This window comes from Adiantum capillus-veneris, chromosome 5 (assembly GCF_014529385.1).
Source record: "Adiantum capillus-veneris isolate H3 chromosome 5, ASM1452938v2, whole genome shotgun sequence".
NCBI classification, from domain to species: domain Eukaryota; kingdom Viridiplantae; phylum Streptophyta; class Polypodiopsida; order Polypodiales; family Pteridaceae; genus Adiantum; species Adiantum capillus-veneris.
The window spans coordinates 2762907-2834995 of NC_140935.1; positions in this window are offsets into that span (position 1 = coordinate 2762907).

A 72089-nucleotide genomic window follows, 5' to 3' on the forward strand; every position below is an offset into this window, starting at 1 on the left:
TGTATGTTTTTTTTTGTTATATGAGGATGAGTCTTGTCAAGAGCTATATGCATTGCTTCTAGCATATTTAAGGGTACGAGTGCTGGCGTTACATCCCCCTCAGGTGTTACCCAGGTTGTCCCCCTATTTCCCCAAGTATCTATGGTTGCTGCTAGGTGGACCCAATCCACATTGTCCGACTCAGTCATCCCAGGTAGTACATCCATATAAGGAGAATCTTCCCCAACATCAGTGTCCACTTTACACGTGTAACAATACTGCAATGGGCCCGAGTTAATTGTGGTGTCAGATCTATGATCAAATATAAACCTATTTCCTAGGGGATGTGCTCGACCAGTTACAGGATCCACTCGAATGACAGAATCTTGGAACTACAGGTAGACGTGGTTTTTAGACTAGTTGTGCAACATTTTTGCTTCCCTCATGAAAGGACGTCCTAAGATCATCTTAGATGCCATAGTCTGCTTGGAGAAATCTATAACGACGAAGATAATTCGTATGTTATGTCCAAAGACCTTGATTTTGAGATCATCTAGCATCCCAATAGGTTGAACAATAGACCCATTGGCCATCTTTACTACTATGGTTATGGTCCCAAGGTGAGGTCTTCCCATAGTTTCCCAGCAATTTTTAGTTACAATGCTAACCCCAGCACCAGCATCAAGGATTCCCTTCACAGTTAATCCCTTAGTAGTGATTGGTATGGTCGCATTGGATTCATCACCCTCAAAGTATTGTCCCAACTTGTTAACAGGTATTTCTACCACAAGGTTCTCATCTAGGTTGGGTTGTGGATCGAAGTGTTCCTCCTCTATTGGCATCTCCCTAGCTCCATCCATCTGTGCAAATTGTGGTAGCCCAAAATTTAGTTCTCCATTGAGGAAGGCTCGAAGAGCTGAAAACTAGCTCAGGGTCTTTATATAGTTTGGACATGATGGTGGTTCTAACTTCTGAAGACATGAAATCCATCAATTTCGAAATATTTAACGGCACCTTTTGGGCTTCAGTCCCTTGACGTGGGGAAGAAAATGCAGGGAACCACAACAAGATGAATTTTCCCTTCTTTTTACAGAAGGTTGCTGCAATTAAATCCATCGTATCCATCCCATAGGCAATATTAAGGTCTATATCTTCCTCATAGCCTTCCAAACAAGCAATAGATTACTCACAACCCACTTGATTCACGGAAGTGATTCTTGGATGTGGTGGTTACAGTCCTAGCATTGGAGGTGATAAGGGTGTTATTTGAACAACATTTTGGGCCCTAGGGACCATGTGTTGTGATGTTTGTTCAAGAGGTGGGGCCGGCATCAATGCAGGCACTTGAGCTATATCTATCCATGCTAAGGTTGGTCTATTGGCCATCACAAGCTTAAATACTATGCAATCCTTAGCTTGATGATCATACCTCCCAAAGGCATTGCAGTTCCCATTGAATTTTACTCTAAAAGTAGGGCATTCAATGGTACTATGCGGTCCATAGCATACTGAGCACCATTGTTGCCCCCTTCTTGGATACATATGATTCTTTTGCAGAGCACGATTGTCTCTAAGACTCTCTTGAATGGCCTTGGTGAGATCTGCTAAAGTCATCCCAGATATCTTTGGCTCCTTAGCAATAGGCTTAGGGTCATTGGCTGATGCCCCTATGCTTGCGAGCTAATAGATTTAGGCTCAACAGACACTCTTTCTCCTTGAATCATTAAATTATCCTCCAATTGGATCGCATTGGTGGTGGTTGCTTCCCAAGTGGTGATACCTCTAATGACTAGGCCATTGTAGATATCCTCATGTCGTAATCCCCTAATGAATCTATCAAGCAATTGATTATTATTGAAGCACTCATTTGGATTACAACGACAATTCAAATGCTTCAAGCGAGTAATAAGTCTCTCACCGACTCTCCTTCCTCTCGTTGGGCTTTGTGGAGCTGAGAGGCTACACCCCAAAGCACTCCCTCTCGTATGTATTCTTTTAAGAACAGTCTCCTAAGAGTAGGGTAATTTGTTTTTTCTTCCACCCTTAGGGTTCTATACCAATCCCTAGCCTTTCCACTTAAGATTAGGCTTAAAGCATTACTCTTATGCAGGTCATTGTGTTCTCCTAGAGAATCGCATATTTGTTCAAACACTTCGATATGCTTTCTCACATCCCCGCCTCCACTAAATTTTGGCTATTTGTACTGCTTTACTTCTAGGTTCTTTATCATGCGTGTTACATAAATTCTTAGCAATAGATCGACCAATAGCTTGAGCAAATGCTACCAAGTCACCTAAGTGAGCAGGAAACGTGGGTGGAGGTGCTCCAGAGACTACATGTGGAGTAGGTATTGGCATTGGGCTTGGCGCATAGGAAGCCCTTGGATTCCACGTTTGCTACAGTGTTGTGCCATGTGGCGGTCCAAAGTTCATATGTGTGGCCCTAGGCATAGCAGACATCGGATGTGACATGCTAATGCTAGCCGGTATGGTCCCATGGAAATAAGAGCTTGGGTGTTGTGGTTGTGGAGCCTAGGTAGTTGAAACAATGGGAGGGGTAGGGGCTACATGAGTGCGATGACCCATAGGTGCATACGATTGGTACACACTTGTAGGGGCCGTTTTTGGCATTGAGCTACCATGTAGCGGTGCTTTACTAACAAATGAGGTCCATGGCGTGTTTCTTGGCATGCCCATCATTGGGGTAGGCATGGTAGCCGTCATGTCATCAAGGGAAAGATGAGCTATACTTGGAGAGGTAAAGTCATCACTCGTAGGCTCAGATTGCACTGAGACCCCTGGCAAAACAACATATGGGGGATCCATCGGACTTACCGAGGAAGTCTCCATTTGTGATAAGGTTGGTTGTTTAGCCTTCCCTGTATCCAAGAATCTCATGAGACCCATTGAAGGTATATGGATCCCCTTGTTCTATCTCTCTAGCTCAATAACCTTATGGGTGACCTCACAAACTCTTTGTTGTTGATCCTCCACGCTAGTAGCACCCGTTGTGGATTGTAGGACATCTAACCAACCCACGTGATAGGTGTGACCTTTGTATAGGTCGGTTAGAGTTTTTTTTGTAGTTCGTACTCCGAATTCTCATTTATGAACACTCCATCTAGGCTTGAGGTGCTAGGGGTGTCCTTTAAACTAGATGCAATGTGGCTCTCTATGGGTTGACCCTTAGGGATCGGTAATTCAGGAGCACTCGATTGCTCTCCTAGCAAAGAAATTGACATAGGGGTTTTCGCTTTTAACTCTCTTCGTTGCTCCACCTTGTGTAAGCTCTCAATTTTCTTTTCCCTAGCCACAATGATATATCACTCAACCTCTTGCACTTTGGCAAGGCTTCTACCATCAGGTAATATGACCTCGGAGGGGAATAGCTCTGAAGAGTCAGGGGGTGCGGTGAATGGAGTATTCACGTGCACACTCTCTAAGAGCACAGGGTCTATGTTAGTCATGAATGGCAAATTTACCTCCCCACCCCCTCATTTACATTGTTAGCTCCATGTTCGGAGCGAGTGGCTCTACTAAAGGTTTCCTTCAAGGGGCTAAGCACGATCGGCCCGGATCGTGGACCCATGGCGTGCATGTCTTGACTTGAGCTATCGGGAGGAGGCATTGGGAAACCCTCCATGACGTCGTAGTCAGAGAAAGAGTCACTAGCCGCTATGTTTGGGTCTTGGTTTGTACACCTTGGGTCCCCGCCGAGGGCCCGGGAACCTAAGGTAGGTGGATATTGAGAACTCACATAAGTCGAAATGCTCTATAGTTGCTCGGCCTCTAGCACACGACCAGAGCGTAGATGCATATGCCTTTGGCACCCTACAAGCGTTGATGAATAACCTCGAAGGTTAATCGCTTACTTTTTTAGGCATTCGTTTTCACTCGTTTTTTGATGTTTTTTAATGATCGGTTTTTGGATTAGAGCGTGTGATAGCTTGAAACGAGCGTATCGCTCAGGGGGACATGGTGTGCTTTACATCACCGAGTTTGGTTATCCAAAGCTTTCGATGGTCTTCAAAAAGTTCAATTTTACCTACGCGTTAGGCTAAAATACGTAATTTAAGGTCGATTTTTACGTACGTGTGAAGCTAAAATACGTAATTTTAAAGGGGGACTGAGGCTTGGGCCTGAGCATGGGCTTGGGCTCGGGTCTGGGCTTGGGTTTGGGGGATATTCCCAATCCCGGTCCTACCTTTAAATTTTTATTTTTATTTATTTATTTATTTATTTATTTATTTATTTATTTATATTTACTTTTTACTTTTTTTGGATAAGGGCGCCGCGGCCATGCTGTGCGCACGAGCACACACACCTCTAACCTACCTACTTACAACTAATAGAGCTATTGTTACACACTACTACATCAACTCATTAGCTAAGAGAACTACTTACTGTACTGTACACAGAACTAACATTATGGATATCCTAACACCTTATCACAGAGAAAACACCTTATGAATAGAAAAAACACAGTACCTTTCAATACCTTATTAGCAAAACATTACACAGCAGCAAGACGAACTCCCTTCAACACACACACCTTCCTTCTCTACCTTTCCTACATTTCAAAATGCACCACAAAGTACCATAGAGTGCTACTCGAGCTTGATGCAGGGCATTTCCCCGACAACGGCGCCAAAAATGTGCACGTCTGTCGCACGTGTCAATGCAAGGGACTTGCTGATACACTGTGTGCGAGCCACAAATGGCTCCAAGCACACAACTAGACTAATCTAGCAAACTCAAGAGAGCAAGGGTGTGTCACTCACCGCCCTATGCTCGCCTTCGTGGAGAATTCCTCGCCGCGAGAAGAAGGAGCCGTCGCTGCGCCGCGCTCAACCGCTTCATCGCCGCCATGCCATCATCGCAATGCTCGATCTCTCTCTCTCTCTCTCTCTCTCTCTCTCTCTCTCTCTCTCTCTCTCTCTCATACACACACACAAGGAGATGAAGAAGAAGAATATGGAGATGGAGCAAGAGCACTCTTCAATTGCACAAATAGACAATGAGTGATTTTTAGGTCTAGGTGACTTTTATATGAGCTTGCCCATTCACACTTGGACGCCCGTGCAAAGCCAACTAACCCTTGAATGTTCCTGTTAGAGTGCGCCTCTCATCGGCGATCACTCTTACCCTTTTCCTATTGGACCGACAAACCCGGTCCCTGGCTCTACCAAATAATAATACGGCGTCTATTGTAGGTGATAGGAATGTGCGTGAGGGTTAACAAAGTTGTAAGCAAGTCCCTAAAGACTCCATTATTAAGACAATAGGCATACCAACCAAGTCAATAAGTCCTAGTCCCAGTCCCAGTCCCACTTACCCTATTGCAATAAACAACTCCAACCTTTCATATATTACTCAAGGACATGTCTCCATATGCAAGAAAAGAGAAACCTCAGCTCTGATACCAATGTCAAAGAATCTAACACTTACTTTTAGGATCAACAAAATTCAACTATGAAAGGAGAGATCTTTCTTTAAAAGAGAGATAGCAAGGAGAACATAGGTTGTGCCAAGCTAAATTCTTTACGCAAAGACACATTAAAAGCACTTTAACCATGCATATAGTTCAAAGAGAATAACTAGTTAAGATTGACAAATTGTTGAGGACCGGATTTTCTTGGAGTTGGTCCTCCCTCCAAAAGATTCCATGGTATAACCCTCCTTCCCAAACCCTAAACACCCCAGCAGCAGCGGGGAGAAAGGAACTGTAGGCAAAGAGGAAGATGAAGGTGGAGATAAATTTTTTCAAGCAAGAGCAGGAGAATTGATATTCCATATACACTTGCTCATGGGAAAGCTCTTAGCATATCTTAGTAATATAATATTAGAGATGGAGAAGAAGAAAATTTCATTGGCTTGGACTTGCATCCATAGCCAAGAGAGAGAGAGAGAGAGAGAGAGAGAGAGAGAGAGAGAGAGCTTGGTTTGCCGATTGTGGGCACTTGAAAGAGTGTATGAGAGGAGCAAGAGCTTCCAAAATGCAATGAGTCCTCTCTTATATAGCTATGCTAGTGTGCAACTAGATTAGGATGCTTCACACTTGACCAATCAGGTGACAACGTCTCCTAATGCAACTCAAGCAAGCGCAACACTTTCCCCCTCTTGCCTTGCATGCTATAACTTTGCCCTCCCTTCTTGGGACTCATCTTGGCAAGTGGAAACATCACACACACTTGTTAAGTTCACTCAAAGCAAGTGTAGGCTACTTTGGATATGTGGCTTAGTTAAGCTTAGTAAACCAAGACTAGAGTCAACTTACTAAATGAGGAAGGAATGAATTAACCTTTTTCTTTAGCTTTTCCCTTTCATTCAATAAAAACCATAAACTTACCCTTTTATTAATTAGCTCGGGTGTAAGACCTTTGCACAAACCTTGGAGGCATATGAAGCTGACCCTGGGCTACACCTACCTGCAAATTTAAGACCTGTTAAACTAGGATAACCTTTGGCAAAAATAAAACTCGCCCTTTGGGATTTAAAACTTTCACCGCCTCTGAAGATCTTAGCATAGTGCTTTGGAGGTGTCATCAAGCTGCTCCCAAAACCTGCTAAATATAGACCTACTAAATTTAGACATTTTATGGCAAGTTAGAATTTCATCATAAGGCTTTCTAAACTTTATACTTAAAGTGTAAAGAGTTATTCTAATGAGTTGAGCTTAGCACTTTCACTTTCTATTTTTAGACTCCTATAATTGCTCTTCTTTGTCATGTACCTTTGATCAAGGCTGCTTGAAATACATTTATCCTTTGTTGACGTGTACCTATGATTGAGATAATTAATTCGCAATTATCCTTGTTCTTTTATAAACTTTCCTCTTTTGGTCATAAGCCTTGACCGGTTGGTCCATTAGCACTTAATCAATTGCACTTGTTCTCTTTGTATTTTCCCTAGACTTAAGTGGCCAGTTTAAGCTGGAAAATACTTTCAATAGGTTAGAAATTAATATTTATGACAATTATGGAATACATGATAAAGATAAGCCAATGTCCGCTACACTAACTTCCTAAGATTGAATGAGGGAAAGAAAAAGCAAGGTAAACCTAGAGGATCTACTCCCACCGCTTCAAAGAGAGCAACTTGGGCAACCAACAAGAAAGAGGAGAACAAAAATAGTGTGACACCTCTAAGTTCATCTGAAGTTACAATGGAAGAAGCCCAGAAGCGGTAAACTTAGAGAATCTACTTATAAATTGAAATTTGATACTAAATTAGCTACATAGTGAAAGAAGGCATTGAAGGAAATAATCCTTGATAGAAAAGTGGATTTTACCTTAAGAGAAACCTTGGACATAGAGAAGCAAGAATCTCATGATGAGATCATTGATATCATTAAGTGGAAGTGTTAGATATCAAGTAGACCGCATATCGAACATGTGATGGCTTAAGCACTTCAGTGTTTTCAACAACAAATTGAAGCAATTTTGGACGTCGAACGGATATAAGGATGAGTATAAACAAGAGGAACCGATCAATGTTGTGATAGATAGCAGCCAATTTTTGCGATCGGTGAACCATGTACGTTCTCTACAGAGGGGGAATAGTAGGAGTGCGCAAATATGGTATCTGAATGTGTGCGGTCTAGCTGGGAAGGTGCAAAACCTCTAGCTGTGAGAGTTCGTGATGAGAGTCACAAACACTTTAAGAAAAGCGTTTGTGGAGTATCACCGACCCTCTTTCTAAGGGTGACTCAAAAACTAAGAGTGTTCGTAACAGTAAAGTCACAAACCCTCTTTCCTATCGTGCTTGCAAAATGCTTGTTTTCATAGTTGAGATTATGATGAGAGGATCCCCAAATCACATTCAAGTTCACTTAAAAAGACCATTTAAAAACACTAAAGTTTCAACCGTGAAATGTTAAATATGGAGCCTGATTTGCCCCTTATAATTTTTTGTGGTAAAAACGCACTTTTGTAAGGCCCCCATTATGAGGAGAAGCCATCGTGCGTTAAGGAAAATCACTCGTCAGAAATTAAAATCACTCGTTGGAAACCAAAATTTTCACAAACAATCTCGAGCAAAGCCAAAATATTCCTTTTTGCCGGAATATTATGGCCGGACGACGGCCAGAAAACGACCGATCGGTTGGCCGGTGGCCGGTAGTCAATGGCCGGTGGTCGGTGGTCAGAAGTCAATGGCCGATGGCCGGTGGCCGAATTCAAAAACAGACTTATCTCCTCAAGGGCGGCCACACATGGGCGGATTGGAGGGTCCGATTTGGACTTATCTACACAAAGGCGGCTACACATGGTTGCCTCTTATGAGAAAGGGCAGCCCTTTTGGCCTATAAAAGGAGGCCATTTCTACACACATTTGATAGAGTGTGAAGTTGATGCAACAAGGTGGGTGTGAGATGATGAGAGTGAAGCAAGGCGGGAGCTCTATTAAGGGTATAATCCCTTTGTAAACTACTTCTTGTTTTGAAGTACTAAAGCCATTGAGTGACTGCTTTCCCATGGGCGTAGCCCACATTGGGTGAACCACGTATATCGTGTGTACTCTCTCTCTCTTTCTCTCTCTCTCTCTCTCTCTCTCTCTCTCTCTCTCTCTCTCTCTCTCTCTCTACCTCTCTACTCTATAATCTCTTGTGTGTGAAATCTATTTCTCTCCATTAAGTAATCTACTCAAACATCTATTTAGCTACGTCATATTTCCTAACAACTCGTATCAAAGCAAGGTTTGCTCGTAGCTAAATTATCTCAAGGAAAGGATTCCTTGAATTGAGTGGGAGTTATGGCGGAGGAAGGGAAGCTCAAGATTGAGAAGTTCAACGGCAAAAACTACCAACATTGGAAGATGCAGATTGAAGACTATCTCTACCAGAAGGACCTCTATTTGCCACTAGGCGGTCTTGTGAAGAAGCCCGCAACAATGGCAGATGAAGCATGGATTGTCCTTGATTGAAAGGCACTGGGAACAATCCGATTAAGCTTGGCGTCGATGGTGGCCTTCAATGTTTCGGAGATGAAGACCACGGAGGACTTGATAAGGTCACTTGATGACTTCTATAAGAAACCATCGGCATCCAATAAGGTATTTCTTATGAAGCGCTTGTTCAAGCTAAAGATGGCAGAGAATGGTTCAGTTGCAGAACACCTAAATGACTTTAACACAAACATAAGTCAACTTCGATCGGTGAAAATCAATTTCGATGACGAAGTGCGAGCTCTCCTTATACTATCATCTCTACCGGATAGTTGGGACAATCTTGTGATAGCTGTAAGTAATTCTATTTCTGGCATAAATACTCTTAAGTTTGATGATGTTGTAGGTGTTCTCCTAAGCGAGGAAATACGAAGGAGAAGCACAGGAGAATCATCAAGTGTTGCACTGTCAACGGAAACAAGAGGAAGGCCTAAGGAGAGGTTCAAAAACCAAAAGGGTCGTGTTGATCGCTCAAGACGGAGCAAGTCACGCACAAAGTTAGTTCTTGAATGTTGGAACTACGGCAAGAAGGGCCACGTCAAGAAGGATTGCTGGTCCAAGAAGAAGAAGGAGACTGAGTCTCAAGACAACAAGCCAACATCGGAGACCAATGTGGCAGGTAAAGTAGAGCAAGATGCTCTAATTCTCTCATTAGACAATGTGTCTAATTCCTGGATAGTAGATTTGGGGCTTCATTCCATGTGACACCACACAAGCAACATTTCCAAGATTACACCAAAGGTAATTTTGGGTATGTATACTTGGGAGATGATGAAGCTTGTGAGATTCTCGGCAAAGGTACAATTTTTTGTCAAAACTGCTAACGGAAATGAATGGAAGCTTAAAGATGTTATGCATGTTCCTTCTCTTCGGAAAAATTTGATCTCTACAGGACAATTGGACGATGAAGGTCATAACATTGCATTCGGAAACAAACGATGAAAGATCTCAAAGGGATCTTTGGTGGTAGCCAAGGGAGAAAAGGTTGGTACACTTTACTTGTGTACTATCAGCACACAACCTTCAGCTTGTGCAGCAACTACAGAAGTTGACAGTGCGGTGTGGCACTACTGGCTTGGGCATATGAGTCCCAAAGGAATGCAAATCCTTCAAACAAAGAAGCTTCTACCAGGTTTGAAAGAAGTGCACTTAGAGTTCTGTGAAGATTTTGTTTATGGTAAACAAAAGAGGGTAAATTTTAAAAATCAGGAAATGAAAGAAAAAATAAGAAACTTGAGTTGGTTCATTCTGATGTTTGGGGTTCTACAAGTACACCATCACTTGGTGGCTCATTTACTATGTAACATTCATAGACGATGTGACTAGAAAAACATGGGTTTATGTCATGAAGAATAAGTCCGATGTATTTTCCATATTTCAAAGGTGGAAAGCCTTTGTGGAGAATGAAACAGGTACCAAGGTTAAATGCCTCAGATCCGACAATGGAGGCGAATATTGCAGCCAAGCTTTTGAAAGCTTTTGTGCTAGCAATGGCATTCGGAGGCAAAGGACAACCCCAAGGACACCTCAACAAAATGGGATTTCCGAAAGGATGAACAGGACAATCATGGAGCGAGCACGAAGCATGCGGCTACATGCAGTCCTACCACTTGAGCTTTGGGTGGAAGCTGTAAGTATGTCTGTGTACTTAATCAACCGGTCACCCTCAACGGCATTGGATGGGGGAGTTCCAGAAGAGGCATGGACAGGTAAACGGATGAATTATGCATTTCTCAAAGTGTTTGGGTGTGAGGCTTTCATGCACATAGATAGAAGTCTGAGATCAAAGCTATATACAAAGTCCAAAAAGTGTTTCTTCATTGGCTATGGAGAAGGTGACTTTGGGTATCGCCTATGGAATTTTGAAGATTGTAAAATCTTAAGGAGTAGGGATGTAACTTTTAATGAACAAAATATGTACAAAGCTTACTTGGAAAGAAAACAAACAAAAGAAACATGTGATGAGTATATGGAGCTTGAGGACGATGAAGACTCAAGGACTGCAAACGGTGACAATGTGCAACAACGTCAACCAAATGAGGAGCCTCCACCTATTCCCCGAAGATCTACAAGAGCAAGTAGACCTCCAGAAAGGTTTGTTCCTTCCTTCAACCATCTCTTGAAGATTCTGGAGAGCCGAAATCATACAAAGAAGCTATGCAACACAAGAATGGACGAAGAGCATGCAAGTGGAGATGGACTCACTACATCGCAACCAAACATGGGAGTTGGTTGAGTTGCCTAAAGGTAAGCGGGCACTTCAAAACACATGGGTGTACAAGCTAAAGGAAGAAGAAAGTGGGAAAAAAAGGTACAAGTCTAGGCTTGTGGTAAAAGGGTTTTCTCAAAAGAAAGGTATTGACTTCAATGAAATATTTTCTCATGTTGTAAAAATGAACTCAATTATGCTTGTCTTAAGCCTTGTGGCTGCTCATGATCTACATCTTGAGCAAATGGATATAAATACGGCATTCCCTCATGGTGACTTAGAGGAGGAAATTTACATGCTTCAACCAAAGGGGTATGAAGTAAAAGGTATGGAGAAAATGGTTTGTAGATTAAAGAAAATCTTGTATGGATTAAAGAAAGCATCAAGACAATGGTACTTGAAGTTCGATCGATGGATGTTAGATCATGGATTCAGAAGATGCAACTCAGATCATTGCTTCTACACAAAGAATTTGGGAGATGGGAAGTTCATCATCATAATGTTGTATGTGGATGACACGCTGATTGCAAGTGCTAACATGTAGGACATCAAAGACCTAAAAGAGGAGCTGTCTAAATCTTTTTCAATGAAAGATTTAGGTGTTGCAAAGAGGATACTTGGTATGAAAGTATCAAGGGACAGGACGAAGAAGACAATAAAACTATCTCAAGAGGATTACATCAAGAAGGTACTAGAAAGGTTTGCAATACAAAATGCAAAACCAGTTTCTACACCTTTGGCTGATCACTTTAAACTAACGAAGGATATGTGTCCAAAGACACAAGAGGAGATAGCCTATATATCTAAAGTTCCATATGCTGCAGCGGTAGGTTCTCTAATATATGCTACAGTGTGGACAAGGCCAGATATTGCACATGCAGTGGGAGTTGTGAGTAGGTTCATGGACAACCCAGGTAAAGAACACTGGCAAGCTGTGAAGTGGATACTTAGGTATCTAAAAGGGACAACAACAAATGCTTTGTATTTTGGAGGAACTGATATTTTTCTAGAAGGGTATGCTGATGCAGATATGGCAGGTGACAAAGATATTCAAAGGAGCACTACTAGTTATGTCTTCACGGTTGGAGGCACAGCAATAAGCTGGGCTTCAAAGCTATAGGAAGTGATCTCACTTTCTACCACGGAAGCATAGTATGTAGCAATGACGGAGGCAAGCAAAGAAATTATGTGGCTTCACAGATTCTTAGAAGATCTTGGATTGAAACAAGACAATTGTGTCTTTTATAGTGATAGCCAAAGCGCTATCCATCTTGCAAAGAACTCAGCCTTTCATTCAAGGAAAAAGAACATTGAGGTGAGATATCACTTCATACGCACTCTTTTGGAAGAGGGACAGCTAAAGCTAGGAAAGGTGCATACAAGTGAAAATCCTGCAGACATGTTTACAAAGGTGGTCAACAAGGAGAAGTTGAGCTTTTGCTCATCTTCAATTGGCATTCAAGGATAAGAAGCGAGGATGGAAAGCAGTCACAGGTTTGGTTTGGAGATCAGTCTCCAAGTGGGAGATTGTTAAGTATGGAGCCTGATTTACCCCTTGTAATTTTTTGTGGTAAAAACACACATTTGTAAGGCCCCCATTATGAGGAGAAGCCATCATGCGTGAAGGAAAATCACTCGCCGGAAACCAAAATTCTCACGGCCAATCTCGAGTAAAGCTCGAGATTGGATTTATCGGAATATTCCTTTTTGCCGAAATATTATGACCGGACGACGGCCGGAAAACGACCGATCGGTTGGCGGGTAGGCCGGTGGCCGGTAGTCAATGGCCGGTGGCCGGTGGTCGGAAGTCAATGGCCGATGGCCGATGGCCGAATTCAAAAGCGGACTTGTCTTCTCAAGGGCAGCCACACATGGGCGGATTGGAGGGTCCGATTTGGACTTATCTACACAAGGGCAGCTACACATGGCTGCCTCTGATGAGAAAGGGCAGCCCTTTTGGCTTATAAAAGGAGGCCATTTCTACACACATTTGATAGAGTGTGAAGTTGATGCAACAAGGTGGGTGTGAGGTGGTGAGAGTGAAGCAAGGAGGGAGCTCTATTAAGGGTATAATCCCTTTGTAAACTACTTCTTGTTTTGAAGTAGTAAAACCATTGAGTGGCTGCTTTCCCGTGGACGTAGCCCACATTGGGTGAACCACGTATATCGTGTGTACTCTCTCTCTCTCTCTCTCTCTCTCTCTCTCTATTGTATAATCTCTTGTGTGTGAAATCTATCCCTCTCCATTATGTAATCTACTCAAATATCTATTTAGCTATGTCATATTTTCTAACATGAAACCTCAATGCTCATACAAGCACAAATCTCAATCAAAACCTGAACCTCTTTCAAGGTATCATGTAGCCTCCCCCCCAATTACATAGTCGTAACATCAAACAATTGAAAGGAATACTCGAGCTTCCACCTTCATGGCGACCATTTTCTGAATTAGTAGAGATTTAAGAGATTCTAAAGTGAATACGACACACCATTTTGATAAGGGGAAACCCTAATTCACTCCCTCACAAGCTCATATACAAGATTACAAAGAGGCGGGACTGCAGCACACATAGATTGGGCAACCATGGAAGCAATTACACAGTGGAAGAAAATTTCAGGTTTTTTCTTTAAAAATCAGCCCTCTATCTCCTACCCACGTAATTTTCAGCTGATGTGTCAATTTTTAGGCCATTTTTTCACTTTGGACCAAAACTAGGTCATTTTCAGCTCATTTTGACCCAAAAAATACCATTTTCTATGCGAAAAATCCCAAACGGACTCATAAAAATCCCTAAATTTGTGGGATCACTCGCATAAGAATAAAAATCATAGATAAGCATCATTTTTCATCAATATACCATTTTGGGTCACTTTCCATGCAATTCTGCAACAGCGCTTGTTAGCTGCTATTTTTGGCAGTTTCTGCCTGCATCACTCTTTATAAGCAACATGAGTGTGCCACCATGAAACACTTGGACTATGTACATTGTCAAACCAAAGTAAGCATCTTATCAAGTGGAAAAGCAGGCAAATATGCCACATCCAAGGCCACGTCTCCCCGGATAGGTATGTACATGATAGCAACCGCAGTAGACGCTTCAACATATATCACAATACGTACATGATTGCTTTTATTTACATACATCGAGAAGTGTCAAGAGTGAGGTGAATGTTTTTATTTCACATTATGTATGTGCCACGGCACAACATCCACCCGCTCTGAACCTGCACATCCTCCGGTATGTGCCACAACAACATTTGTAAAGCACTAAAACTCATGGTCAGATGCCATATTTTCACTTTCATCCTCAGTTTGCATATAGTTGGATTCATCATCCTCTTCACTTGGTTGTGCATCAAATGGATCAGCATCCCCACTTCTTTTGAATAATTTACTTCTTTTTCCTGCAATGGGAATTTTCAGTTCTGTCCCATCCAGTTCACGCAAGGTGTAAGTTGCATTTCCATGCACATGTTTGACAACAAAAGGACCAAACCATCTCTTTGTTGCAAGCTTCCTTATTATAGAGTGCCAATTTTCAAGGCTACTATCATACACCAACACCCAATCACCTTCTTCAATGCCTTTTTGTCTGAGCCTATGCCTCTTGTCAAATCTGCCTTTGTTTTTCAACCTTTCATTCTTTAGTCGAGCTTTTGCAAGCTCAATGTCTTCAGGCCTTCTTTCCAATTGTTGTATGCACAATGCATGAAGGTCTTCTCTACTCATTCCATCTTCCTATGGCAATACATTCCATGTAAGAACTACATCTTCAATTGGCATCACAGGTTTTTGACCATACATCAATTCAACAGGCATATAGCCAATGACTGAACTATGTGTTGTACGGTCAGCCCACAGTGCAAATGGCAGTAACCTTGGCCACTCTCCAAGCTTACCTTCACAATCCTTAGCTAAAACTTTGATTATTTGAGGATGCCCTCTTTCACTTTTGTCATTTCCCTCTGGGTTATAAGCACAAGTTAAAGCTAGTTTGATGCTCATTCTAGAGAAAAAATCCCTTGCTTCATCAGCATCCAATTCTCCTCTATCTGCAGTTATCTTTCCCACACAACCAAAGCGACAGATCACATCTTCAAGAAGGAACTTACATGTAGCTTGTGTATCTTTTTCCTCAATGCACGCCCTTCAACTTGATTGGACAAATCTTCTCTTGCAAGCACTAAATAGCTCATTTGCCAAAGTCCCAAAGGCATTGTGACCAAGTTCACAACCCATTGTAATGCATGGCTAATGGATAATTAGGATGTAGTCCATTACGATGCCATACATTTGAATACATTTGGCATGTCACACAAGACTCCACAAACTCAACCACATCCTTATACATCCCTTTCCACCAATACCTTTCTTTTACCTTGAAAAATGTTGCCCATACACCTTGATGTCCTACCCATAAACTTTCATGGAACTCCTTGATGATTTGTTGTTGAGTAACCTTATCGCATACTACCTGCAAAGGTGTTTCAACTCTTCGTTTAGGATGCTTCCATAAGTAACCATCCCTCAAGAAGTATCCATATGCTTTTCTTATTATTCTCTTGAATTCGTGCTTAGTCCAATCATCCTGCTTCTGCAGAGTACTTAAGTAGCGATCTATCAAGAGCCATTCATCCTCATATAGTTCCTCTAAAAAGGACTCAAGTGAAGACACAAAACATGCATGACTACTCTTTGCATGATCAAGTGTAAAACTTTGTGCCTACATCATCTCCCTCAATAATCATGTCCTGTTCATCTTCATACCTTGCCCTAGATAGCGTATCTGCCATTGGATTGTCTTTCCCTACAATATGCTTGAACTCAAGATTCAAGGACTTTATGTAGTCTATCCATCGCAGCATTGCAATCTCAGGAGTTGAACAATTTGTGATCATTCCAAGAAGAGGCAAACAATCAGTTTCCACAACCATTGATGCCCCTATCAAGTACTCCTTGTCACACCTCAATGCTGTAACCACCCCTCATAGTTCCCTTAATCTTGGGTCCAAATCTCACCACATACCTTTTTCCTTCATCATCATCTTGCCCTACTGTCCATCCTATCCCTGTAGGACTCGTGTCCACTATCACAATGACAGGTCTCTCACATGCATAGTCTACCTTTCTCAAGGTTGGCAATGAAAGAAGTAGCTTCTTTAGCTTTCTCATGGCTTTTGTGTGCTCTTCTTCCCATCAAAACTTCTGATTCTTTCTCAACAACCTATAAAGGGGATCTGCTACATGTGCATAATGTGGTATCCAAATAAGCTAGAAGACACAAGCACCAAGAAATCTTCGAACTTCAGTTATAGTTGCACATGTTTCTTTCATGTTTTTTATTGCATCCATCATTTTTGGACAAGGCCTTCTACCATAAGGACCACACATATGCCCCACAATCAACACTTCATTAACTCCAAATACACATTTTTACCCTGATAGCATAAGATTAACTTCTTCCAGCCTTGACAAAATCTTCTCACAATCTTCGATATGGTTTGCAACAAACTTATGGCACCCCCTTGAATCCATAGCTTCATCTTTATCTTTGTCTTCACATCCTTTGATGGGCACATCATCAAGAAATGGCATTGTGATTTGAGGTATGAAGGCACGTAGAACCTTGTTCATCCCATTCATCATATGTGCAACTGAATTTGTTGCTCATTGAGGTAAGGTACACATCCTTACGAGTCCCGAAGGTGTTTTGATAGTTGTCAGATCTCTACTCTCAACATCTAGCTGAAATTGATCGTACCCTGAATAGAGATCCCCATGGAGCACATTCCTGATGGTAACCTTGTTTACAGGTCTCTTGATGGGAGAATCTATAATACAAACGCCTTTTGGAGGGGGGACCGGCTCCAAGTAAATCCGGTCCTCATCTATTGTCATGTTCTCTAATACTCTCTCTCTTGCAAAAGTATTGTTCGTGACAAGTTAATTACGTACTATGTTTATGTTTCTACCATCAATTAAGTTCACCCTCCATATTCTCAAACTAATCTCACAAAAATGCTCACCCTAATTCTCTTAATTCCTCTATTCTCAAAGTTCATATGCCATTTTCATTACATTGGTATCAGAGCATTTGGTTTCTATTTTCTTGCTTAAGAAGAGAGGTCCTTAAGTAGCCTATAAATGGTTGATTTTGTTAAATATATTAGGGTAAGTGGGATTGGGATCTACTATCAGTTTTGTTGAGCCCACTATGTGGGATATGGTGCACACCTCGGGAGCTTTGGTCTTAATAGAGTCTTCTTAGACTTGCCTACGGCTTTACCATTATTGAGCCATAAGGAGTCTAAAAGTAGCTATCCCTCGGCAACTTCGCTATGTTAGACCCACTCCACTACTCTCTATAATTAACCAATTTGAGTTGTGGGTGTAGATAAGTGCCTATTTTCAAAGGCTAAGAGGAGTAGCAACTAAGGTTTTGAATTGCCAAAGCATACAATAAGTAAATACATAAGTTTAATCAACATGGCTGACAATAACCAAGAGAATAGAATGAACATTAACAACTTTGATTTTGCACATGAAGGTGCTAATGATGATGCCCCCATGTTTGTTAATTATCTTGTTACTAGGTTGCAACAAGCTATGGGCAACCCCGTTTTGCAAGCCAAAGTTACTCAACAACTTTGTGCTTATGGGAGTTCCTTTCCTCTCCAAGAGGTAAGAGAGCTTAGGAGGCCTCTTGATGAGACCCCCAAAAGAAGACTCTCTCTCATACAAGAGGAGGAATCCAAAGATCAAGAAAGTAATGAATCCCTAAGTTCCTCCAAAGATGTGGCTCCACGAAGAAGGCGGACTAAACGATCGCCAACTCCTCCCAAGAGGAAACGGTTAAGAGGAAACGGTTAACCCATAGTCCTTCTCCTCGTTACTTTAAAACAAAAGAGAGAAAACAAAGGGAGAAAAGGGCAAGAAAGAGGTCACCCTCTTCTTCTTCTTCTTCTTCACCTTCCTCCTCTACCAATGAAAGCTATGGCTATTCTCCTAGAGAGTACAAGAGGGGAGGACGTTGCAAATCTTACCCTGCATGGTGAAGGTCACAAAAGCTAAAGAAGTTCATAGAGGGAGGAAAGAGTATCTATTTTCTCACCTATGATGGCACCTTTGGTGCTACCGACAAAGTATTGGCCTTCATCCAACAATTTGATGCGACCTTTTGGAGACGAGGGATTCATGGAGTCCTCCAAGCTACACCATGTAGCTATGCACTTCCAAAAATCAGCTCATCAATGGTGGGCTAGCCTTCGTGGCAATGGCAAAGCCCCAAAGACATGGAAAACTCTACGAGTTTCCATCATGAAGCAATTCCTTGCATGAGATGCAAAGGACAAAGTGCTCACTGAATGGTGGAGTTTGAGGCTTCTCTCTCATGAGTCTATTCACAAATATGTGGACAAGTTTTGGGATTTACATCTCAAGGCTACTGTCTATCAAAAGATAGACTTCGCCAGGCAAAACCAACAATTCTGTGCGGGATTACCTGAAGAGATGGCCGAGTATGTCAACTCTCAATGGCCTAGTTCTATCAGCGAAGTAATCCACCGTACCATGGTTGCTTCGCGCATCAATTTCCAACAAGGGGCTAGACAAATGTCGAGCCCATGGAAAATAAAGACAAAAGTGATGTAAAGGCAAAAATTAATGCCCAAAATTCTTCCCAAGGCCATTCAACAACAACAACAATCGGTCCAAGGAGAAAGGAGTTTACAAAGGTAAAAATAAACTCTCTCCTGAAGAGCTTGAAAAATTTTACAAGGATCACAAATGTTTTAAGTGTGGGGAGCAAGGACATGGTTATCATTCTTGCCCCAAAAGAAATGCTTGCAATGAGACTCCTAGAGCTTCCACTATCGAAACTCCAAAAGAGGATGCTCATTTCAAAGGATCAACTCTCTCCTATGCTTGGGGAAAGGTAAGGGAGCATGATGCCTTCATCTTGTTTGACCCTGGCTCTACTCACAACTTCATATCAACAGATTTGGCCACCAAGTTGGGCATTCAAGCTTTTGAGATGGGAGATATTGTAATGAGTGACACAGCTTTCAAGGGACAACAAGCCTCCATTACTCCCTTGATTGGGAAGTTGAGGCTTCATGTCCAAAGCTATGTCGACAAAGAAGACTTTTTCATCTCTCATCTCCAACATGAGGATGATATCCTAGGGGCACCATGGTTTGATTGTATGGCTACCAACATGAAGTTCCCTGAAAGGAGAATCTGGGAAAGATTATGTATATAGATGCTAATGAGTTTGTTCATACTATACCACTTGTAAATCCACCAGCTTTTGATAAGTCAATGAAAAGCTCGATTTTTGCGTACATGATTTTTGTCAAAGAATCCACTAATGACGCTAATGGTTTATCAAGTGAAAATGGTAGGAATCGAGAAGAGTTAGACTTGTCTAACTTTCTAAAAGAATTCCAAGATGTGTTCATCAATGATATCCCTATGGGATTACCTCCAAAATGAGGGGATGATGACCATCGAATTGAGCTCCTATCAGGAAGCTCACCGCCTAACAAGCCTCCTTATCGAGTTTCCCAAGCTCAACAAGAGGAGACTCTGAGGCAAGTACAAGCATTGGTAGACAAAGGGATTGTGAGGCCTAGCTCCTCCTGCTTTTGTTCTCCAGTCCTTTGAGTGCAAAAGAAAGATGGTACATACCGCATGTGTGTGGACTATCGTGCACTAAACCATATCACTATCAAAAACAGATTTCATGTACCTCGGGTAGAAGATTTGTTTGATAAGCTACAAGGCTCTACCTACTTCAGTAGGATTGACCTTAAAAGTGGCTATCATCAAATAAGGATAGTGGAGGAAGATATCCTAAAGACCACGTTTCGTACAACATTTGGTCTTTATGAATATCTAGTCATGCCTTTTGGCTTGACCAATGCATCTGCCACATTCAATTGTTTGATAGAGAAAAGATTTAGACCCTACCGCAAGTTCACTGGAGTGTTCTTTGATGATATCATTATCTAGTCCAAGTCCTTGGAGGAACACAAGCAACATCACCAAGTCATTTTTCAAGCATTGAGGGAGAACAAAATTTTTCTCAACCAAAAGAAAAGTAAAATTTTCCTTCAAGAGATTCAATACTTAAGTCATATTATCTCTCAAGATGGTATCCGTATGGATCCATCAAAGTTAGAGGTAATAAAGCATGGCCTAATCCAAGGAATCTACATGAGCTAAGAAGATTTATTGGTATATGTGCAAACTGTAGACGTTTCATAGCAAAATTTCTCAAATAGCAGGACCATTACATGACTTAACAAAGAAGAACGTTAAGTATTCATGGACTACTAAGGAGCAAAAATCTTTTGACAAGCTCAAAGATAAGCTTACCTCTCAACCAGTCCTCGTGCTTCCGGATCTCTCAAAGCCATTTGAGGTCCAATGTGATGCTTGTGGTGATTGCCTTGGCGCAGTCTTGCTTCAAGAAGGGCATGCCATAGAATATGAGAGCCGAAGGATCAATACAGATGAACAGACCTTGGGCATTTATGAGAAAGAGCTTTTAGTTGTTCTACATGTCCTAGGCACATGGAAGTAGTATTTATTGGGGACTCCATTCATTTTATGAACAGACCATCAAAGTCTCAAGTACTTCATGACGCAAACAAAGCTTTTCGACAAACAAATGAGGTGGGCAAATTTTCTTTCGCAATTTAATTTCCACATTGCTCACATTGCCGGTAAGCACAATCAAGTGGCTGATGCACTTTCACGATGAGTTAATGTTGTGTCTATAGCAACTCACAATGATATATCTTCTATGATAGATGAGTATGCTACTGACCCTGACTTTAAAGACATAATGTCAGCCCTTGCTTTGGGGAAGAAATTGAAACCATTTACCTTGCAGGATGATTATCTTCTCCATGGAAATAGGCTATGTGTTACCCACTCCCTTCATGAGAAAGTCATGTATGAATCCCATGCTCCTCCCTATGCGGGGCATAGAGGCATTCAATCTACTCTTCGAGGAGTAGAGACGTACTTTTATTGGCCTACCATGAAAGTGGACATACAAGAGTAAGTTTCAAAATGTGTGGTATGCCAAAATACCAAGTATGATAGAGGGAAGCAACCTGGATTACTCCAGCCATTGCCAATTCCTAATTCACCATGGGAGAGTATATCCATGGATTTTATCTTTGGATTACCCAAATATATCCATGGAAATACGGGAATATGGACAATAGTCAACAGGTTTAGCAAGCAAGCACACTTTATCCATGTCAAGAAGACTATTAAGGCACACCAAATGGCAACTCTCTTCATATCCTAGATTTTCAAACACCATGAATTGCCAACATCCATCGTGTCAAATAGAGATCCTAGAATAACCAATAATTTTTGGAAAGGTCTCTTCAAAAATCTAGGTACAAGATTGAATTTCTCTTCGGCGTATCACCCACAAACAGATGGCCAAAGTGAGATAGTCAATCTTATGATTCTTGATCTATTAAAGACCTATGTTACAAAAGTAGATCAACGCTCACAATGGGAAAAGTTCTTACCTCTTTTAGAGTATGCATATAATAATACTATCCATACTTCTATGGAAAAAGCACCTTTTGAAATCATAGAGGGAAGACCTAAAAGTCCCTTGCTACTTAAAGTACATGGGAAGATCTTCGCTTGCCGATGAGTATAGTTGTGACTTGCAAGCATCTTTCAAAAGATTAAGGAGGCTATATCATCTCTGAACTAAGGCAAAAAGCTGCTGCTGACAAGCACATAATGGCCACATAATGGCCTTAACGTTCAAAGAAAATGATTGGGTCTTACTTTAGCTTCCTAAGGCTCGATTGAGGCAAACGATGGGCAAAAATCCTACGGACCATCAAAAGTATTATGCTAAACTAGCAAAAAGATACTATGGTCCTTTTCAACTTTTGAAGCCAATCAATGAGGTGGCTTATCAACTCAAGTTGCCTAACCATTGGCTCATACACAATGCTTTTCATGTGAGCCTACTTAAGCCCTACAAAGGAGAGCCTCCAAATGAACCAATTACTGAAGACCCTCCCAAAATCAAAGACCAAGAAGAGGTGCTACAACCTGAAGCTATCCTTCGGCATGAAGACAAGGTACTACGACGTGGTAAGATTACCGGCCGTATCTTATTAAGTTCAAAAATTATCCTTTTGAAGATGCTAGATGGATGCAAGGAATCCAGCTTAAGGATAGTATGAACCTTGTCAACGCTTACAATGCTACATTAGAGTAAGCAAATGTACATGTTTCTTTTGAATGATCGATGTTTTTGTCTTATAAGACTAATTTCTCTTTATTGTGCACAAATTTAAGTAGTATGCATACTAAGAATCATGTTTGTGATGACGACGTCTCTCAAACACCATGTAGAATTTGTCACTCTACTTGGGAGGTTAAAATGGACTAAAGAGCAGACATGCTTGTGGCAGCTATCTCTCCCAAGCACCAAATGGATTAGTCATCCATCTTGGAATGATGTTGTAGGGTAAAAAGGGATCCCTACCCGCTAAGACAAATTGACTAATGACTATGGCTTTTATCTCTTTTATCTCATAGTCGACGACGACTATGATTTCAAGAGAGAGGTAACATCATAATATCTAATATCTAACCAACCCAAATGATTTTCTCATATTAAACTGATCATTTAATGTGGGATAATAAACGGGAACAAGGGTTAGAATATAGACATGTACTTACAGATCTATCTCAACACCAGGCCAATAGTAAAGGGGTCCAAATGAGAGATGGTATGTCAAAGAGCAATGCTACCTAATGAAGCTTAAAGACCGTAGGGTTAGCTTCTTTAAGGACCTCCAAAAGTTAGTGTTCAAAAGTCCTTTGACCTTAGGCAAGCTAGGGCTGACCTTGAGGTGGGAATCCTACCCAAGCATGAGGTGCCAGTTGGCTTGCTAAGTATTAGTGGTAACTTTACCCAAAAGCTTGAGGTTTTTCTCACATGCTTAAATGATTAAAGTTCTTGAAGTATTCAATTCAAAGATAACTCTCAAGAGACATGAATGTGCCATGCTTGATTGAATAATTCCTTGAAGTATTCCATTCAACCAAACGACTTAATAAGCATAAAAGACACATGTTCAAATGATCCTCCACGTGTGGCCCTCATGATGTGTTTGAATGCTATTGGATAGGTTTTAAAGGGGTCCAATGAGAATTTAGATACATAAAAATAAGTAATTAAGTTCTTTCTCTCAAAGAGAAAAAAGAGGACACATGTCCAAATGAAATAATAAAATAATACGAGAGAGAGAGAGAGAGGTGTGGATCAAGCATGAGATGGGGGGTATACTCTCCCACACACACACACACACACACACATTCTCTCATTGTGTGGAGTGCAAAACGCAAGAGCTCCATCTCCTTCTCCAAGTTTGTTGAGAAGTGGAGAGCCTGCACCAACACTCTTGGCTATGGAATGCAAATCCAACCAAGAGCCATGCTTCAATGCTTAAGCTTGTCATCTTCTTCATCTTCATTACTATGCTATTATGCTATGCTAAGCAAGAAGAGTGATGATAAGTGAGGAACTATTTCTTTCTCCTATGGAATGTTTCTTCTTCCTCTTCCCTAACCTCATTCCTTGCTAGCTCTCTCCACCTTTGAAGGTGTTTTTGAAGGTGTTTGAGGCCTTGGGAATGAGGCTTGGGATAGTTAATGCTTTTTGCAAAGTTTATGTTAAGCTTGTGATGCATGAAGCTTTCCATCTTCATAGCATCACCAAGGTCACAAGGAACACAAAGATTGTATTGTAACAAAGTCTCTTTTGATGGGAGAATCTATAACACAAACACCTTTTGGAGGGGGGACCGGCTCCAAGTAAATCCGGTCCTCATCTATTGTCATGTTCTCTAATAATCTCTCTCTTGCGAAAGTATTATTCATGCCAAGTTAATTACGTACTATGGCACCCAAACCCAGTCGCGGAAAACATCCTACCGTGTTGACCCTATTCCTTAGGAGACAGAAAGAGACTCTGATCCCAAGGATGAACAAGTAATTGACATTGAGGCTCAGGAGGAGCACAATCATGCTGATGAGGCACAGGACTCTCAGCATTCAAGTCAGTCGAGAAGACGCAGGGCTAAACGGGAGGAACGCAAGGCCAAGAGTTCCCAGACCACACAGGGAGATAAAGGAGCCACAGGAAGTAAAGAAAGTCATCATACTTCCAGTAGAAAATCCAGGGAGGAAACAATAGCTGAGACGGAGGCAAAAATTAATTGGGATACAGACACTGACCATTATAAGAAAGCTTCCAAAAGGAGTCAGGATTCCAAGGTGAGAAGAGGAAGAAATGAGGCTGATAGACATGATTACACATCTTCATTGAAAATTTCTTTTCCCGTGTTCAAAGGGGGAAAGAAGGATGATCCGGGTGTTCATATCCAAGCCTTTGAGCAGTATGTTGAGTTTAAAAATATTGATGAAGATGATTGGGGTGACTACTTTCCGCAAACATTAAAGGAGGCAGCAAGGAAAGGGTACTACCATTACCCGGCTTGTCAACTCAGATCATATAATAAACTGCTTAAAGCTTTTTGACTGGAATATTCAGACAACAAAGGGGATGAGGATATACTCTGTGAGCTGGATAAGATAAGGCAGGGAAAATTGTCAGTCAGAAGCTATGTTGAGAAAATCAAGGAACTAACTAGACAATTGCAGGAACCACCATCCAAAAAGCGGTTGCGAGCATGGTTTTTGAATGTTTTTCGAAGTAAGAAGCTTAGGGAACATGAGGTGCCGGCACCAACCAAGAAATTCAATGATTTGGTAAAGCGGGCCCTGAAGCTAGAACAGCAAGCTAATAAGGAAAAGAGTCATAAGAAGAGGAGGTTTAGTAGTAGCAGTACTTCTACTGAAGATTCTGAGTCCGGTAGAGCCTCCAGTAGCTATGAAAGCAGCTCAGATGAAAGAACCAAAGACAAGATTAAGAAAGGATCTTGGTCTAGGAAGATTGAAGAGATGTCCCGGCAAATTGTTGAAATTAGCCAGACCAGACAACCGGTAAGAAGAACGGAAACCTAGTGCTCAAAGTGTAAATCTAAAGACCATGTTTCAAACGAATGTCCACAATGCACTTATTGCAAAGCCTATGGCCATTTATGGAACAACTGTGGTATTCAAATTCATCATTTTAAGAAGGGAAAAGATTTGTCAGTGGTGGCATTCACCAATGCTGAACCAATAAGAGTGGAAACTACCAGTGCTTCTCAAGAAGAGAAACTAGGTGTAAGTGGTACTGGTGCAGGGCATGGTAGATACCAAGCGGGTACCAGCCGGGGTCGAGGTCGTGGTAATTTTTAGAATCAAAGCCTGAATTGCTATACATGTGGTAAGTATGGGCACTTCGCGGCTCAGTGTCCAGAAACACCTGGGGTTGCAGATACCGAGGCGAAGGTTCCACAACCGATTCCTGTACGAGCAATTACACGAATTAAAGGGGTAGTAATTAAGGAAAATCCAAAATTTTCAGCAAAACTAGTCACTCCTGAAAGTAGCAAATAGGCCCAGCAGAGAGAGGTATGGAAGGCCAAGGGTAAAGAAAAGGTGGTTGATGAATGGCAGAAGCAAAGAGAAGTAGCGGCAAAAATCACTGAGGATTTAGCCAAGAAGCTGCCAGAGCAACCAGAGAGTTCTGATGCTCGGGTCATTCATAAGATACCTACCCAATTGTTTGAGACAGCACAACCAAAACAGTCGAAGCCTGGGATGCCTGGACCATGTTAGCTGCAGTACAAGGGTTGATGGAAGAGTTGGGAACTGCTAAAGGAGCTAAAACCACTGAACCAAAGGAATGGTATTGTGAAGATAATACCAGTTCTTCAAGTTCTAACAACAACTCTGATCATGAGAAAGAGGAAATTCATGTCAAAATTTGTGACAGAATTCAGAAACTCACTGTGGAGTTAGAGGATATTAGAAGAACTTTACCTAAAGCAGCTGTTGAGCCAGCAGAGGATCACACCCACATTTTTGCTCACACTCATCATTTTGTAACCATTGATTGTAATAAATGTCTTTCCGACATTAATTTTGATTTGAGCCATTCATTAAGTAACGGGACTCAATTGAGTTTCCAGCTTGTAATCCCGAAGTAATTTCACTTGCTGATATAATTAGTTAGAGATGTTCTCACCTCCAAGGCTGAGGTATAAAAGCCAAAGTTTTTGTAACCTAAAGGAGATTCGAATTATTAATCAAAGTGAGTTTTTGAGCGCCGTGACTGTGTCTGAGAGAGAGAGAGAGAGAGAGAGAGAGAGAGAGAGAGAGTCTTATCTACTTGCTACGTGAGCTACGGAGCCGCCATTGGAGAAGCGACACCGCCATTGTGTTAGCAACGGCGAGAGCTACGCACAGATACCAAGAGTGCGCGCTATTGGCTTCTATGTGTGGTAAGTTCCTACGAGCTTTGGTGTGAGTTTTCTTCCAACTCGTGTGTCGGAATGGAGCGTGCAGCATATCTATAGAACCACAACGAGTAGAGCTACACATTAGTACCATCGGAGTCAAGTTTCGATCACCTGTATTTTTCGGCCTGTCTTCATACGCGTTTACCGCACGGAGTGGTTATAGGTTGATTTTGCAGTTCAAGTCTTTAGGGTGTTGTTCTTACCTAGTGTATAGACTTCCCCTCGAGTTTGAGATCGATTCAATGATTCTAGATCCTGTTTCGTATAGCATTCGTTCGTAGTACGATTTTCAGTCACTTGCGTATTTTAGAACTTAGATTTGATTTCCTTAGTAGTGATTGTCATTAGAAGGTCGAGTAGGTGATTTGACACCCACCTAGTTGTTTCCATGCACCTACGGGTCAAGCTCCGTCCTCGTCTGACAAATTCTGTTGTTGGTTGAGTTCTCTCTATTTAGCTTCCGCTAGCGGCGTAACCGCCTTAACATTTGGCGCCGCTGCCGGGGACGAGAGTCCTAAGTAGGTGACCTTAGACTAATCCTACGAGGTGAGTCGTATAAACTACTTTGTATACTTTAGTTAGAAAAGATCTAGGAGTGGTGGACTCCGAAGATCTCGAGAGATACTAGGAAGTGGGGTATTCCTGGGTCTTCCGTGTTGACAGTATTTTTAGTTTAGCTTAGATTTGTTTGTTGTTTTGTTGGTGTTGAGTAGTTGTTGATAGAAGAAGAATTTGCTAGTCCGTGAGTGGCAGTGGATCTCTTTAAAATCACAATTACCAAATCCATTTATGATTAGGAATAGCTTAGGTAGGACTTCATTTGATCCTGATCTAGAGCTAGTAATCATTGGAGTATTTGCTTGATATGGTTGATTGCATGTTAGATCACTAAACCGTCGAGTTAGTAGTGAAACTTGCAATAAACAAAAGTCAGAGAAATTTTCTGTGTATCTGGGAGTTGCTGAGCACTTGAGAAAGCTTTAGGAAGGATTCTGTGCCAAAAAACTGGAAATCTGCAACTTTAGACATCATACGCGTATGATGTCTAAATGACCAAACAGAGACCAAAACAAAAATTTTGACTTTACCAGAGTGTTCAACAGGGGGGTTATACCCTAATTTCAACTTAAAACAAGAGCATTAACACTCAAAGAAACCCAAAAAGACAAGTCGAAGTCCAAGAAACGCAAAGAATAGGAAATTTTGGATTCAGATCTTGTTTTTACATTCAAACCTGACAAAAACACTTGAAACTCAATTATAAACATTGGAGAAGGCTTAAAACCAAGAATAGACAAAATTTGGGACAAAAGACATCATACGCGTATAATGTATTTTAGCACATCCACTGCTTATTTTTGAAATCTGACCTGACAAGATTGTTACAAACACTGTAGAAAGCATAAATATCAAGTCTTGACCCAAATTGATGAAAAACACATCATACGCGTATGATGTCTTTGACCTAATTTTGGACATATTTTGATACTTTGCCAACACAGATCCATTGTAATAGCTGTCTAGAGGTTATATTTCAAGTTTCATCCCATTTGGATCACAATTGACCCAAAACAAGTCAAAAGCAGAAAATTACCAAGAAAAGCCTAAATTAGCCATAACTTGCTCAAACAGAGTTCAAACTGAATTTTGTGAGTGGACAGAGCATAAGGGGGCTACTGAGAGTGAGCATAACCAAAATAGTCCAAATCTGTGAAAAAAGACATCATACGCGTATAATGTCTTTTTCAGCATAACTGCAACAAAATTCTCACTTGATGAAACAGAAGTTGTCCAACTGACAAGATTAAACAATTGACCAAGTATCAATCAGTTTGGATCAATTCTAACCACAAAAACTTGGGAAAACAAATTGCCGAGATGGAAAAGTTAAAGTCCTTTAGGGGAATTGATGAATTTGAGATCGGGCAGGAATCTCCAGAATAACCAACCAAAACAAGGGGAACAAGCAAGTGTCATATCAACCGAGGGAAGTGTAAACCAAAGTTGGGTGCAACCATTAGAGCCGATCTTTGAAGGAAGTGTTTCTGATACTTCTTCGGAGAGATCTTACGAGATTTTCACCGAACACTTGGAACACTTGAACCTGAACAACAGAGAAAATATGGCAGCAGGATCATCAAACCCTTCCGCCACAATGAAGCTATTGTTCATAAAATACCAGTACGACAATGAGCAAGGTGCCAAGATCTACAAAGATGGAATGGACCGCTATTGTGTAAAGATAGAAGATAGACCTAGTGAGTTCAAGGACTTAGTGCATGTGAGCTATAGCGGAGATAGATATCTAGATGACGAGGGTACCATGTACTTGGTAGTCCTAAACCCTAACATTGTGGACAAGTGGGGATTGATGGGCACCAAAGCCAAAGTAGATGAAGAACTCGAGGAGAAAGCACCAATAATGAACTTCCCTGATGCGAGGTTAAGAAGAGAGAATGAAACTACAAGGATCAGCACTGATAACATCTATGTGGGGCTATACAAATATAATAATGGGGAGCAAGATCTCTATTATAGATGTGAAGAACCCTACACTGGAGAGTTGACAGACCAAAAAGACTTTATGTCTTTACCTACCCAGAGGGATCGGAAGTGAAAATTGCCCCTTACAACAAGTATGGGAGGCAATACTCAACAATGGGCAAGAAAGAATTAGAAGGATATACATACTTTGGGGGACCACTACATCAGTATTATGTTACTTCTAGCTCACAAAGACCAGCACCAACAAATGGAGTGCAAAACCCAATGACAACAGGAGGACAAAGAACTCAGGATGCTGACTCTTTCAGTCAACCTCAGTACTCGAAGCCCGGACCAATGGGATCATTACATTCCAGAGAGTCAATGGATACGAATCGAGGTAGTGCAGTTCCAATCCCCACATATACCACTCCAGGTCCAAGGTTCGAAGCGGAACCATCACATTTACCTCCTAGTAGTAGACTCAGGGCAGGGGAACCGACAAGGGTAACCCATGAAGTCCATGATGCTAGAGAAAGCTTTAGCCGGGACACAGGAGCAATAAGATTGGTAGCAGACCATAGACGTATGAGACCATCTCAAGTAGCCAAGTGTATGCCAAAGAAGTATGGTGGTTCAGGAGATCCGTATGCACATGTGTCACTCTTTAAGCAAGTCTTAAGAGCTGAGCAGATAACAGATTTCCATACACAATACGAGGGATTTGGTCTTACTCTAGAAGGTACGGCATTGACATGGTTTCAACCACTGAACAGAGGGGGATTCCATGACATTGACCATTTGCTAAGAGAGTTTGCTGAGGAATTCTCAAAACGAGGGATTAAGCACAATACGGTCTCACAAATATATGCTTTTAAACAGAGAGAACACGAAAAAGTGAAGGAAGCTTCACTTCGCTTCAAACAATACATTGAGAGATGTCCAGTACGTGAACGACCACAAGATGACAGACTATCTGTTCTCTTTATTGAAGGATTGAGAAACGAAACTCTCAAGAAGGACTTGCACTTGAAAGCTTGTACAAGTTTCGAGCAAGTAACGAGAGAAGCATTGTACTTAGTGGATAACTGTACGGTTTATGGAGAGGTGTCAGCAGATACATATTTTGCATCCAGTAGCTCTTCCTCCGTAGCGAGCGAGACTACCACTAAAAAGAATGTTCAAACAACAACCATGCCAAATGTATAGCAAATGATAGAAGATGCTCTAAAAAGGATGGCACCATACCAAAAACCATTGCCAAAACCACTGAAATGGTGTGCTATTGAACAAAAATGAACAAACCATCCAACAGAGGAGTGCTATTACAACAAAGGGTATGTAAGGGAGCGTCAGTATGCACCTCCTGCTCAATTAGCACCACCTCAGGTACATCCGGTACCTCGATACCCAACGGGAAATTGTACCAGGACCTATGGGGATAGAAAGACCGCAACCGGTATTGGGACAACAACCACCTTTACCAGGAGCAAGACCATTGGGCATTAGATATGCACCAACCTTAGAGAATCAGGAAGAACAAGCCTTAGTGCCTGTTCAAGCCTATTATGAAGAATCTGGTGCACACATGTTTCCAATTGTGTATTACCTACCAGAAGAACCCAAACAACCAGAACCATGGGGCATGATTGGGAATGTTGGAACACCAACAGTTACAAGTGCTTCTGAGGAAGAGAGATACAATTTGGACGTAAGAACATTGATGTTCATAGCTCATAGAGGGTTAACAAGACAAAGACCATCCTATCCACAAAGGACGAATCAAGTGGGACCAAGACCAGCACTAGGACCCTGTTACAAGTGTGGAGGTGACCATCTAATGAATGTTTGTCCACATACGGAAATCATTAGAATTAACGCTTATTGCACTGAGTGTGGGGTTACTCACTTCATTGAGGATTGTTCAAAGAATCCAAACAAAGTGCAAAAGACGACATTGAATATGCTAGAAACTATTCCTACCAGCACTGGGTCTGAAAATGAAACTCTGATACCAACACAAGTTGTTACTAGAGCTCAAGCTAAGAAAACCACTAGAGAACCTGAGAATGGAAATTAGCGATGAAGTGGTTAGTCAAGGACCGCGGAGTCAGAGAAACACATGGAAAGCTAGAAAAGCACGCATGAAGTTGAGAAAAGAACGTGAAGACGCTATTCTAGCTGAGGAACTAAAGCAAACTAAAGATAGATTAGAAAAACTTGAGAGTCAAAATGGGAAACGAGAGATGAGCCCGGAAAGAACGAAACAAAAGAGTATCAAAGAGACAACGAGCTTAAGCTCAGGGGGATCAGTGCTAGTCGACAAAGTTCACGAACCATTGGACGCACTGATGAGAGCTTACGAAGCTAGGTTAAAGAACAACCAAACACAAGAACAGAGGTGGATGACATACCCAAACGCGGAATTGGAAAAGCAGAGACTTGAAATGTGTCAGAGAATGATAGAGACTGCACAAGCCTTATTAGAACCACCAAGAGAGACAATGAATCGTGGAACGGAAAACCCAATTCAGCAAGAGACTATCATTTCACGGGTAGCCGAAAAGACTCCCAGTGCACAAAAGCCTGAAAATACACACAACGATGACCGCATAGTATTGAACACAACCGATCAAGAGATATAGAGTTTTCATCCAGTAATACAGAGGTCTTACGGAAGAGATGAGGATTACAATGAATTTTGGAAACAAGTGAGAGAGGCAAACTTTGCAAACGAGCTAAGCTGCCAAGCTAATCAGACAAATTGGGAAAAGGACATCAGGAATCCCCCCATAGTGGAATTTGAGGCAGGATCTCAAGTGGACTTGGATCTGCAATCTTACTGGGGAGATGGGGGCTCTGTTAGAACAATGGAGAGCAAACCTCATTCACTGAATACCTTACCTTCATACTTAGGAGAGTATGAAGCAAAATCCGAGATTAGAGCACTTCCCTCACGAAGAATTTCATCAGAAAAAGTCATGGACTCGCAAGGATTGATAGAGATCTTGTCAACACCAGTGACATGCACTATCACTCTAGCTGAGCTTTTGAGGCTAAGACCACATATGTGGACCACTGTAGGAAAATGCTTGGAGAAATTTGGGATAAAAGACCCAACATCGAGACTGCAAGAGGTAATACAAGAGCTGAGCAAACCACAAAAGAACGCTAAGCCTGTACCCTTAAACAAGGTCGGAGAGTATTGCGAAGGAGAAGAGGGGAATACAACCTTACCAGTTGAATTCCAAGGCGTGAACACGATGGCAATACTAGACAGCGGAGCTGGGGTAGCCATTGCTACAAAAGAAATCTGGAAAAAATGGGGAAAACCAGCAATAAGGAAGACTAGGTTGAAACTCCAATTAGCAGATGGACACATGGAGAAACCTATGGGGTTATTAGAGAAAGTCGTAGTGACTTCTTGCGGCATTGAATACGAACATACTTTTGCTATTGTCGATTTTGGCAAGGAGAATAACTATGATATCATACTGGGAAGACCATTCATGAGACAGTTGAAAATGGTCCAGGATTGGGGCTACGATCACATATACCTAAGAAATATGGAAACCACTACACGTGTGAACCTGAAAGACCATAGCTACAAAGATGTGAACCGAACACCGGTAGAGGAGTTTGATTCAGCTACTTTGGCGGGATCCGAATTTCCAGCTTGGTTAGGTAAGCCCAAGGAGTTATGGATGTGTGGAGCCTCGAAATGTGGAAGTCTGAGGCGAGAAGAATATGTTTTAGAAAGGGCTATCGAAGACGAAACTTATATAGGAGAACCCTTTCCAGAGGACACGCTTGAACCATTAGATGGACACACATTCTAGCAACCCTAGATGTTTGTGCAATTCCGGATGGTCCCACAACAAAATTTTGCGACAAGGACGGGTACGACGTGGTTCCGTACTTCATGTTGAGAACTGTACTCGAAAAAGAAACTGAAAAGAACGATACACTGGAAAAGAAAGATGAAGAAGAGGTGTTTCACGACATTCCCGATCATCCAGAGTGGGGAAATGAAGCAGACAACGAGTCAACGGACAATTCAAGCGAAAACGAAGAAACTATAACGGATGTCCGATTTTATGATTTTCCGAACCAAACTAAACAACGCCAGAAACGCTATAGAGCAAAGAGAAAAACAAAGGGGGTTAGAACCAATCCGATGCCTAAAATAAGAGGAAAAAATCAATTCCTAATGCTAGTAAAGGCGAAAGATTGTGTTAAGGACAAGATTACTGGAAGAATGAGAGGCAATGATCAAAAGAGCTTACGAAAAGACAAAAGAGGCTCAAGAAATCAAGCTCAAAGAAATGGAACGAAAACTGAAACAGAAAAATCAGAAAAGAACAAGCGCAATAGAGAACACACCGAGTCCAAGTTAGAACGTAGAAACAAGTACAGAGAGCTCAAGAAAACTCTGAAAGAAGTTTGGACGACAGAAATTGAGAGTGGAGAGGACGAAAACACCAAAATCAAGGAAAACATGGATGTTCCCTCTCACTACAGGAAATTCACAATAGAGGATAGGAAGGTGGTATTAACCCAACCTATTCGAGAGAGAAAGGCGAACGAATCTTATGACGGACCGGAGGATGCAAAAAAAGTTGATTTAGCAGCTCCAGGTGAGACACCTAGACCGGTGTACATAGCCACAGATTTGTCTCGAGGCGAGGAAGAGAGACTTTTGAGTCTTCTCAGAGAGTACAGGGATGTGTTTGCATGGTCTTATAAGGACTTAAAGGGAGTTGACCCATCGATATGCCAACACACAATCCCACTAAAACAAGATGCAAAGCCTAGCAGACAGAGACCATACACATATAATGATACGTTTGCTAAGCGAATCAAAGAAGAGATAGATAAGCTAATGGAAGCTGAATTCATATACGAGATTGAACACACCGATTGGGTATCTCCAATTGTGGTGGTACCCAAGAACAACGGAAAACTCCGAGTGTGTGTCAACTTAAAGAAAGTGAATGCTGCAACAATCAGGGACAATTATCCCCTGCCGATAACTGATCATGTTCTAGAGCGTGTATCAGGGAAAACAGCATACTCCTTTCTTGATGGTTTTTCAGGATATAACCAGCTAGCCATAGCACCGGCAGATCAACATAAAACAGCTTTTGCAACGGAGTGGGGAATTTATGCTTATCGGGTTATGCCTTTTGGTCTAACCAATGCTCCCGCAATCTTCCAAAGGCTGATGACACATGCTTTCAAAGAATACTTAAGGTTGTTTCTAGAAATATACATGGATGACTTATGTGTACATTCTCTTTTGAGAGATGAGCATCTAGAACACCTAAGAAAAGTATTTGAGAAATGTAGGACATATCGCATTTGTCTCAATCCTGAGAAATGTGTGTTTATGGTCCGACAGGGCAGAATTCTGGGACATATTGTCTCACAAAACGGAATATCCACGGATTTAGAGAAGATAAAAGTTATAGTGGATATGCCTAGACCAACCAATGCGAAACAAGTACAGAGCTTTATGGGACATTGCGGATATTATAGACGATTCATTTACATGTACGCTATAATAGGCCAACCACTTTACAGGCTAATAGTGAACTTTGAATGGACAGAGGAGTGTGAGGAATCATTCAAGAAATTGAAAGAGGCACTCATTACTGCTCCAGTCTTGAAATCACCAGATTGGGAGAAGATATTCCATGTGCATATAGATGCTTCGGCATATGCAATAGGATGCATTCTGGCTCAGCCAAAGAAGGAAACATGGATTTTCCTATCTGTTACGCCAGTCGACAGCTCAACAATGCAGAGAAGAATTACACCACAATAGAGCGAGAGGGATTAGGAATGATATATGCTGTGAAGAAATTTCGGCATTATCTTCTAGCCAACAAGTTTGTGTTTTTTACGGATCACCAAGCCTTGCTCTACCTAGTGAATGAACCATGCAATACCGGGAGAATAGTGAAATGGTTCATTATCTTACTGGAATTCGACTTCACGGTAGTATTAAAGAAAGGAAAAACACATCTTAGAGCTGATCATCTTTCGCGATTGACGAATGGAGAAGACCCTATAGGAGTAGATGACGACATGCCAGACGCGTACTTGTTCAACATAGAAATGATACCGAAGTGGTCTCAAAATGTCGTTAGCCTATTAACCTATGGAGGAGAGTTTGATAGAAGAGAATACAACCAGAAACATATTGCTATTCAGCAATCCAAGAATCTTCAATTGGTTGCAGGAAGGTTGTATCAATTGGGAAATGATCATGTTTTACGACTATGCATCAATCCTGAGGAATATTATATATATCTGTGCGAAGCACATGTTCAGGAATGTGCATTTCATTGTTCAATAAGGAACACATATAGGAATTTGTTACAATTGGGAGTCTATTGGCCAGGAATGAAAGAAAGCATACATGAATATGTCACTGTATGTATTGTATGTTCATCAAAACCGCCAGCAGAGTATTCGACATTATATCAGATAATGATCACTCCGAAATGGAGTCAGTATATTGTTGAATATCTCACATATAGAACTTTCCCAGAAGGAACGTCAAAAGCTCGTCAGAAATCTGTAGAGACAGAAGCTAGAGATTACGCTTTAATAGGAGATCAACTCTATAAGAGAGGTAAAGACAACCAGCTTAGGATTTGCGCATCAGAGTCTGAGTATGTGATAATCCTGGAGCAAGCTCATGGAGGAGTAGGTGGAGGCCATTTCTCAGGTGATAAGACAGCAAAACTTGTCTTAGCCGCAGGAATATGGTGGCCAACATTACATATGGACGCTGAGGAATATTAAACGGTGTGATGACTGTCAGCGGACCAAAGTACCACTTAAAAGAGATGATATGCCGCTTAGACCAATGATGGGGGCAAGAGCTTTTGCAAAATGGGGGATTGATTATGTCGGACCCATTTCACCTCCTGCATATAAGACTCATGCACAATACATCGTTGTGGCTACAGACTATCTAACAAAGTGGGTCGAAGCAAAGGCAACTCAAAAAGCAGATGCCAGGACCACGGTACAATTTCTATATGAATACGTCTTTGTACGATATGGATTGCCAATAGAAATTGTGAGTGATCGAGGCACATATTTTATAAATGAAGTGATAGAGATCCTTCTAGATGAATTCATGGTAATCCATAGGAAATCAGCCCCGTATCATCCACAAGCAAACGGACAAGCTGAAGCAACAAACAAAACCATATGCACGGTCCTTACGAAGATTGTATCTGAGTCGAGAACTGACTGGGACCAGAAGTTGCATTCAACATTATGGGCATATAGGGTAGCATATAAAACATCAATAGGAACGACCCCATATAACATGGTTTTTGGGCTAAATGCTATCTTACTAATAGAATTCTTGATTTCAACCTTAAGGGTGGCTAAGGATCTAGAGTGCACAGGGCACGAGCTCTATGATAGAATAGATGACCTAGAAAAGCTAGACGAGCTTCGCCTAAAAGCAGTAGCTTCTATCTACGCTCAAAAAAGGCGACAAAAGGAATTTTTTGATAAGCATGTGCGGACTAAAGAGTTTAGGGTTGGGGACTATGTCCTAGTTTACACTCTGAAACAGCATGCTAAGAAGCTTAAAAAGCGAGGGATGGGACCTCTGGTGATTAAAGATCTATCACCAAGTGGAGCCGTCAAGCTTGCTACATTAGACGGAGAAGAAATGCCCAATTGGATTAGTGGATGCAGAGTGAAAAAGTATCTTTTGCCGCTAACCCAAGACATGCTTCTCAAAATACATCAAGAAAAGCTCCGTGTCCAGAAAAAGAAAAAGATTGTGGAGGAAGCGCAAGCCGAGGCGAAGGAAAGAATGGAGAAAAGAAGACTACTGCGTCAGAAACAGCGCAATGAAGGAGCAATACGAATAAACGCAGTCAGTATAACAGAAATGGATAATGACAAAGAAGAACCCATCATTGAATGCAAAGTAGGAACCAACCAAATCAAAGCCAGAGCACTATTGGATTCAGGAGCTCAAACTAACCTACTTTCCCTTAGTTTGTATAGACAATTGACAAATGACAATAAATTACAAACTGCCAAGCAAGAGTTAAAGAGTTACTCTGAGAATTCAATCAAAACTGTCGGATGCACAGTTTTACATACACAGATTAAACAGTATGTGTATCCTCATATGTTTTACGTGGTTGAAGACCAAGCTACACAACATCCATTATTGCTAGGACAACCATGGCAGAAGCAATACAATGCAATGATTGACTGGAGTTCTAAATCAGTGCTTATCAAATACAAAGGTGAAATTCAATCAGTTAAGTTCACCAACGGATCAGAGACAACTCCAAAGGAAGAATCCAAGAACAAAGGTAAACAACAACCAGAGAAAAAGAAGAAGCAATGGCAACCAAAAATTTCTATACAACTGGATTGCTCTTCGACGAGGAACTCTCAACATTGGATAAGGAAGACAAGCAATAATATAACATCTCAACCTTGGGAAAAAACGGAGTCAAAGTTGGTATGGAGACCAAAAAAGGTTGTGCCAGAGAACGCAAAAGTGGAAAACAGAGTTTTCAATACCAGACAATAGAGTGATTCCAGACAATCAAGGACAGTGAAACAGATCTGGATTCCAAAGAAGTTCATGACAGCACAAAGCTATAGCAAGAAAATTTGGATCCCAAGGATTTGTAAACAGGAACTCCCTTCAGTACAATCCACGGAAACTCCTAGGTATTTCAAGGCGAGGAAATCAACACAAAGAACAAAGCAGGTTTGGGTCGCAAAGAGTTTGTGGCAAGCACAAGCGAAGCGGAAGCAGATTTGGATTGTGAAAAAGAACAACAAGGTAAAGAAAAATCCATCTACTGATTCTACTACCGAAGTGCCAAAACCAACCCAAAACCCGACCACCAATCCTTCAATCAAACAAAGAGCAGCTTAATTGGAAAGACTGTTGTATCATCGCTCTACAATTGCATTGGGAACTTATGACCAAAACAACTACAATGCTTCACCCACAGACACTTCATAGTCGTCCAGGAGGACTCAGACTAGGAGGGGGGGAGGTATACAGGTATACAGGAGCTACAAAGCAGCTACAAGCGACAAAAACAAAGAAAAACAAAAATTATATTACAAGGGCAGTGTCTTACATGATTTTGCAATTTTTATGTTTGATTGCGGATATTGATAATATTTATGCCCTTATATACCTTGTTTTGCAACAAGAAGAGATCAAATGATGAATCTGGGTCTCTAGACGTGTAAATATCACTAAATAAGAGTGTTTTTGGAGCTAAAAAGTGGAAAAAAGTGGTAATCCAAATCCAGACAAATAAGTGTATATTCATATACATAGGGTTACCAGCTATTTATTGTGTATGTTTGGAATTTTTTGGCTTCAATTTGCTATTTTCCTTTATTTTTTATGATTTTCTTGATAAAAGTAAAAGAAAAATAAAAAAGCAGGTGAAACGAGATCAGAAAAAAGAAAAGAATAGATGGTGACGATCCTAATGACAAGGGCAACCCATGGTTAAAATTGAGTACAATTCGGGAAAAGTTGCGGAAAGCCCGAAATGACAGAATTTTGGCAAAGTGGACAGATTTCTCAAAAACAGGTCAAACGGAGTCCAAATTGAGAAATTTCAAATCCTAAAGTGCATTTCACGACGAGATAGGAGCACATGTCAAATTTGGTAACAAGTGATTCGGGAAGTCCGAAGTTAAGTATTTTTCACATCACTTTCAAGCTCATTTCCACTATTACCTTCTTGGAGAGAGCAAAGAGCACACGGGAGCATCCAACCTTCTACAACCTTCTACGACTGCTACGAGAGCTCAGAGGACACCAGACATGAGAGGTAGACTCGTTGCCATAAGCTTTTGATGCTTATCATTAACTTTTGTCGCGAAAACTGACCAAAACCAAGAAACAAGAGCAGACGGGGAATGAGGTAGAATGCTAGGTAGTGGCACAACCGCCTAACCAAACCTTGCAAGAACTTATAGGTGGGTTACCTTAGTATAGAAGATGGGTTTCTAACACTCAAAGCTCGAGAAAGAACGACTAGAAAAACCCTAGGTCAACAGAGTCTGCAAGAGGCAAAAAAGAAAAAGTTATCGAAACGACACAAAACTTCTCAGGAAGCTTAACAACATCGAGGGCAATGCAACCATGGAGTATCTCCAGGTGTGGACCACCAAAAGTGGGTCAAAACAACCGATTCGACGACAGACACACAAAGCGTCATTTTGGCATAACGGCTGAAATTGACGACCGAATGAAATGAAACTTCACAAGCAGCTTCAAATATACATCAATGACTTATGTTTGCAAAAAAAACCCAAAAGAAAGCTAATTCACTTACCGATGGTGAAAAAGACGCTTTCGGGCAACCAAAAGGAGAAAGATGGAGAACGGGGAGCCAAAGTCAAGTTCAACCAAATAGATGGCTTCACAACATATCCAATGAGCTGGAAATGCAACTCTCGAGAAGAAAAGTTGAAGAAATTCAACTCCAAGGCAAAAAGACGACTTCGGAGACTGAAATGCCTATAAGGGGGCTTTTTAGCTAAACTGATGACTTTTTAAGTTGAAAACTAGTTAGCAGGGCTTAGGGCACTAGCACAAAGCATTCTTTGCACAAAAAGACCAACATTTCAAGAAAAGACATCATACGCGTATGATGTCTCACAGCATGAATTTCACATCCATTTCAACATTTGAGTGCATAGCCTCATTCCACATGTTAATCACATCCTATGAACCAAGTATCATGAGAATTGGAGTTAGAAAACCCAAGGAAAACCAAAAAGACGCAAAGTAGGCCATAAAATTGATTTTTGGTCCTAATTTTGTCAAAATAACTCCAAACTCATTGAAAGTTTGTAGGATTGTTGTTAAGCACATCTACAAGCTATCTGGAACCAAAAAGCACCATTTTGACACAAAAGACATCATACGCATATGATGTCTATTTGCACTTACAGAGCCAAAACTGCTCATTTGTCATCATACATCCATTATATATATCTAATACATGCTACATATGAAATTTGGAACCATTTGGTCAAGAGGATCACCCCATTAGCCCAATTGAGGGAAAATCCTTCACCTAAAGCCTATTTTTGGCCCAAATCCAACATACTCAAGTCCAAACCAAGATTTGAGTAGGAACAGTCCTTCACTAGTACATGGGGAGTCCACAGAACCAATCCCATGCAAAATTGATGAAAAAGACATCATACGCGTACGATGTCTCCAGAGCCATTTTTAGCCCAAAATCTATCCAAACTTCATAAATCCACTAAATAAGACTATCTAAATCCAAATCCAATCTTATAGAGAAATTTGGTCCAAAAATACACTAAAAGACATCATACGCGTATGATGTCTCACTATGTGATTTTGGCACCTCAGGGCTTCAACCACCAAACAGAAGTGATCTACATGCCATTTGAAAGTGAACCACCAAGTTTTATCCAATTTGGATCATAAAATCCAATTCCCTTTCAAAATTTTGCCAAGAGCCGGAACTGGACTAAATTGGCCAAAACTTGACCAAATGGGATCCAAACTCAAATCCAAGCATATGATAATCATGTATACACTATCAGCTACAAGCACAACCAATATGAAGTCATTTTGACACAAAAGACATCATACGCGTATGATGTCTCCAGCATGATTTTGAGCCCATTTTGCATATTTTTTCACCTACCTTGCATCCTTAGGCCCTGAATAGCTCATGTTTCAATTTTCAAGTCATTTGGATAGTTAAAAGCTTCATTTCGGCTTTCAGTACTCAAAAGACGCTAACTTCTGAAATTGGAGTTACAGGATCCATGGATTCCACCTAGTCATCGGCAACGAAGAGAAAAAGACCGACAATCAAAGATGCTATTGCAGAAGCGAAACCATTTGACATTCCATCAAAAACCCTCAATCCAACCAAAACTTGGGTGGAGGAAGCAGTATTGGAGAAAGAGGGAATAAAGATCTACCAGGGGACTTTCAGAGATCCTCAAGGGCAAGCGGTGGATGTACCGATGATCCCACAGGAATTGGTAGATTATAGCAGGTCAGGAGACATCAGCAGGTACCTGGAAAGGGCAGACTTGCACAGTTTCTTCACCTCGAGACCATCACGTGTGGATACAAGAAGAGTGTACGAGTTGGCAACATCCATTCAGAAGGATGGAAAAGCCACATTGACAGCCATGGATGGAGAGAAGGTAGAAGTACAGATCACTCCACAGCTAATTGCAGACGAATTGAAGCTACACAACAAAGGGAGCTCGGTCAGGGAAAGAAGGGAGGCCATAGAGGTCTATGGGCCCAAGAAGCAAAATGCAACCTATGGAGATATGGCGGACCCAAGAGCGGCAACCCTTTGCCGACTGTACAACCAATTTCTTCATGTTTGCAGTAAAAGACCGCAAAATTATACGACACCACCCCATGCCATTGCGACCACCATCACATGGGCATTAAAGAGCAATATGCCAAAAGACTTGAATTACGCTCAACACATCCACGAGCAAGTAATTGCCATGCACAACGAGAAGCCAAAATACATAGGAGGAGCGGAAGTTCTGACAAGAATAGCTTATGAAGCTATTGGAGCTAGAGATCAGTGGCCAAAGGCTCCCTCCCAGAATGAGTGGCTTAGAGAAGTCGACGAGGAGGAAGAACAGCCCGAAGTATCCAAGAGGGCATCCACAAGAGCACGCCGGAAACTAGAAGTAGTTTCAGAACCTGAAGAGGATGTGGACGAGCCCCTTAAGAAGAAAGTAAAGAAGAAGGTTGCTCCCAAGCAAACCCAAAGTCAGAAAGCGGCAAGAATGGAAAGACTAGTGGAGCAGTTTAGAGCGAAGAGAGCTCTAAAGGGTGACTTTGAAGAAAAGTGGATGCCATACCCCACTAAAGTCGGAACTACCTCAGCCAGGCCACATATTGATCAATACGATCAATATATTGAAGCTTATGAGGAGTCAGAGGCTATTCTGGAGCAGCAACCTGTCGAGCCATACACTGAAGAGGAGGTACAGCAATTAAAAGCTGAGCTTAAAAAAGACGACAAAGGGAAAAGGAAAGTAGATGAGTCTACTAAGCCTCAAGAGAAAGATGGACAAGCCGACAAAGGGAAAGCCAAGGAAGCTGAGGACAAACATCCCTCTATGACTGATGTACCAAGCCCTAAGAAGACGGAAAAAATTATGGAGGAGACCACATTAGAGGTGGACACAGATGTTTTGGAAAAGCCAGAGGCCGAGACCAAAGAAAAGAAGATAGATCCAGTTCAGCAAAAGAGAAATGATTATGAGGATCTGGTAGAGATAGGATACACCGAAGAAGAGACCCTTGAGGCAGTTTATGGGATCACCCTACAAAAACAAGATGAACGGAGAGGAACGGAGAAAAAAACAAAGAGTAAAAAAGAAAGTGAAGAGAAACTGGACGAACCGAAAGTACTAGAAGAGCCAAAGCCAGTGGAGGTGGTGGCGGAAAGAGCTTTAGAGTTGACAGATGGTGATGAAAAAGACATGCACATGGTGCATGAACTACTCAGCAAGATAAAAGAAAGGTCCAAGGCAAAGGAAGTAGAGATGGAGACAGCCAAACAAAGGGAAGCGGAGTTGCAGAGAAAATTAGAGAATGCTATGACTGAATCTGAAAGTCATAAAGCATCACTCTATGACGCGGAAAACGAGAGAGACGGCTTGATACTCCAGCTAGCCGAGGCTTCAAGAGAAGTAACAAGTGCACAGGAAGCAAGGGAGCGGATAGAGGATGAGTTGGAGGCAGCCAAGGATGAGCTCATTGAGCTAAGGGAGAGAGTCGAGCTCCAAGAAAGAACAATCACTAGACTCAGGACTACCCCTAGAGCTAGTAGAGCAGAAACCGAACAAGAGGGAGCTATCATACCAGCTTTGGAAGACCAGGTCCGAAGCTTACAAAGAGAGCTGAGATTAGAGCAAGTGCAAAGGTTGCACATCGCGGAGGGATCATTGGCTGCAGAGGAGAGGCTCACATTAGAAAATCAAACACTACGGACAGAGAATGAGGCCCTCTGCAAACAGCTCCAAGATCTACAAGAGCAACAAAGAAGAGAGACAGAGACACCACAAGAAGAATCAGGTGGAGCAGCCATAGAGCTACCAGAAACTGGAGAAACAACCACAATTGAAGATCCAGCCCCAGCTCAAGAGGTGGCCTCGACTTCAAGAATCTCTGAAGAAGAAGAACAAAGGCTCCATGACCAAATAGAAAAGTCGGCAGAGGAGAGTGCCAAGGCGGAAATGGAATGGGAGAGGAGACTCCTAATCTCCATTAGACTTCAGGGACTAGACACAAAAGTGCTCCATGAACAGTGGATGCAACCCAGCCTGCCTTTCCCTTTGATAAAATTTGAAATGCTAAAGACGAAAAAGAGAATAGAGGAGGAGCAGTATGTCGCTCTTTACGAAGGCGACATCACAAAGGAGGAACAATCAAAGAAGATAGTAGATTCACAACCTAGATGGAGGAAAGGTTGGCTGAACAAATACCCAACCTACCTCATCTACTTGGTGGAGGCACCAAAGGAGATTCGGGAGGATGCAACCTTCTGCCCGGTGCCAAGAGTCAGAAACTAAAAAGAGCATGGCAGGATTGCAGAAAAGAAGCCAAATTGGCTTAATTATCCCAGGATGCCAGGACCAAAGGCAGGAGAGAGAATAGGTAAAGCCTACATGGTGAAAACCCTAACGGGCACCATCAAGCTCTTTACTGGCTCTCCTGACCTTTCATGTCAGATGCTCAAGAAAATCTGCAGGACTCTCCTAGCTTGCATTGAAGTGTTCGCACCAGATAAAGCCACGACCTCGAGTCTACTATCGACGGCCGACACAGTGACTGATATGATGTACGATCTTTCATTGCAGCCTTCTCCAAAAGTGTTACACCTCCTATACCAAAGGATTATGTTTTTGCCTAGCTTCCACATGCAAACATTCGAAGAAGCTTTCTACACCGGCTTTTTCACCCACGAAAGCAAAATATTCGGCCCAACCTTGACCATCGGCAACCTACGATACGAATCACATTTGCAGATGCTCAAGACGACAGGACTTTATTGACCAAGCATAAAAGTCATGTCAGGGACGACATGAACGCGGAGGGGGGGAGTGTTGAGCCAGCAGAGGATCACACCCACATTTTTGCTCACACTCATCATTTTGTAACCATTGATTGTAATAAATGTCTTTCCGACATTAATTTTGATTTGAGCCATTCATTAAGTAACGGGACTCAATTGAGTTTCCAGCTTGTAATCCCGAAGTAATTTCACTTGCTGATGTAATTAGTTAGAGGTGTTCTCACCTCCAAGGCTGAGGTATAAAAGCCAAAGTTTTTGTAACCTAAAGGAGATTCAGATTATTAATCAAAGTGAGTTTTTGAGCGCCGTGACTGTGTCTGAGAGAGAGAGAGAGAGAGAGAGAGAGAGAGAGAGAGAGAGAGTCTTATCTACTTGCTACGCGAGCTACGGAGCCGCCATTGGAGAAGCGACACCGCCATTGTGTTAGCAACGGCGAGAGCTACGCACAGATACCAAGAGTGCGCGCTATTGGCTTCTATGTGTGGTAAGTTCCTACGAGCTTCGGTGTGAGTTTTCTTCCAACTCGTGTGTCGGAATGGAGCGTGCAGCATATCTATAGAACCACAAAGAGTAGAGCTACACATTAGTACCATCGGAGTCAAGTTTCGATCACCTGTATTTTTCGGCCTGTCTTCATACATGTTTACCGCACGGAGTGGTTATAGGTTGATTTTGCAGTTCAAGTCTTTAGGGTGTTGTTCTTACCTAGTGTATAGACTTCCCCTCGAGTTTGAGATTGATTCAATGATTCTAGATCCTGTTTCGTATAGCATTCGTTCGTAGTACGGATTTCAGTCACTTGCGTATTTTAGAACTTAGATTTGATTTCCTTAGTAGTGATTGTCATTAGAAGGTCGAGTAGGTGATTTGACACCCACCTAGTTGTTTCCATGCGCCTGTGGGTCAAGCTCCGTCCTCGTCTGACAAATTTTGTTGTTGGTTGAGTTCTCGCTATTTAGCTTCCGCTAGCGGCGTAACCGCCTTAACAGCAGCGAAGTTCATCAGGCAGCAAATGAAGGCTGAGACGGAGGCCAGATAAGTCGACTTGACAGCTATCAGAGATGATAAAGTGCTAGTGATTCATGTGGACTACAACGTGCGGAAACAGTGGGAACCACTCTCAAGCATCATACTAGATGGAGGAGCAGGGGTAAACATTTTGGGAGTACATCTTCAGCAAAGGATGGGAATTACTAACCTGAAACCAGCACCTTTCAAAGTCCGAATGGTGGATCATAGAGTGGTGCAGGCAACTTGAATGGTGGAGAATATGCAAATACGAGTGTGCAAAGCAAAGTTCAAAGCTAGTTTTCTAGTACTGCATGTGCAAAGAGCGTATGGGATGCTACTGGGACGCCCATGGCTACAAAGGGCACAAGTTTTTAACGACTATGCTAATCAGACTTTGACAATACAAGGGCAGGTAGCAGAATCCAGATTCAGACGAATAACACCAAAAGTTGGAGAAAAGAATTGAGACCCAAAGAGCTCTGCCAAAAGTACAAGGTGAAGAAAATTGAGAAAATGTTGGCAGCTATGAATATTTTTCCATTAACAAAGATAAATCACAATGCAGTTTTAATAAACAAAGATGAAGCTGAAAAACATGAGAAAGAATTTCCAGAATAGTTCACTGAACTGAATCCAGGAGAACATCCAGTTAGGTTGACTGGAAGGCAGAAGAACCAGTTGAGTTCAGCACATCAGTAGAACCGGCATGCTCTGGAGGAGCTACTGGAAATCAGAATGGTAATTCAGAGCTCAGAGGATCGTCCTGGGATTATGCTGAGGAGTCAACCAAGAGAAAGGGTGGAGGGCCTAACTGGTTGCTTCCAAATGATCAAGAGATAGAGGAATGGAATTTAGGGTCTGAAGAAAACCCTAGAACGATCAAGGTTAATAAACATCTGAATCCTACGATGAAAGAGAAGGCACGACATATGTTCCAGCACTATAAAGATGTGTTCACATGGGAATATACTGATCTGAAAGGGGTGGATCCAGAGGTCTGTCAACACAGAACACCACTAAAAACCAATGCCAGGCCAATACAACTGCAACGCTATCGAATGAATCCGAATTATGCTAAGAAGGTCAAAGAAGAGATTGACAACCTTCTAAAATCTGGGTTCATTACTGAAGTGGCCAGTAGCAATTGGTTGTTTCCTATTGTAGTTGTTCCCAAAAAGAATGGGAAGATGAGAGTATGTGTAGATTATAGGAAACTGAATGCTCAAACCATTAAGGATCCATTCCCATTACCCTTCACAGATATGTTACTTGATGAGATTGCAGGATATGAGATGTACAGCTTTATGGTTGGATATAGTGGCTATAACCAGTTACAAATTGCTCCTGAGGATTGGGCAAAGACCATTTTCATTACGGAGTGGGGAGCATTTATGTATCTGGTAATGCCATTGGCCTTTGCAATGCACCGACCACTTTTCAGAGATGTATGATGGAAATCTTTAGTGAATTTCTTCATCAATTCCTCGCCATATTCATGGATGACTTCACTATATTTTCCACAGAGGAAAAGCATTTACTATTTCTGGAGATGGTTTTTAAGCGCTATCAAGAGAAGCGGATTTGTCTAAATCCATTCAAACCTGTTTTCTTAGTCTGGAAAGGACAGCTATTGGGACATGTAGTGTCCAGAAATGGAATAGAAATGGCCAATGACAAGATCCAGTGCGTCCAACAGGCCAAGGCGCCTAGGAATGCATCAGAATTTAGTTCTTTTCTAGGATATATTAATTTTTACAGAAGGTTTGTGCATAAGTTTGCTTCTCAAGCATTACCATTGTATGAGCTTACAAAGAAAACCAGCAAGTTCATTTGGACTACTGATTGTGAGGAAAGTTTTCAGAACTTAAAGAGTGTCATCATCAGTAAACCAGTTCTTCGCCAACCGAATTGGGACGTTATCTTCCATGTACATGTGCATGCTTCGAGACTGGAAATGGGAGTGATACTAGCTCAGCCAGATGGAAGAACTGATTTTCCTGTATACTTTGCTAGTCGCAGATTCAGCCACGCTGAACGAGGATATACAACCACTAAAAGAGAGGCTTTAAGGATGGTTTTCAGTGCTACGAAATTCCAGCATTATTTGCTAGGCAAATTGCATTTCTATGTGGATCATCAAGCCCTATTATTCTTGATTAATAAAGTCATTATTCAAGGCAGGCTAATACGGTGGATCATGTTCCTTATGGAATTTGAATTTTGAATTTTCCATAAACCTGGCAAAAACCATTGTGGTGTTGATTTCCTCTCTAGGAGTACAGACGGCTACTCTGAAGCGTCTTTAAGAGATGAACCAGTGGATGCTGAATTATTCCAGCTGGAAGCAGCGGAATCAATCGATTGTGAATTATGTGAAGTATATCAGTTTCTTTCTCAGGGTGGATTCCCAGATGACTGGAAGTAGAACCAGAAGAAGGCTCTGGTTATTAAAAGTTTAAAGTTTACCATTATTGGTGGCTCACTCTACAGATTGGTGTCGATGGGATTCTTTGTCAATGTGTGCCTATGGAGGGCACAATGCAAGTTATTTCAGAGGCACATAATGGGGAATCTGGTGGACACTTTTCTACTGATATTACTTTCAAGAAGATTTTGCAGGCTGGTCTAAGGTGGCAAAATTTGATATCTGATGTCAGAAGTTTTTGCAAAACCTGTAACATATGCCAAAGAATGGGCAGACCCACAGCAGCAGGCATGACTCCCTTAACACCAGTTCAGCCACCACTGGGTGTTTTCATGAAATGGGGTCTAGATTTTATGGGACCATTCAAGAAGGTTACTCCCACGAAGAATAGGTATATATTGATGGCTACCTGCTATGTAACCAAGTGGGTAGAAGCTAAGGCTCTTCCTAACAACACAACAAAATCCACTGCAAGGTTTTTATTTGAGAATATTGTCTGCCGCTATGGATGTCATGTGGAGATTGTGCCAAACCAAGGGACACACTTCATAAATGACACTATGGATATCCTCATGGATATGCTTTCAATCAAACATCAGAAATCCACATCATATTATCGTAGATGCAATGGGTAGGCCGAAAGCAGCAACAAGACCATTAAAACTATCCTCACCAAGATTGTGCAGAAACAGCCAGAACAGTGGGACTTGAAGCTTCAGACTGCTCTATGGGCATATAGAACAGCTTATAAGGTCACTACGGGGTTAACACCATTCAGAATGGTGTATGGCACTAAAGTTGTTGTCCCTATGGAATTTGTTATACCAAGTCTCAGAATGGCTGTGGAGTATGGTTTAGATTTTAATCACAATCTAAAAAAGAGACTGGAAGAGCTAACACAGCTAGATGAGCTGAGACAAAGGGCTAGGCTGGAACAAGTAATTGTTCAGCAAAGAAGGAAACACTGGCATGACAGACGAATTAAGGTCCAAGAGTTTCAGAAAGGCGATCTGGTTCTCTTAGATCGATCAAAATTAGGCCCTAAGAGACCAAACTTAAAGATAGCCTGGGCAGGACCATTTGAAGTTGATTGGGTGTTCTCAAATGGCACGGTAAGGCTGAAAGATCTATCTGGATTATTGTTGCCAGGGGTATATAATGGAGCTAAAATCAAGCTCTATTATTCAGAATCCAGGGAAACGGGCATTGATGGTCTTGGAGCTGAAGACCAAGAAAATCCAGAATCAGCTATTTTAGGTCTTTTTCATGTACAACCAGTCCAGAACAATCAAAAAGCCAGAACAGTACCAGTGTGATCAAGCCCTATCCAGACCAGAACCAGAAAAGTATGGACACCAATATCAGTTTTTGGGGGACCAACGGTCAAATGGAATATCAGTGGTAATCATTTCAAAGACGAGCGAAATTCTTTTTCAATGCATGTCTGCCACGTCACTTGCGGTGCACAAAACTCTAGGAACGGTAAGTGGTGGAGCTTTTATGGCGCGAACGCGTATAACAGTAAGGCGAGTAAGCATTTTTTTTGCAAATCTCCTGTGTGATGCTTACCTTCTGTTGTCCATTCACCATCGTCGAGCTCCTAGTTTCCTCACTGCAGCCGCAAACCTCTTCTTTTGAGGAGGCTGTGGATTGTCGTTTGTCCTTGCCAGCCACACTTGGATACGGGTTCGATGAATCAAGTAAGTCGTCTTCTTCTTCGTCTACTGCTTCATTGTCCTCATGGTGTATGGGTAGGAAGAAAATGTCGGGGAAGATGCAGGAGGCTATCGACAAAACCCAAGCCCTTATTACTACTGCAAAGGCAACTGTTCCGCTCATTCCGCATAGTAAGATTCAGTGCTATGCGCTTACTAAGCAAGCCAAGGCTTTACTCAAACTATGGGATTTGTGTGTGGTTCTGCAAGCCACAAGGATTGAGTTTGACACAGCCATCATAAGGCAAGTCCTGGTTCTTTTAATTCTGAAGATGGAAGTGCTATGGTCTATGGTACAAAAGTGACAGTCACTTGCATGGAATATTATTGTCAATTACATGGAACAAATGTTGGATGTTGCACGGTCAGAAGATGAACTAACTAAAGTAAAGACTGAACTGAAGGAGGCTGAGGAGCAGATTGAAAAGATGGAGCAAGGAAGAGCAGCCCAGAACCTGCGCCACAGTATCCTTGAAGCTCAGTTAGCTAGGACTATTTAGCAGTTACAAAGTAAGCTCGCCAAGGTGGAGTTTGAGATACGGACCATGTGGGAAGAAAAGGCAGAAGCTGAAAGAGCTACTGATAGGTTTGAAACTATGTTGAGAATGAAGAGAGTTGAGTTCAACTCCTTATTGACCAGCCACACTGCTCTGAAGGCCACATTAACAGAAAGATATATCTATAATAATCTAGCCGAGATCTTGAATCCAGAAGGGAATGTTGTTTTCAACATGGATAATTTGAGGTCTCTTATGGAGACAATGCAGAGTGATTTGCGAGATAAAATTTTGAATATAACAATGCTCTTGATTTTTTCAAAAAAATTTGAGTCTTACCAAAATTCAAGAAAGGAGGAAGGATGTAGATGGCGGAGGCAGTCTCACTAGCGGAGGCAGTTTCACTAGGTGGGAACCAGCTCCTGGGAAGTCGAGCAGCGGATCATTCAGTAATTACCATGACGGTTACCACAATAACTCCAAGATGCTATAAATAGGACCCATTACATTGTAATCGGGTTGGCAATTGTTGGTTGTACTTTTGGGATGTTTTATCTTTTGACTTCCTACTCTTAGTGTGTGGTTGTAGTCTTGAAGCTGTTCCTAAGCTACATTATCCCACTTGTACTCTTACTCTGTAATTCCTAATACAGTAGTCGAGTATACTTCAGCCAGATATACTTTGTATCCATTCCTTCTGAATCTGAATCTGAATCTGAATACTAATTCCAGTCATTCAGCTTGTCTAATTCTCAGCATATGTATTCTAGTCCATGTAACTATTTCTATCTTTTCCTCCAGTTCTACTGATTGAACTAATGAATCACCAGTAGCTGTAAACTCTAACACTAGAATCAGCTATCTAAAGAGATCAACTCCAATTCCAACTAAACTTAACTAAGCCACATGTCCAAATTAGCTTACACTTGCTTTGAGTGAACTTAAAAAGCGTGTGTGTGTGATTGTGGTGTTTCCACTTGCCAAGTTGTGCAAGGCAAGAGAAGATAAGCGTTGGGTATGCCTGAGTTGCATTAGGAGGTGTTCTCACCTCATTGGTCAAGTGTGAAGCATTCTAATCTAGTTGCACACTAGCATAGCTATATAAGAGAGGGCTTGTTGCATTTTTGAAGCTCTTGCTCCTCTTACACACTCTCTCAAGTACCGAAGATTAGCAAAGTAAGATTTCTCTCTCTCTCCCTCTCTTGTGGGAGCTCTAGAGACATACTCTATACTCAAGCTCTTGGCTATGGATGAAAATCCAAGCCAATGAAAGTTTCTTATTCTCCATCTCTACAATTCTATTACTAAGCTATGCTAAGAGCTTTCCCATGAGCAAGTGTACATGGAATATCAATTCTCTTGCTTGAAATATACTTCTCTCCACTTTCATCTTCCTCTTTCCCCGTAGTTCCTTTCTCCCTGCTTGGGTGTTTAGGGTTTGGGAAGGAGGGTTATACCATGGAATCTTGAAGACACCATCTTCTTAATTCAAGCAAGGCTTTGCAAGAGCACAAACATGTATTATAACAAAGCTCTCTTTTCAGAGGATTATAATACAAGTCCTTTTGGAGGGGGGACCAGCTCCAAGCAAATCCAGTCCTCAACGAGTTGTCAATCTTAACTGGTTATTCTCTTTGAATTATGTGTATGGTTAAAGTGATTTTAATGTGTGTTTGTACAAAGAATTTAACATGGTTAAAGTGATTTTAATATGTGTTTGCATAAATAATTTAGCCCAGCCCAACCTATGTTCTCCTTGTTATCTCTCTCTTAAAGGAAAGCTCTCTCTTTTCATAGTTAAATTCCGTTGAATCTAAAAGTAAGTGTTACATTCTTAACCCTCTCCTAAATGGTTGTATTTTTGAAAAAAATGATTTAATTTGTTAGATTATTCCTCTAAGGCCCCTGTCACAATGGAGCGGACATGCTAAGTTGACATGCCACTATTCGATAAGAAAAGTGTGACTTCTAAGACTGCCCACAAGGTGTGCACGTCTATCGCATGTGTCAATGCAAGGGACTTGCCGATACACTGTGTGCGAGCCACAAATGGCTCCAAGCACACAACTAGACTAATCTAGCAAGTTCAAGAGAGCAAGGGTGTGTCACTCACCGCCCTACGCTCGCCTTCATGGAGAATTCCTTGCCGCGAAGAAGAAGGAGCCGCCGCTGCTCCGCGCTCAACCGCTTCACCGCCACTGTGCCGTCGTTGCAATGCTTGATCACTCTCTCTCTCTCTCTCTCTCTCTCTCTCTCTCTCTCTCTCTCTCTCTCTCTCTCACACACACACACACACACACACACACACACACACACACACAAGGAGATGAAGAAGAAGAAGATGGAGATGGAGCAAGAGCACTCTTCAATTGCACAAATGAAAGAATGAATGATTTTTAGGTTTAGGTGACTTTTATATGAGCTTGCCCCATTCACACTTGGACACCCATACTTAGCCAACTAACCCTTGAATGTTCCTGTTAGAGTGCACCTCTCATTGGTGATCACTCTTACCCTTTTTCTATTGGACCGACCGACAAGCCCAGCCCATGACTACTAGAAGTGGACGCTAGTTGTTAACATTCCCCCCTTCTTGATGTAGATTCCGTCCTCGGAAGCTATTGAGTTGAAGCTCGTTCGTCGAGGTGGAAGAGCCTTTGAGATGAATGTCCTTAGCCTTCTTCAGTCACTGCAGAATCAAACAACATTGGCACAGTAATTGCATTCTCATATACAATTAAAAAGCATATGTAGTTGTAAACAGACAATTTGATTGGTAACAGAATTTTCAACCATTTGTCAGCAATAAACATTAAATTGCAATATAATCAAACACATAAAGAGTTGTAAAGATAAAAAATAAAACAAGTTTGGGGTCACTACTTTAACGGTCGAAAGACACTAATGATCGACTATTAATACCATGGGCAAGCTTCTCAATTTTCTCTCGTCGATTAAGTTGTTTAATTGTGAGAGCCAAGTATTTCATGTCCAAGGGCTGACTAGAGGTAATACCTAGAAGACCTTGTAGTTAAGCTACGATAAAAGGAATTCTCATGAAATCATCGCCTGACTTATTTCCTTTTCTTTGACCCACCAAAGTCTTTTCAAATTGATTCAATTTTGATGTGTATGCTTATTTTGTATGCCTTGGGTTTTTTGCTTTTCAAGGAAAAGCACCCACACTGGGAACCTCTAGGGCTCTAGTACCATAGGCAATACATGTGAGTGAAGTACCAAATCAAGCTGAGGTTTCTCTTCCAGCTTAAGATTTTACATTGTGGCACTTTGATTATTTTGTTTGTTCGTTTTCATCATTTTAATTTTGTAACATTGTTCGTTGGGGGTCATATAACATTGTTACCCTCCCCAGGCTCATCGCACTAGTAAACTCCCTTTATCATACTTAAGCTAAAGGTCAATAGGGACTAAGCCCACTAGAAAGCCCTAGTACATTTCACACAATGCTGCCTAAATTGGATTAAGAACCTAAGTAACCATTGATTATTAGGAATGCATTCCCTATGGTATTAAAGAAAGATCTCTAACACCTAGCTTGGTCAAACTAGCTTAGTCGGACTGCTTGATTTTTAAACCTAGACAAGTGATTATGACAAAAAATTACATTGAATTTAATGTTTGATATTAAGCAAATGTGTTGAATATTATGCTACCAATTACAATTAAAGCAGACAAACATGGATGCAAAAAAGATAAGGGCAATGCTAATGGACAAGAAACACTTGTTTGTGTTGATGATCGTGCTTGATTTAAAGAGTGAACGAGAAAAAGATCCCATGAAGGTCCAAATCCTAACAACAGCAACACGTTCCTGTATACACTAGGAAAAACAAAGAATACCTCTAGGAGGCACATTAGTGGGAAAAAAGAACTTTGCTAATCACTAAACTCTAAAACAAAATCAGTTTATTGTATTAATCCTACCTACCCTTCATCACTCAAGTGATGAGGATCAAAGGTGTTTGATGACATAGGTTTCTGTTTCAGTGTACCGGATGTGAATGTGTAGGTTTGGGTCAATGTTTTGACTTTTATTGTGCACACTCGTTTGCTAATTGCTCTTGCTCTTTACTATTTTTGTTTTTTGTGAGTATAAGGCTTTATATATACATTCCCTGATATTGGGAGATTGAGAGGTCAGGGAGGAAGGTTGAGAGGGGAGTGAGTGAATGATGACTGTCAGCAAACACTACCCCCTTCCTTGGGTAGATCATACCGTTTGAAATGTGCTCGTCACCCTTTGAAACCAATTGTTCCAGTTGGTACTAGGTGAGGATTTTTGCCATTAGTTTTCTATTACCTTAGGTGCCTCGTCGAGTTGCAAGGGTGGTAAGATACTCTCCCAGGATCGAACTTGAAGTGGTTCATCATGTGATTCTTGAACACTGGGAGGTGTGGATTCCTTTGTAGCTTTATGGAGGTCCACTATTATAGGTGGAGGCTGTGGAGAAGCTTTTACCTCTATGGGTACATTACATGAGGAGCTAGAAACTCATGGGACTCCCCCCTTCCTGAGCTAGGTGGAACAAATTGTTCTTTCTTCTGTACCCAAACTAGCTCTGGAACGGGTGTGTAGCATTCTGTGATTTTTTTCTTTCCATGATCGTCAATTCGTTTTGGAGCTACAGGATTGGGCGCACATGGGTCAGGTGACAGGTAAGAACACAATCTACGTTTTAGCACCCAAATTTGATCATTTCCTTGATAGTAGCCTTGGGCTTCCAATAGTCGTTTAGGAATCCACCACCACGTTTCCTTACATTTTTTGGGGCGAGTGGGACGTTTCTTACAAGGCTTCTGTTTTTTGCCACTAGCTATGGTCACTAAAGAAGCTTTAGGGACCCACTTGTATGTTTTCTTCGTTTTATTAGGATGAGTCTTGTCAGAAGCTATATGCATTGCTTCTAGCATATTTAAGGGTACGATTGATGGCAGTTCATCCCCCTCAGGTGTTACCCAGGTCATCCCCCTATTTCCCCAAGTGTCTATGGTTGCTGCTAGGTGGACCCAATCCACATTGTCCGACTCGGTAATCCTAGGTAGTACATCCATATAAGGAGAATCTTCCCCAACATCAGTGTCCGCTTTACACGTGTAACAATACTGCAATGGGGTCGAGTGAACTGTGGTGTCAGATCTATGATCAATTATAAACCTGTTTCCTAGAGGATGTGCTCTACCAATTACAAGATCACTCGAATGACAGAATCTTGGAACTACAAGTAGACATGGTTTTTAGACCAATCATGCACCATTTTTGCTTCCCTTATAAAAGGACGTCCTAAGATCATCTCCGATGCCATAGTGTGCTTAGAGTTGACTTGTCCTCCATGTAGTATTGTGGACTTTCTTCAAGCACATCCATCCCATAGGCAATATTAGGGTCTATATCTTCCTCACAGCCTTCCAAACAAGCAGCATATGACTCACAACCCACTTGATTCTCGGATGTGATGGTTGCGGTCCTAGCACTAGAGGTGGTAAGGGTCTTGTTTGAACAACATTCGGGGCCCTAGGGACCATGTGTTGTGACATTTGTTCAAGAGGTGGGGCCAACATCAATGCAGGCACTCGAGGCGTGTCTGTCCATGCTAAGGTTGGTCTATTGGCCATCGCGCGCTTAAATACTATGTAATCCTTAGCTTGATGACCATACCTCCCACAGGCATTGCAGTTCCCATTGAGTTTTACTCTAAAAGTAGGGCATTCAATGGTACTTGGCGGTCCATAGCATACTGAGAACCATTGTTGCTCCCTTCTTGAATACATATGATTGTTTTGCGGAGCACGATTGTCTCTAAGACTCTCTTGAATGGCCTTGGTGAGATCTGCTAAAGTCATTTCAGATATCTTTGGCTCCTTAGCAATAGACTTTAGGGTCATTAGTTGACGCCCCGATGCTTGCGAGCTAATAGATTTAGGCTCAACAGACACTCTTTCTCCTTCAATCATTAAATTATCCTCCAATTGGATAGCATTGGTGGTGACTGCTTCCCACGTGGTGATACCTCTAATGACTAAGCCATTGTAGATATCCTCATGTCGTAATGCCCTAATGAATCTATCAAGCAATTGATTATTATTGAAGCACTCATTTGGATTACTTGAGAATTCAAATGCTTCAAGCGACTAATAAAGTCTCTCAACGACTCTCCTTCCTCTCGTTGGGCTTTCTAGAGCTGAGAGGCTACACCCCAAAGCACTCCCTCTCGTATGTATTCTTTTAAGAATAGTCTCCTAAGAGTAGGGTAATTTGTTTTTTCTTCCACCCTTAGGGTTCTATACCAATCCCCAGCCTTTCCACTTAAGGTTATGCTTAAAGCATTACTCTTATGCAGGTCATTGTGTTCTCATAGAGAATCGCATATTTGTTCAAACACGTCAATATGCTCTCTCACATCCCCGTCTCCACTAAATTTTTGTGTGAGCTTGGCTATTTGTATTGCCTTACTTCTAGGTTCTCTGTCAGGCATGTTACGCATATTCTCAGCAATAGATCGACCGATAGCTTGAGCAAATGTTGCCAAGTCACCTAAGTGAGCAGGAACCGTGGGTGGAGGTGCTCCAGAGACTACATGTGGAGTAGCTATTGACATTGGGCTTGGTGCATAGGAAGCCCTTGGATTCCACGTTTGGTACAGTGTTGTGCTATGTGGCGGTCCAAAGTTCATATGTGTGCCCCTAAGCATAGCGGACGTCGGATGTGACATGCTAATGCTAGCCGGTATGGTCCCATGGAAATAAGAGCTTGGGTGTTGTGGTTGTGGAGCATAGGTAGTTGAAACAATGGGAGGGTTAGGGACTACATGAGTACGAGGACCTATAGGTATATACGATTGGTACACATTTGTTGGTACTGTTGCAGGCATTGAGCTACCATGTAGTGGTGCTTTACTAACAAACGAGGTCCATGGCGTGTTTCTTGGCATGCCCATCATTGGGGTAGGCATGGTAGCCGTCGTGTCATCAAGGGAAAGATGAGCTATACTTGGAAAAGTAAAGCTATCACTGGTGAGCTCAGATTGCACTGAGACCCCTGGTGAAACAACATATGGGGGATCCATTGGACTTACCAAGGGAGTCTCCATTTGCGATAAGGTTGGTTGTTTAGCCCTCCCTGTATCCAAGAATCTCATGAGACCCGTTGAAGGCATGTGGATCCCCTTGTTCTGTCTCTCTAGCTCAATAAACCTATGGATGACCTCCTAAACTCATTGTTGTTGATCCTCCATACTAGTAGCACCCATTGTGGATTGTAGGACATCTAACCAACCCGCGTAATAGGTGTGACCTGTGTATAGGTTGGTTACAGTTTTCGTTTGTAGTTCGTACTCCCAGTTCTCATTTAGGAACGCTCCATCTAGGCTTGAGGTGCTAGGGGTGTCCTTTGAACTAGATGCAATGTGGCTCTCTATGGGTTGACCCTTAGTGGTTGCTAAGTCAGGAGTACTCGATTTCTCTCCTAGCAAGGATATTGACATAGTAGCTTTCGCTTTTAACCCTCTTTGTCGCTCTACCTTGCGTAAGCTCTCAATTTTCTTTTCCCTAGCCGCAATGATATATCGCTCAACCTCTTGCACTTTGGCAAGGATTTTACCATTAGGTAATATAACCTCGGAGGGAAATAGCTCTGAAGAGTCAGGGGGTGGAGTGAATGGAGTATTCACGTGCACACTTTCTAAGAGCATAGGGTCTATGTTGGTCATGAATGGCGAATTTACTTCCCCACCCCCCTCATTTACATCGTTAGCTCTATGTTCGGAGCAAGTGGCTCTACTAAAGGTTTCCTTTAAGCGGCTAAGCACGCACGGCCCGGACCGTGGACCTATGGCATGCATGTCTTGGCTTGAGCTATTGGGATTAGGCATTGGAAAACCCTCCATGACGTCGTAGTCAAAGGAAGAGTCACTAGTCGCTATGTTTGGGTCTTGGTTTGTATTACCTTGGGTCCCCACTGAGGGCCCGGAACCTAAGGTAGGTGGATATTGAGAACTCGCGTAAGTCGAAATGCTCTCTAGTTGTAGGCCTCTAGCACACGGCCAGAGCGCAGATGGATGTGCCTTTGGCACCCTACCAGAATCGGCAAATAACCTCGAAGGTTAACCGCTTACTTTTTTAAGCGTCCATTTTCACTCGTTTTTTTATGTTTTTAAATGTTTTTTGATGATCGGTTTTTGGATTAGAGCGTGTGACAGCTCAAAAAGAGCATATCGCTCAAGGGTTCGTTGTGTGCTTTATAGCACAGTGTTTGGTTATCTGAAGTTCCGTTGGTCCTCAAAAATGTCGATTTTTACCTACGCGTGAAGCTAAAATACATAATTTTAAAGGGGGACTGAGGCGTGAGCCTGAGCATGGGCTCGGGTCTGGGAGATATTCTCGATCCCATTCCTATCTTTAAAAATTCTTTTTAAAAAAATATTCTTTTTTTTATTATTTATTTTGGATAAGGTCGTCGCAGCCGCGCTGTGCGCGTGAGTACTGTTACCATATACATGTGGTAGTGATGTGTGTGAACACACTAGGACCGCCGGGGCATTTTTTCCCTCTTTAGGAGGTTTTTTCCCCCAAGCATTGTATATACGTCCATCACTCTAGGGATATCTATCTTTCCATTGCATACTAAGTAACACACTCTCTATTGTGTGCCTTGAGCTTCCTTCATCTTCTGCAAGCTGTGTGCGTTTCTCTGCAACCCTAATTCCAACAATTGGTATCAGAGCAGGTTGCGTCCTCCCGGGCTTAGTAGTCAGCTACTCCAGCACACGCAAGTCGACAAAAATTTCGGGAAAGCTCAAAGAGCTTAGATTGCTTAGATTTTTGATTCGGGCTCTTTTCGGCCTTTGTTTCCACTACAGGCAGGTCTGCACATGCAATTTCATCATTTTGTGCAAAATCTTTGTCAGTGTCGTTTTTTGCATAACAGGTGCCTTACAGTCTTCTACGGTTTGTGCTATATAGCACGTGTTGTTCTCGCTCCATTTCTCCTATTTTCAGGCAGTTTTCACATCAAGTGCAGTATTTACCATGGCTGACAACAACAACACAGATGTGTTCAAGATGTTTGATGCTGAGGACAAATTGCATGGGGACAACTACCCTATGTGGGCTTATATGATGCAACATGTTCTTGTGTCAAAGGGCGTCTGGAACATTGTGCAGGGCATTGATGTATGCCTTGGTTCTGAGGATGTAGGCGATGTTGAGGATGTAGCAGACCTTGCGCAAGGATTGCTGCTATTAGAGTTGTTTTGCCTACAGTTGAATAAGCTCGTTGGGATGTAAAGGATGTGCAGGCTCATGCATTGATTGCGTTGTCTGTGAAGCACACTATTGTTTCTCTCATTCGTTCAGCAAAATCTGCAAAACAGGCTTGGGATATTCTAGCAAGTCTTTATGCAAGCCGCAATGAGGCTAAAATTGCTTTGCTGCGTAAAGAGCTGGAGTCGAAGATTATGCATGAGGAAGATGATATGGACACTTTCCTTCCTAGCGTCAAGGATATCAATGAGCAACTTATTTCTGCAGGTGAAGTCATTTCAGATAGTTCCCTTGTGCAGACTGTTCTTGATGCCTTACCAGATTCTGACCAGACTTTTGCTAGTACTTGGAGACTTATGACCCAAAGAAATCTAGAAGTTGTCAAGTTTGATGCATTATGCACAGTGCTGTTGCAAGAGTCACTTTCCAGAAAAAACAAAACTAGGTAGCGTGCAGTTGAACAGGCTTTTATTGCTTCTCAAAGAAAGGGTGGTAACAGCAATGCGGCCACTTCTTATGGTTCTGCTGCGAGTGGCAAAACTTCTGTTCCTAATGCTTCTATTGGCAGCACTTCGTTTGAAAATTCTGGTGATAAGGGCAAAAAGAAGATGCGTTGCCATTATTGTAAAGCTAATGATCACTTGATCAAGTCGTGTCCTAAGTTGAAGGCCAAAGAGGCTAAGAAGAAAGAGGGTGGTTCCACTGCAAATGCTGGTTCCACTACAAATGCAGCCATTGTTGAGTCTTCTGTGAAAGGAGATTGTGTTGCTGATGTTGATGCAGAATGGGCTTTTAGCGCAGAGTGCACTTACGATCCTGTTGTCCATGATGCATGCTTGTCAGTTGCTGTAGATTCACATGTGTGGTATTTCAATAGTGGTGCTACGAAGCACATTACATCACATCGTGAATTGTTCACCTCTCTCGAGTCTGTCCCTCGTGGGAATTCAGTCACTTGTGCCAACAATGCCTCTTATTCGGTTCAGGGAGTTGGAAAGATTGTGCTTACTACTGCTAATGGCAGTTCTTTCACACTTGTTGATGCACTTTATGTACCTGGGATCAAGAAGAATCTCTTGTCTGTATCCGCACTTGCTAGACTTGGACTTGTAGTCAAATTTGTGGATGACAAATGTATAGTTCATGATCTCAGTTTTGGTGATGAAATTGTTGCATCTGGCCTTTTCTGTCGTGGGTTGTATAAGCTCACTTTGTATGACAAGTGTGGACAAAATTTTGCAAATGTTGTTGCAGATTCAAGGGCTATTTCAGATGCAAAACTTTGGCATGCACGTTTTGGTCATCTGAATTTTGCCAGTTTGCTGCGTTTGCAGAAATTTGATATGGTTGCTTCTTTGCCGCCTCTTGAAGCACCTGTCAAACATGTTTGTGAAGGCTACATTTTAGGTAAGATGTAGCATTCTAAGTTTCCAAAGGATGGTTTAGTTTGGGCCACATGCAGGTTGCAGCTTGTACATAGTGATGTTTGTGGGCCCATGCAAACTCCGTCCTTGGGCAATTACCTTTACTTCAAGACTTTCATTGATGATTACTCCAGGCATGCATGGGTATTTCCGCTTAAAGTGAAGTCCTAAGTTTTTATGTGCTTTAAACAATTTTTGGCTATGGCTAAAAATGTCTCAAAATGTACTATAGGCACCCTCCATTCTGATCGAGGGGGGGAGTATATGTCTCATGAATTTAATGCATTTCTGGCTAGTCGTGGGATAAAACACCACTGTACAGTGCCTTATACACCTCAACAAAATGGTGTTGATGAGAGGAAAAATAGGTCACTGACGGAAATGGCACAATGTATGGTCAAAAGTCAAGCTTTGCCGCATTCTTTTTGGCTTGAGGCCATCATGTGTGCCATTTATGTACTTAACATGTGTCCTACAAAAGCTTTGAAGTCTATTACTCCATATGAAGCATAGCATGATAGAAAGCGTTCTATTGAGCACATGCGTGTTTTTGGCTGTTTTGCATATGCTTTGGTGCCACAAACACATCGCAGAAAATTGGATGATAAGGATGTCAAATGTTATAGTGCTGAAAGCAAAGGTTACAGGTTGTATCATCCGCAAACAAAACGTATTCTGGTTTCACGGGATGTAGTGTTTGTGGAAGATTCTGTTCAGCCCTTGATGTCATGTACTAGAGACACTAATGTAAGCTCACAGGACATTTATGACACTTTGTTGCCTCTTTTCAGTGGTGGAAATACGAATGCAAGTTCCAATGAGGCAAATTACAACCTATGGGGGTTTCTGAAAATGTTACAAATCAGCCTATTACTGATGCAGATGTACATGATGTAGTTGATGAGGAAAGGGCTGAAAATGAGCAGGCTAGAGGCAAGCCAAAATGGCTGGTGCACACTTTGCGTGACAGTAAATTCGATGCACCTTTGTCTAGTCGTACTCGTTCAGGCTCTCGCCATGCATCTTATGCATCAAATTGTTATGCTTTGGCTGTGTCTAGCTTACATGATGTTGAGGAGCCTCTGCCTTTTGATGAAACACAGAATTCAGAAAACTGGATAGCTGCCATGCAATCAGAATATGATGCACTTATAGAAAATGACACATGGACTTTATGTGATTTGCCTCCTGGCAAAAAGGCCATTGGTACGAAGTGGGTTTACAAGTCGAAACGCAAGCCGGATGGTGAGATGGATCGCCATAAGGCTCAACTTGTTGCAAAGTGTCATGCACAGCAAAAAGGCATAGATTATGAAGAGACTTTTGCTCCCACTTGTCGTATGACTACTGTGCGTTTTCTATCTGCATTGGCAGCTCATTTTGGTTGGGATGTACATCAATCAGACATTGTTACTGCTTTCTTGAATGGTGACATATGTGAGGAAGTTTATGTAATGCAACCTCGCGGTTTTGTCATAAAAGGACAAGAGGACAAAGTGTGCAGATGTAAGAAGGCTTGTATGGGTTGAAGCAATCTCCTCGTGCTTGGTATGAGAAAGCTGACACTCATTTGGTCAAACAAGGCTTTCGTAACAATCCAACTGAAAGCACATTGTATGTAAAGTGTGAGGATGATGTATTTCTCATTGTGGTTCTTTATGTCGATGATTTGCTGATCATTGGACCAAATGAGAGACATATTGCTGAATTTAAGGCTGATTTGAATGCTACTTTCAAGATGAAAGATTTGGGGCTATTGCATCATTACTTGGGTATACAGTTTAAGCAGTGTGATGGCGGTATTGCCTTGTGTCAGAAAAGTTACATAGAGACATTGCTATGTAAGTTTGGACTTGAGGATTGCAAACCTATTGCCACTTCCATGGAAACAGGTTTGAAGTTGAGTCTACATGATGCTGGCAATCCTGCTGATGTCACTCTTTACCAAACTGCTATTGGCTACCTCATTTATGTATGCAACACGAGGCCAGATATTTAGTTTGCAGTCTTACAAGTCAGCAGATTTATGCATAGCCCAGGGTCTAAGAATTGGCAGGCTGTTAAGAGAATTTTCCGCTACCTTAGTGGCACTTTACATCTTGGCTTGTTTTATCCCAAGGGGGGATCATTGCCGCCAGACTTACATGCTTTTTCGGACTCAGATTGGGCTGGTTGTTTTGACACGCGAGTGTCCACGAGTGGTTTTTGTTTCATGCTTGGCAGTTCATGTGTATCATGGTTGAGCAAGAAGCAACCTATTGTGGCCACTTTGGGTTGTGAGGCTGAGTACAAGGCAGTCTTCACAGCTACGGTTGAGTGTGTATGGCTCAGACGCCTTATGGCTGATTTGGGTGTTGGATAGGACACTGCCAACACTATCTACACTAACAGTCAGAGCGCATTGGTAGTTGCGAGGAACCCAGTTTTTCATGCTCGCACAAAGCACAATTAGGTGCATTACCACTATGTCAGGGAGAGGCTCTCAACAGGAGAGGTCAGCTTGGCTTATGTGCCAACACAAGACAACCTTGCAGATCTTTTCACAAAGGCATTGTCTCATGAGAAGCTTGAAGCTTTACGCAAAGCTTTGGGCTTACTCCCCTTTGTGGACTGATCATGTCCTCAGGGCATGGCACTTCCCTTTACTCATGTGTCAGCTCTCATTTACCGCATCACTCCAGTGGGGATTTGTTACCATATACATGTGGTAGTGATGTGTGTGAACACACTAGGACCATCGGGGCATTTTTTCCCTCTTTAGGAGGTTTTTCCCCCCGAGCATTGTATATGTGCCCATCACTCTAGGGCTATCTATCTTTCCATTGTATACTAAGTAACACACTCTCTATTGTGTGCCTTGGGCTTCCTTCATCTTCTCCAAGCTGTGTACGTTTCTCTACAACCCTAATTCCAACAAGTACACACACACCTAACCTACCCACTTACAACTAATACAGCTACTGTTACACACTGACACACTACTCCAGCAACTCATTAGCTAACAGAACTACTTCTTGTACTTTACACAGAACTAACATTATGGATCTACTACCTTAATCCTAACAACTTATCACAAAGAAAACACCTTATGAACAGAAAAAACACAGTACCTTTCAATACCTTATTAACAAAACAATACATAGCAGCAAAACAAACTCCTTCTCAACACACACACCTTCCTTCTCTACCTTTCTTACATTTCAAAATGTACCACAAAGCAGCATAGAGTGCTACTCGAGCTTAGTGTAAGGCATTTCCCGGCAGCGGTGCCAAAAATGTGCGCGTCTGTCGCACGTGTCAATGCAAGGGACTTGCCGATACACTGTGTGCGAGCCACAAATGGCTCCAAGCACACAACTAAACTAATCTAACAAGTTCAAGAGAGTAAGGGTGTGTCCCTACCGCCCTATGCTCCTTCGTGGATGATTCCTCGCCGCGAAGAAGAAGGAGCTGCCGCTGCACCACGCTCAATCGCTTAGCCACCACCGTGCCGTCGTTGCAACGCTCGATCACACACACACACACTCTTTCTCTCTCTCTCTCACGCATACACACACACACACACACACACACACAAGGAGATGAAGAAGAAGAAGATGGAGATGGAGCAAGAGCACTCTTCAATTGCACAAACGAAAGAATGAATGATTTTTAGGTTTAGGTGACTTTTATATGAGCTCACTCCATTCACACTTGGGTGCCCATACTTAGCCAACTAACCCTTGAATGTTCTTGTTAGAGTGCGCCTCTCATTGGCGATCACTCTTACCCTTTTCCTATTGGACCGACAAGCCCAGCCCATGACTACTGAAGTGGATGCCAGTGGTTAACACAAGGAGAACAAGAGTGGGACCTAAGGAATGGCCAAAGATATTGCACCCAACACCCAATGGATTTGACTATTTGAATAAGGAATGTGACTATGAGAGAGAGAGAGAGAGAGAGAGAGAGAGAGATTTTATTATCGTCCTCGGAGGTCAAATATGAGATAGATAGATAGATAGATAGTTCTATTATCGTCCTGGGATGTCAAATATGACCTATGGGACCAAATGAACATGTTACGTGGTGTGAGTGGAGTTCATAAGTGACTCTCGATGCTCAAAAATGGCTGAAATGAGCGTCGCAATAGAGAGTCCACATCGTGGTTGGGAGAGGAAGGTATGTAGGGGAGAGCTCATGGCTGAATATATGGGGAAAAGAGGACCTAATGTGGTCAAAAGCTGAGCACTCAAGTAGTGTGTGGTACTCACTCTCTCGCACTTGACGAGGGCATAAGGTGCAAAGTCGATGACACTCCTCGCCAGTGCCCCAACGTCCTGTCTCGCAGCGTAGAGAATGGGAGCTAAGACGAATGGAGGCAATGGTGCGGATCGCACTCAACGGGATGGGCTCAAGGATGTAGGAATGGGTTCGGTTACCTCGTTCCGAGAAGAAGAGAGATTTGTAGTTTGGGGCAATGTGTGTGGTGTAATGGCTGAAGCGAGAACCTCCGGATTTCTCCCAAGCCATGATACATTGGCGTTGTAAGAAGGCCTCATTAACTTGGGAGTCGATCGACGCATCCTTGACCAAGTGACATGCATCCCATCTTCCAAACCATTTCTTGATATCAAGCATCCACCCCGAACTTAGTATTTTGCTCTTGCATGTCTTTTGAACCTTTTGACTTGCTTCATATGCGATTCTAGGAAGTCGATGCAAAGGGCTACGTTGTGTCTTACGCATGTACTCCACAACCCTTTCCATGCCCAAGACCTCAATGGGAAGCGATCCGGACTCAAGAAGTAAGAGCATGTAGGGTGTTTGTGTCTTGACTTGGAGAAAGTTGGTGAGAAAACGCTTTTGGACATTCTCAAACTCTTTCCGAGAGAGAGAGAGAGAGAGAGAGAGAGAGAGAGAGAGAGAGAGAGAGAGAGAGAGATTTTATTATCGTCCTCGGAGGTCAAATATGACCTATGGGACCAAAGCTACATGTGATGTAGTATATGTATGGCTGATGAGTGACTCTCAATGCTCCAAAATTGTGGTGATGAGAGTTGTAATGGAGATCCCACACTCTGGCTAGGAGAGGAAAGTGTGTAGGGCTAAGTCGTGGCCGAAAACGTGAGAGAAGCAAGTTTGGATGTGACCAAAAGCTAAGCACTCTAGTAGTGTGTGGTACTCGAACTCTTGAACTTACAGTGAGCATAATGTGCACAACGATTTGACTCTTCTCCATTGCCCCAACGTCGCGTCTCGCATCGAATGAAATTGGAACTAAGCCGAATGGCTGCGATAGTGCGTATCGTCGACAAAGGGATATGCTCAAGTATCTAAGTGTGAGTACGGTTTCCTCTTTCAACGAAGAACATGGTTTTGTAGTTAAGGGCAATATGGGTGGTGTAATGTATGAAGCATGACCCACCGGATTTCTCCCAAGTCGTAATACATTGGCGTTGTAGAAAAGCTTCATTCACTTGGGAGTCAATTGAAGCATCATGTAGCAAGTGTAACGCATGCCATCTCCCAAACCACTTCTTTATGTCTTGCATCCATCCCATGCTCAAGATCTTGCATTTACGTGTCTTTTGAACTTTTTTCCTTGCTTCCCATGCAATTGTATGACGTTGATGTGAGGAGTTTTGATGCATCTTTATCATGTACTCCACAACACTCTCCATGCCCATAACCACAATTGGAAGAGATTCTGACTCAAGAGTAGGAGCATATATGGTGTTTGTGTCTTAACTTAGAGAAAGTTTGTAAGAAAACGCTTTTGGACATTCTCAAACTCTTTCCAAGTAGACATTGAAATGCTCCCATTCCACACTTCAACTCCATAAAGAAGAACCGGTGTCACCAATGCATCAAAAAGGTACTTCTTGAGAACCCAACACTTGATGTTTCCCGCATCACACATGTTCTCAAATGCATAATATGCTCTGTTTCCCACTTCCAAACGATGCATAGCACATTCATGCCACTTGTGATTGGATGGTACCTCAAGGCCAAGGTACTTAAAGCTCTCAAGAACTTCAAGTGTCTCATTGTTGTACACAATGCATGGCTTCTCCTTATGGTTGGTTGTAACAAGCATAACCTTTGTTTTGGATTCATTCACAATTAGCCCATTATGCAAGCAAAAGTATCAAGGACAACCATAAGCTTGTGTGCATCTTTTAAAGTGTGTGCTAGAAGCACTACATCATCCACATACAATAAAAGCATGATTACCGCATTGCAAATAGTGACCTCTTCAATGCCTTTTTCTTGCATAAAGTCAAGTACCATTTGTTCCAATTGATCGATGCATAGACCAAAGAGATTTGGTGACAACAGACATCCTTGTTGCACAATGGACAAATCACCTTGTTATAGATTCGAGAAACTGCAAGCATAAACTCACTTGGCACTTGGAGTTCTTCCATCCTTCTCCACAAATTGCTACATTGAATCATATCAAATGATTCTTAAAGTCCACAAAACAACAATACAATGCTTGCCTTTCAACCGACTTTCCTCAATGAGAACACGAAGAGTGACAAGATGATCAATGGTGCTATGGCATCGATGAAAAACTTGCTTGTCCTTTTACACGCTTGTCATTCTCTTAAGCCCAATCACTCAATTTCATCTCCATTATGCACCCAAAAAATTTTGTCATAATAGACCCAATCATTATAGTCCGGTAGTCGTTTACAATCTTTACATCCCCTCCTTTATGCAAAGGCTTAACCCAATTAGTACTCCAATCATAAGGCATACCATGCTGAAGTGCATGGTTGAACATACCACACATCCACTCATGGGTAAAATCTCCCGTCCATTTGATCATCTGCGGCTTGATACCTTGAAGATTTGCGAGTGGCCAACTTTTCAAGCCCACCGCATACATCCTCAATAGTAAAAAAGAGGGCATACATGGGACAAGTCACCAAAATTCTCAACCTGCGTGCCCCTCAAGTTTCTCCAAAATCTTCTACATACACGTGCCTTTTCTTGGACTTGAAAAAGTTGTCACTTTACTTCCCATCTTTTCTTCTTCTTTTGAATTAATGCCTTGTATGTATACAAATGACTTTGAAATTTGTCTTTGTCCATAGTTGCATCAAGCTTTATCAAGGACTTTCTAGCATCTTGACATTCTTTATCAAACCACCTTTTGCGTGATCTATCTTTGCTGATACCATGGAGATGCTTTATGGCAAAGCATTATTCGGCACAAGAACAAATAATTCTCTTGAAAGCTTCCCATTTAGTTTCCAATGGTGCGTCATATTGAAGCTTTGTCATCCATAACTTTTACTCAACCATTTCAATGTACATTGGTGCTCGTTTGAAATCCATACATAGTGAAAATTTATCTTCCCTTTGGCTGAGATTATCATGCTTAGTTGCTTCTCCACATGAAAGGTTAATACATAAGGTCCGATGGTGCGATTCTGAGGTACATTGGTACCTAAAACTCTTTATGCAATACATGATGGCTTCAGAGAGTAGCATATAGTCAATCACACTATCCCCATTATGTTTCCTACATGTAAATCCATTGGTTCCACTCCACAAAGATACACCATTGCCAATGAGCATACTCGTGTTATTACAAATGTGTAAAATTAGCTTTCCATAGTGATCCGGATCTAACTTATTTATTGAAGTATGATCATACAAGTGAACCTCCTCCAACTCCCTTGAAACGTATGGCATCAAATTTTTGAGTATCATGTTGCAATGTTTTTGTGCGAGCATTCATATCCCCAAACACAATAACATCACCTTCACCTTTGAAATAAGAAATTTCCTCTTTTAAATCAAAAAATGGCCGCGATCTCTATCCATGCAAGCATAAAACGGGGAATCATGATGAGGAATGCAGCGACCAGCTACAAAAATGGGTGCTCTTTTTGGTGTCATAATTTTTAGCCATACATAACGTTTGTACTTGTCATCTTTCACAATTGATACAAAATCTTTCGATCCTTTATTAACCATACATGCCACCCCTCCTTGCCCTCTTCGTTGCTTGAGATTCTTTGACCACATCAATGAATGTATATTGTAATCCTCCAAGCCGTTAATCCTTTATGTATCATGCTCCCAACAAGAAGTACAACATCGGCTTTGCTTGTTAGTTCATCAATGCCAACCCCCACATTCCATGGATATCCATTAAAATTCCAAAAGAATATTTTCAATTGTAACTCAGTCTCATAGGTCACGCATCCCTATTTGCTCGAGGGACTTGTCTCCTCCTTGGGAACATTTTCTTCGTGAGAGATCTCCTTGTTTTTCTTATTCTTTTCCTCATATGCCTTACGACGCATATTTTGTTGCCTAATAGTACACTTTTCACATACAAAACATTTTGTATCCCTCAAATAGATCCAACTATTATCAAGGATAATCTTTCGTTTGGTCTCATCTGGCATGCTGCATACAATTGGCCGTTCTCCCTAGCGAGGAGCTCCTTGCTTACCCACTCTATGTGCTCCAGAGACCATAACTCCGGACATGCCAAAGTGGGTTTTGAAGGAATCTTCAATAGGAGGTGTCTCTAACTTCTCTTCGAGAATTCCACGAATAACAGTGTTCTTGGAACGTGGCTCCCATTCCTTCAACTCCTCCACATCCACATTCTCAACGTTCTTTGTTTGAGCCACAACTTGCACGAGTGAGAAATTAAGAACCACATTGTTACCACATACATCAGCCCAAGACTTGTTTGTACATACATTTTTCATGTCGCATACATCCCGGATCATGGTGTCAAATTTCTCCTCTTTCAATACATTGTCATGCTCTACTTTGCTCATACGCTCCTTCAAAGCATTCAAGTTCACAAAAAAGCGTTTACATTCCTTGATCTCCTCTTTAAGTTGCATCAAACGTGTTGTTTGCATCTCAAGTGTCCTCTTGAGATTCTCATTCTCAACCACAAGTACTCTTAGCGTGCCATTCTCCATTGCAAGTGCCCGTAAGTCTTCATCTTGTTTGTTTATGGTCTCTTGCAACGATACCAAGTATGCCATGATCATGGTTTTTTATGTCGTTGGTTGGGTGGTTGTGTTGCTATTTCCACATTTAGGAGATTTTGGATCATTTTCCACAATGGTTGTGGACCTTGTTCAAGAATAAGAGCCCTTGCGAGTGCCAAAAGACATTGTATGTAAAATAAGAGATGAGAGTCAACTTTTCTGAACCTGTTCACTTCAAAAATGCTATTATAGAAACGCCTTCCATAACTCTGGAAATTTATATCTTTACATTAATGCGTAGAGGGCATCGTGCTCTTCGGTTGAGGCTATAGATCACCCAAATCGGAGTTTGGATAAAGAAGTTCTGATCAAAAGAGTGAATTGCTGTCTACTAGGTCAAAAAACGGCTACACTAGGAGAGAGAAGTTGAAACTAAGGTGACAATGCTTTGCCTTTCGAGCTACTTACATCACCCCTATTCACAAGAACCAGTAACAGTTTCTCAATATTGATTGCATTCAATTTTCACGTAATGGGTAGTGATTATGCATTTGTGATCCACATTTGGGCACGAGATCAACCTCCTCAGCTTCCAAGCTGAAAAGTGAGCAACAATTTTCTTTTGCTGAGAGGGGGAGGGATGTCAAATCCGACGATGCAAAGACGTAGAGCAATGGAGAGCATACAAGAGAGAGAACGAGAGAGAGAGAGAGAAAGAGAGAGAGAGAGAGTTGAACCAACCAACCTTGGCAATGAATCGATGGTAATAAAATGGGGACAAGGTGATGCTTATATACTCACCTTAGCAAATTTCCCTACCTAGGATTTGACAAATAAGTAAAATAAATACCTAAAGTCAAAATAGATGTTCGTTTACATTTGGGCTATTCACTTGAGATGCTATAACTTTAACACCCTCTCTGCAATTCACAATGGGCATATGTAGGAAGACCAAGTCATTGAAGAAGCTACCATGGACACCCCAGTAGTTGTATACTCCATTGGATACACCTCGCTTATGCTTTCACCAATCTTTTTACCTTAGAAGAATGCATTCTTGAGCAACGTTTTGCCACATGGAAAATTGAACTATAGACCACACTACATCCAAGAATCACCATTCGTGAGCCGTGAACACATCACATCCAAACTTTCCTAGCCAATGAACTTTGAAACACATCTTGTCCATAATCTAGCCTACAACAATGAATTGGTGCACTTATCCAAAGTGTTGTAGATATGTATGATTGGTTCCTGGCCATACGTGTGTGCATTGAGCTTCGACCCATGAGTTCAAACGCCAATAACTTGAACTCCAAACATGGGTCCAAATCATTTGTAGGGAACTTTCTTTTGCCCCTCTCTGCCACTCACAAGCCTCTCCCTAGTTGAAGGTAGTTGTGGCAACTGTCACCTAAATAGAAATCTGGTGTTGTGGCCATTGTGGTCACCACCACACGTGCCATGCCAATCTCCTCTATTAACTCTTTTTCACCATTTTCTCTGTCAAGCTAGCCTTTGCCTTTGTCATCTTGTGAGTTCTTGATGTTGCCTTTGGCTTTGTATTCCCAAGCCAAACAAAGCATCTTCTCGTATTTATAACAACGACTTTCGGACCTCGTGGGCTCGAGGTAGCTAACTGAGCACTAGTTCTGCAATCCTTGTCTTGCCTTTGCCTTTTTCTTTGTCCTCCAACAAGCTCGTGCATTTGTATTTGGCTTCACAATCATGAGCCAAAAAAATGGACGGCTTCCTTAAGATCCTCGCTCGGGCATAGGTCGCTAACTAGGTGCTCGTCAATCCACTTTCCATAGCCATTGGTTGATCTTGGTTTGCTTTTGCCTAAAGAAGCCACCAAAACTTGGCACAAGATCGACCTTCAATGCAGTCCGAGGAGCGTCCTTACATTTCAACCCTTTGGACCCCCCAACATACCTTCAAAACTCTTTTAGAGATGCAAGGCCAAAATATGAGGGAGTAACAAAACCTTGTCGGGGGCATCTCAAAACACTATACTAAAAAAATAGCTTCGTCCATTGTCGTTGAACCAGTTGCACCGCAACAAACCAGGTCATGCTCTTCTTGCCTTGCGTTTCAAAACGTAGGAAACAAACTCGAAGCCATTGCAACATGCCTCTCAAGATGCTGGCGTAGAGCGTGCGTTTCAAGAAGTAGATATGCTTGGGTCCCCAACTAGCAGCTATGCTTCTCTTACATCTACAACGAGAGGAAACACTACAACGTTTTAAAACGCTCCCCACAGAGGTCTTCTTTGAGTGTTCTTGAATGCTAAGCTCCTTGCCGGATAGGTAAAGGCCTGAACGTCTTTTCCAAAGCTCCTCTTCTCAGCGCGAGTGGTTCCTCTCACGATCAACGAGCATGAAGCTCTTATACCATCTCAAAGTCGACGATGCAAAAGTGTATCGCAGTGGGAGAATACACGAGAGAGAAAGAGAGAGAGATACTACTGAACCAACCAACCATGGCAATGAACTGATGATAATACAATGGGGGCAAGGTGGTGCTTATATACTCACATTAGCAAATTCCTCT